The following is a 72,089-nucleotide window of genomic DNA, read 5'->3' as shown; positions in this document are numbered from 1 at the left end:
GACCCTGTCCAATCAATTATTTTCTAAAGACCCAGTAATTGCATCCTTTACAATAGATTCTCATATTTTCGATACTACTGACATCAGCCTAACAGGTGTGTAGGTCCCCTTTTTCTCTCATTGCTTTCTTAAATGGTGAAGTTACATTCACAGACAGAGCTTCAGAATTAACAAAAAATTGAAAGATGATCACCAATTCCTTCATTATCTCTATAGCCATTGCTTTCAACGCTCTAGGGCGAATGTCTTTGGGTCCAGGGGACTTGTCAAATTTCAATTCCATTAATTTTTCCAAGACTACTATTTTATTAATGCTAATTTGTTTTAGTTCCTGCTCTCACTAGACTTTTGGATCTTAATTATTTCAGGGAAGCTTCTTGTGCCTTTCTCTGTAAAGACAGGTACAAAGTACGTGATATATTCTCTTCACAGGATGGGCAATAAATGCTGGCCTAGCCAGTGATAAGTACATCTAATGAGCAAATGAATGAAACAAAAACTATGTGCTTGCTGTCTTAAGTCATGCTGTGCCAGCTCTGCATGCTTCTGACAGAAGTTCACTGCTTATATGAACACCATCACCAATATGGTGTTTGATGTCAATTCAAGATTGCGTCTTTATGCCACAGTATTGTTTTAGAATTGTATGAGCATCAAGTCAGCCTAAAAATGGATATACACTTTACTAAGTTATCAACACTTATCCTTATGACATCTGAGACAAATGTTCAACAAGGCCAAAGTGATGAAATGAAAATCTCCATTGTCTTTTGATATGAAATGTGTTTGACCTGCTTTGATCCAGTTTCTCATCACATCATTACAACATTTAAATGAAAGAGACTGCACATTCAGTAGCATTGAACATTAGTCATTGATGCATAGTCTCATTCAGCTGTGATAGCAATTGGAAGTATTGGACTGTTGGAAGGGGATCTGCTGAGGTTACTGTTCAGGCATCCTTCCTGGAAAGTGCAGTGAGCTTTTCACCCTGCTGTACATCATGGATGGCGCTTGATGCAATTTCATACAAAAGTTGAGAAATCATTAAATTCCCAGTACTGATATATTTTGCCTCAATATGCACAAAGTCTTTCACCCAATAAATGACAAAATAAACAGATTTTTGCAACTTTTAGTCATAATCATATGGCACAGAAACAGATCTTTCGGTCCAAATCACCCATGCTGGAACGTTTCCCAAACTAAACTAATCCCATTTGCCTGCGCTTGGCTCATATCCCTCTGAACCTTTCCAATTCATGTACCTGTTCAAATGTCCTCAGTTTCCTGCTGACTGATGAGGGGTCTATAGTACAAACCCATCAAGGTAATCAACCCCTTCCCGTTACTGAGTTCCACCCATATAGCTTCACTGGATCATCTCTTAGAAATATACTCTCTAAGTGCAGCAGTAATGTTTTCTCTAATCAAAAATGCCAGCACCCCTCTTCTCTTGTCTTCCTTTCTATTCTTCATATAGCACCTAAACCTTGCAACATTAAGGATGCCTGCCTTGAAGAAGTTTTCCTCCTCTCTCTACAAGAATCTCAGGGAGTCTCTCTCTCACTGCAACTCCCAGGTCATTTCCTCAGCCCTGAAGCTCTTCAACCATGTCCTGAAACAAACTCGCTCTATGCTACTCTCTCCCCACCCCCACCCTCCTCTAGCTTATCTCTCCATGCTTCAGGTTCTCTGCCTTTATTCCTGATGAAGGGCTTTTGCCCGAAACGTCGATTTTGCCTGTCCTCGGATGCTGCCTGAATTGCTGTGCTCTTCCAGCACCACTGATCCAGAATCTGGTTTCCAGCATCTGCAGTCATTGTTTTTACCTTTTTACAACATTGCACTGCCAGCCTTGTCCTTCCCCTAGTTTCTGTAATAGCTATGATGTCCCTGTCCCATGTTCCCTTGCATGTACTGAATTCATTTGCTTTACCTGTAAGACCCCTTCCATTTAAAAAATCCAGTGTAATTCTTCAGAATTACCTTTTTCTCTCACTTACTCTTGCTTGCCTTGTCTAATTAACTTGCTCTCTTTAACTTCAGAATCATGCTCATCTATCTTTATATTCTCAGTATGACACAGAATCCCCTCATCCCACCACCAGGCTAGTTTAAAGGCTCCCAAAAAGCACTAGCAAATCTCCCCGCCAGGACCTTGGCCCCGCTCCAGTTCAGGTGAAACTTGTCCCTTTTGTGTAGGTCTTTTCTGTACCAGAAGAGATCCCAATGATCCAAAAATCTGAATCCTTGCCTACTGCATCTCCTCAGACATTAATTTACCTACCCTGTCTTCTTATTTCTACTCTCACCAGCGCATGGCACTGGGAGTAATCCAGAAATTACTACCTTTGAATTTCTGCTTTTTAATCTCCTAGCTAACTTCCTATATACACTCTGCAAAGCCTCAACCCTTTCTTTAACTATGATGCTCTTACTATTGTGTAAAACAACTTCTGACTCCTCTTTCTTCCCTTTGACAATATGTTGCAACTGCTTTGGGATGGCCTTGACCCTGACACCAGAGAGACAACATACCATTCTGAATTCTCGCTCATGGCCGAAGAATCTCTTGTCTGTGCCCCTAACTGGAGAATCCCCTACACAATCACTTGTTTGAACCCTGACAAACACAAACAGAAAATTCATTCTTTGGTGTCCAATATCTAACCACCACTTCTATTTCTCTCTGAAAAACATCACCCACCCTCAACGGTATATGTTTTTGAGAGAGAAACAGCAACAGGAGACTCCTGATTACCTTCCCACCTCTCCTGATAGTCATCCATCTACCTGACTGAATATGTGACGTAACCACCTTTTTGAATCAACTAAGCATCACAACATGTCTCTCTGTATGCTTCTCAATGTCTCCAACTGCCTCTCCAACTGATCCAAACAGTCTAATATGACACAGTTCTAAACATATTTCCTGCAGTCATAGTCTCCAGGGACAGTCAACTGTTCCCTAACCTCCCATTCACTAGGAGGAACATACCACTCAATTGACTGCCTTAACTGACCCTTAAACATTTGCTAATGTAGGCTTGCCTAAAACGACCCACATTTTTCTCAAATCCATTTTTTGTCGGCTGACTGCTACTGACACACTATTCTGGAAGATCTTAAAGCATATATTCTGTCATATAATAATACCTAAAAGGAGAAGCTTTAAATACAAACTTTAGAAAAAAACTAACCTTCCCTTACCCATCGTTTTTATTCTTAAGAATGCAAAAGCAAAACAAAATTAAGTTCTTAAATTCCAGCACTTAGCTTAGACTCCCAGCAATTGAAAACAGCTTCCTCCTCAGATCCTCTATCAGTCGGTTCTCATTTTTCGGTTCTGAGTGAAGGTGTGTGGATCCCTCTGGCTCCTGGATTCAGCCTTATAAAAATAATGGATCCCGGAATCTGGTCCACACTGTTATTTAAACTGCTATTAATGAACCTTTGATAAACAAGTTGGAAAGGTCAATCTTCCGAATTGCATCCACACAAAAAAAAACTCTCTCTCGATCCCTTGACATCTCCACAAACACATGGACAGGCCTCTCCCAAACTCTATGCAATCCATTCTCTTCATCCTCGCATTTTTTTATTGCTTATTTTTAGGACTAAACAAGTTCCAAAAGTAATTCTAAATGAAAAATTTTCTGTTACTGCTCAAGAAAATCATAAGAAAAATCTTCAATCTTTGTTTTGTCAGTTTTTTGTAGCATTGGTCTGAATGTTAAGGGGACGATGTGTGCTGTTTGCCTTTCCAATAGAAAAGTTAGTCTTCAGTCCTGCCGAGCATAAAAAGGGCTGGTTCCCGTGATACTACATTGCTGATGGCCCAAAGGTAAATATAGGACCTGTGTCCCTCAGGGACAGGAGTTTTCACCCTTGAGGACTGTCTTTCTATGATTGGCCAATGACTGGACATTCCTCACAGCACCTGAAAAGAGGATCCATAGATGATAGACATAAACGTGTAATGTTTGGTCAGGGATTGGGCACCTCAGAGAGGGGTGGGACTTGTACTTTAGAGGCTGGGGGAAGGAGGCACAAATTGGGGGTGTGAGATATTGTGTTATAGGTATGTTTACTAACTTACTCACCAGCTCGCTATATTCACCAATACCATGTTCCCATCCATTCATTCATAACCCTTTACTAATCCCTTGTAACCATAATGCATTTTCATTTATTCATTCATAAAACTGCATTTTTGTGCTACATTTTACTATTGCAAGATAGCCTAAATTAAAACATTACTTCCAAAACCATTATTGCTCCTTCGTACCTTTAACCTTTATTTGGCCTATTTACAACAAAAGTTATCTCTGAAAAATTTCAAAGACTACCAACCGATTCAAAATTGTTACCCTCCTCTCATTGTGTGTCCACGACCCACCCGAAACTGTGGAAAGGTTATAATATTAATCAGCCCTTACCAACCATCTTTCAGGACCTGAAATAGATTACAGAACATCAGTTTTCCCAACTAATAAACACATTAAACAGGGCCACTGTTCCCTTTATTATCAAAACAATGCTTCTGATTGAATGAAACTCAGACCGACATATAGTAAACAAAGTACATGACCCAGGTGCAGTAATCACTTTAATATCCTTTATTCTTTTAATTACATGTATAATTTCTAACTTATTTAGTGCATTTAGGCCTAGTACTTTTACTAACATTTACTAACTTAGAAATCAAAAGGACGAACACCTGCAAACTCAGACCAGATAGGCATTCTCATCCCATCAGTATTTAAATCATCTCCAGTTTCCCCAGGACAGAAGTCACCCAAACCTTTGTGTATAATAGATAAAACAATGTAACGCCATAGTGATAGAATTTTAATGTAATAAGAATGGTGTATAAAGAAGCTACTGTAAGAACTGTATTTTAGGATTCCATTGCTGTCTCAAGCTGTGCTACTGTGATTGCTGAATAAAGAAGCTATTTTCACCATGCACTGATTTTGGTCGTTATTTGAATACAATCCCACAGGGATATGATCTTGAGGAAGTGTGCGTCCAATTGGGACAAGAGACCTTTCAGTTAAAGTACCCATTCTTTCTACCTGCCATATAGCCCAAGTTGCAAAGGTTGGGGCAGCATGGTGGCTCAGTGATTACCATTGATGTCTCACAGCGCCAGTGACCCAGGTTCAATTCCCACCTGTCTGTGTGGAGTTTGCACGTTCTCCACATGTCCATGTGGGTTTCCTTCCACAATCCAAAAGATGTGCAGATCAGGTGAATTGGCCATGCTAAATTACAATAGTGTTAGATTCATTGGTCAGGAGTAAATGTAGGGAACTGGGCCTGGGCGGGTTACTCTTCAGAGGGTTGGTGTGGACTTGTTGAGCCAACGGACCTGTTTCTATACTGTAGGGAATCTAATTAATCTCGTGGACTGGTCTCCTTTGTTTCTCTTTTCCTCACTATGTGTGTTGTTACAGCAAAGGTCAAGTGAGGCCCTGAATTGACCATTAACTGGCCGGTAATGGGCTGCAATAAGGCTACTGGTGGGTGGATTATCTGCCCTACCCTTTGCACTGTAATATGGATAATAACTCAGGAATGTGCTGGCATGATGCACACACATTTTTAAGGAGGCATAGCTCAAATTCCTCTCAGTCATTATACATCTCAGCCATCAATTGTCCCATGACTTGTTGTCAGTCTGACACAGCAATAACTAATGTCAGATGTACTATATTTAATTCTCAATGAATTTTAGCTACACATAGAGTATTTTTCAAATTAGGAACCAACATACATTTCACCAATCCGTGTGTGTGTGTGTGTGATTCACAGAATTACATCTAAGGGAAGATTATAACAGCAGGTGAGAAGGAAGTGGGTGAGCCTTAATGTGCCTCATGCACACAAATACACTTGGGGAGCTGTAAATTTCACCCATTATTATTGCCAACATCACTGGGGAAAAATAATTGTCTCTGAACAATGAGGTAGAAGGATTAATTAAACCTTAACTGTATGTCTCCAGTGGTGCAGCAACTAAGTCTATTGCCTATTTATTAGATTGTTTGTGCTTCATAGACATTGCAGGATGAGGTTATTTAGTCTATCAAGTTGGTATTTATTCTGACACTGGGCTTATCAGGCTAAATGGTCGCCAACATTGTGCAGATAGCAAACTGATGCATCAAAACAACTACCCATAATGAAAACTCCCTTACTTACAATTCATTGATTAGGATTTGTAATGGGTGGGCAATCTGTCCATGTGCTAATGGTGAAGATGTAGGGTGTCACTCTTTTCTCATTTCCCTGTCTTCTCACTATGTCCTTTTACATAGATAGTTGTTGAAGTATTGCTCAGTTATTTTGTTTAACAATGCTCCTTGCTCCAATAGCCAGTTGTAAGCAGTTCTTGTTTTGAGAAACAAAATCTTTAAATCCTTCACCTCAATTCAGTCTCTTGATTTGAATCCCAAGCAAATGATTGGATTGTATTGCACTCCTTTAGACCTCAACATCTTGCACAAATCATTTTAAAGACTGGACTTATATGCTTCTGCCAAGCTGTAAATGCTGATTTAGCATTCATACCCAGTTTGTCATTCATTTCGATGGGCGGGCAAGGAGGAGGGGATGCTCGACAAGTTCCAATGATTTTGAATCCCAGCTGAAATTGAAATTTTATTTGAGGGAGGTGTGGTGGGGGTTTTGGGCTGTGAGATAAAAGGACATGTCAGCAGTAAGCCTGCAGGTTTTTATGCTCCAAGGAAAAGCATTTATGTTTCTGTTTGCCTGCAAAAATATTGATAAAAACGTTCTTCATTTCATAACCATTGATTACGCTACTCAACCCCAGGGACAAATGCACAGATTGTGCATGGCATGTATCATGTCAACTAATACTTCAAAATGTGTTTCTGCCCTAAGAGCGGTAATTAAACCTAACCAACATATTACAAATAGGCTCTCTACAAAAATAAATGCATCTTCTGGCGACAATTCAGTAGCCATAACCTAAAATGTTAGTGAGCATTATTCTATGGGAACAGGATGAATTGCCTTGATGTTTAGGATGTTATCATGTCATTCCCATGAGGCAATGAGATTAAAAATCACCGCTGAGCCCTTTTGTTATTAAGTCAGCAGTGAGTGGAAACAATGCTGTTTATATTATGAAAATCTTCTGTAATCTTGAGGATATCTGGAAGATTCCTGCCTATTTTGCTTTTCTTAATCAGAAGACTATAATACTGTTAGATCTGGGAGAGAAATTGATCATTCACCCATCGAGTCTGCTCTGCCATTGAATGAGATCATGCTTGATCATATAATCCTCACCTCCACTTTCCTACTTTATTCCGAAAACACTTGATTGCCTTCCTGCTTAAAATTTGTCTATCTCAGACGTAAACATACTTAATGACTCAACTTCTATAGCCCTCTCTAGCAAAAAATTCCACAGATTCACAGTCCCCTGAGAAAAGAAATTCTCATAATCTCTGTCTTAAATGGGTGATCCTTACTCTGAGATTATACTCTCGGGATGGAGACTGTTCCACAAGGGGAAGCAACCTCTCTGCATCTACCTGATCAAGCCCCCTGATAATCTTATGCATTTCAATAAAGTCTCCTCTCCTTCTAAACTCAAATGAATACAAGGTCAATTTGTTCAATCTCTCCTCATTAGAAAATCCCGTCATAACTAGATTCAAACTAGTGAATCTCATCTGAGCTGCCCCCAGTGCCAGAATATCTTACCTTAGACAAGGGGATCAAAATTGTTCAAAACTATTCCAGGTGTGGTTTGATTAATACAATACCTCACTTGTTGTGTGCTCCATTTGTGATACAAAGACCAACATTCTATTTGTCTTCACTATTACCTACTGAATTTGGTTGCCAACATTTTAAAATTTATGTACAAGTGTTATGGACTAGGCCAGACCACTCAAAACATTCTTAAGCAGGCAGCCCAAACCATAAGTTTGCTATTTGTTTCGGTAAGTGTACAATGAAAATTATCCAGAGTCAGTTAGCTAGGTTGACTACTAGATTTTAAAACAGGCAAAACTTTATTCACAAAATTAAACAATGAAACACAAAAAACAGTATAAAGAACCTCTACAGAACTCAGTCTATCCAAGCTAGACTTAAGTATGCTGTTCCGAATATACACAACAGTCCCAAGAAGTAAACTCATTTTAAAAACCAATATAAATGGAACACAGCTGAAAATGTGTTGCTGGAAAAGCGCAGCAGGTTAGGCAGCATCCAAGGAACAGGAGAATCGACGTTTTGGGCATAAGCCCCGAAACGTTGATTCTCCTGTCCCTTGGATGCTGTCTGACCTGCTGCGCTTTTTCCAGCAACACATTTTCAGCTCTGATCTCCAGCATCTGCAGCCCTCACTTTCTCTCATAAATGGAACACATGCTTACAAGTTGAAGTTGAAGGGCAAAAAGAAAGAGAGTTTCCACACGGATCACTGTTGAATTCCCAACCAGTTCAGGACTGAACTAAACTGTTTAGCCAGAGAGCTGACCACTCCCCTTTCATTATACAGGTCATTGCTAAAACATGACGACTTTGGCTCTGTTTACGTATAAACAAAAGGCCTCTCAAAATCCATTTCATCTCTGTACCAAACCAGTCTGATCGGAGCTCACACATGGTTGAATACAGTCTTCATGTCAAGGAATAACTTTGCATTTTGACACATTATACACAATCTATCAAATTTTTGGTCATTCACATAACCCTCTGTAGATTGTTGTTGTCGACCTCACTACTTGCCTTCCCATGTATTTTTGTATCATCTGAAAACTTGGTTATAAGACATTCACTTCCACATCCAGGTTATTCATATATATATATATAGGCTAGCATTGATACTTGAGACATTCCACTAATTACAGGTTTCCATCTCAAAAATGCTCCTTTCATTCCAACTGTCTATCTTCTAGAAGTTAACCAATCTCCTATCATGTCAATATCCTACCCAAAACCATGGATTTATCTTATTAAGCAGCCTTATAGGTAATATGTTATTGAACACCTTTTGAGAACCCCTGATATATTACTTCTGCTGGTGTCCTTTCATTTATCCAGTTTCTTACTTCCTCAAAGAACTGTAATAGGTTTGTCAGGCATGGTATCCCCTTCATAATGCTCTGTTGACTCTATTTCATCTTATCATGTATTTCCAAATATTAATCCTTTATTATATAATCAAACATTTTTCTATTAACAGATGTTAAACTAACTAGCCTACACTACCCACCCTTTCTGAATGAGAGTGATATTTTGGCAATTTTCCAATTTTCTGGGATTTTTCCAGAATCAAGAATACTTGGAAGATTACTGACAATGCAAGCAATATCTCTCTAGCTGCTTCTTTTAAAAGCCTGCAGTGCACACCATCAGTTCCAAGGGGTTTAATGACCATTAGCCCTATTAATTTCCCTAGTACTTTTTTTCTTGTGATAGTTACTGGGTTTTTTTCTTAAATATAAATTGATTTGAGTTGAACTCTATACCATGTATCACTCTGAAATAACTCCCAAGTTTTCTAAAATGAGAAAATGTCATACACTCCTTATTTTGTGAGATAAAAATGTGACCATGATGTAAAAGTTTCAAGACATGCTCTTATTATAGCTCGAACATTGATCAGCTATGAGACAATATATAGCACTTGGAATATTAGAATATTTCCATAGGGTGAAGTAATCTTATTTTTAGTTAGTAATGGTTAAGAATCAAACATGTGAAAGTCGTCATGGTTACAGCAATTATTCTCTGTCAGTGATAGCTGTCAAAGCCTTTTACTTTCTGATCTTTTACTGCTACTGGCTCATGGGAAAGTAGTTCTGATTGTGTTCTTATTCCATCTAAATACACTCATTGTAAATTTCACAATGGCAGAAGAAGTATTGCATGATGTCTTGAGCACCAATTTTCAAAATACGCCAACTAGCCTTCCTGATGTCTCAATGCATTTATGCTGTAAGTCGATGAGCCATACTAATTAGGAAAGACCGAAGTTTAGTTTCCAATTAACCTTAGGATTCCTGGTTAAGAAGCGGTAGGTTTGTCTCTATATATTACCGAGTAATCCCTGTTGGGAGAACTGCATTTGTCTAGACTTCAAGGAAATACAGGATAGGCTACAGCTGTGATGAGTACTCCTACTCTGCTTATGGTCAAGCAATGTTATTCATAAACAGTAAGCCTTCTACATAAATAATGGAATTTCATTCGGATAGCAGAGTGTAATTGGTGCTTGGGGAACTGTACCTCAGTAAAATTCACCTGTGGTAGGATTAACCTTTGGCTAAAGAGTAAAGTAATTAATTTGAATAGATCATCCATTATATGTCCTGATGAACTTTACAGTTCATTCACTGCAAAGGGAAAGAAAAATTAAATGTAGCTCATTCAATTCTACCACCATGTCCATTGTTATAATAACTTCACTGCCTGTGAGAAAGGAAAGGTCTCATGATGCCATCTGTAGCACATTGTCTTTGAACCACAAGCTTTGGGCTCAAACTCATCCAAAGAAACGATGGCCAAGGAAGATGGGATCATAACATGACTAAATAGTTTAATGGCAAACTGCAGAAGCCTTCAGACACATGCCGGGGCAGGTAGTGAGAAAAGGAGAGTTTTCTGTTCAGCTGTGTGATGGAAAGCAAGTTAGAACCTCTACCATCTCTTTCCATATGACCATACGCACTCATAAAAAGTGCATATTGCTACAACAATTCATACTGTAGTCATGTAATATAATACCACCACCACTGTAAGAGGAGTAAAGTGTGAAAATTGGCAAATAAGAATATTAGTCCTAAAATTTCACAGAGGTTTTCCAATTTCCTGCCATCCCATTGGTTGAACCCCTGGACAAATAATGGCAGCAATTGTCATGGCAGAAAATTGGTCAATCCTCCAAGGAAATTCAGGAATATTGTGCACAAACTTTTGCATGAGTGAAAGTCATCTTCAATATGAGCTTAAATTCTGGACAATAGATAATGGAATAAATTAAAATGCCCAGACCCATTTTGATAAATAGAAATTATTGATGAGGGTAATTCAAGAAATTTCAAAAAATACGTATTAAATTTAACATGTCTTGAAATTAATACAGATTACATATAACAACTAATTATTTTATTGCAATCTGATCAGTTTATTATTAAAACCTTACAAACAGAGCTAAGGGTTCATGATTGGTAAGAAAATTAGATGTGAAATTGTTGAAAACTTTTAGTTAGTCAATAATTAATTTATTATGCAGCAATCGTTAGCATTCTGTCATTTGCTCAACACTGCAATTTAAATTTTAGAAAAATATTAGGGAGAATCTGAAATCCCAATGTTCCGATTATGAAATATTCTCTCAATCATTCTGTATTGACCTTCCAGACATGATTTATACACACATATCACTTATTCTGTTGTTGCCCATATTCTTGTAGCTTTTTGCAACTTTACAGAAAGTTCAATGTTATTTAAAATAAAAAATGTATCTTGAGATTTGCACCACTGAAGCGATGCTATGGTTTTCAACTAATGCCACCTGTAGCCTGGGCCATCATGGATACACAAGTGTGCATACTGATAATGGAAAGTGCATTAGCCTGATAATTACAATTGATCCACACTGTATTGCACCCATCCCTTGAGCTAGCAAAACTATATGAGAGAATTTTTCCTACACAGAGCAGTCACCATCAAGTGGAGAACGATTCCCAGGATGATAAAGTCCTTCCATTAGAGTTTCTACCAAGGGAAGCTCCTACTTAAAGCATTTCATGGTTTTGAAGCAATAGCCTGGGACCATCTAAAATGCACTGCAACTGCATTCCCAATTACAAGTTTGACTAGTCAAATAAAAGAGGACAAGAAAATGTCATTCTACTTGAGCATTAGCAAAGTATATCAGACTGCCCTGGATAAAACAACACAGTCTAGTGAAAGCTCTCAAACATCCATATCTTACAAAGTCTTGTAAATATTCAGTCAGGCTTATAGGTGTTTAACTGAAACCTACAACACCCATTACTTATTTGTTTATTGGTTAATGGAAATTGCAACTTCAAAACTGTTGAAACAAAAATCTTGTAGATTTTATATCTGAATATTTGTCTTTTCAGACTGCATGTCATTTATCCATTTTTGGGTGACACTTTGCTTATGGCTGTTTGCTCAAATGATGTAGGAACTCAGAATAAATAGCCATGAGATCTTACGAACTATCAATGGATCAAAATAATAGCCGAGCACCCAATATTATCTCATATACGCTGCCAACATGTGAGATTTCCTCCCAGGAGAGATATTTGTAACATAATTCCAATTTGATTATTTTTAAAAGTTAAGATATATGAACCTCTCATTTTTAATTTCAAATTTGGAATTTGTGATTGAAATGATAGAAATCAAGTCTAGGTTGTAAGGTTTAGAAATATACTAATGTAACAGTTACCACCATGATGTAAGTACAATATCGAATAGCACTTTAACTCTTCCATACTGTACATTTTTGAGTGCTCTTGTTGAAAGATCTGAAAGCGGGTTGTCTTCAGCCCTTTATATGGGCTTGAGGAGGCATGAGAAAAAGCTAAATACACTGTTCAACATATACTAAATAACTACTGATAAGTTACTAGATAACTACTGATCAAATGGAATACTTTCTCAATGAGGACACCAGACTCGATTTTCAGGAATATAGCTTGTTTGACCAATTGCAAAATTGATGCATATTTTGCAGGTCTAATTCCATTGGAAAGCTTCATTTATTCATATGTCATTACATATAATTGAGATCAAATTATGCAATGAGTTCAATTGTCCATCATTTCTAGGAGTTTAGCACTGTTTCCAACTTTTATTTTGCCAATGACATGGTTGTCAGTGCTGTGGAACAGAAGGTAATCACCAGTTTAAAGCAACTGCCTTGTTTCCTCAAGAACATAATTCCAATTTCTTATTTATATACTGTTTTAAATGTTCAGTTTGTTTACTCTGTATTGTATAAGTCAGTACTTACTTGCCAGGTAACTTCAGAAAGTTTTCAACTTCAGACAGTCCATTTCTCCATGGCAATTTCTCTGCAATTTGGATAGCAATGGGTTGAGTGATTGTTAACACTATTGGCATGTTAAAGATCTAGTTGTTGGAGCAACCTGCATTTAAGCTGGTTAAGGTTCCAATGATTGTTGCGCATTACATGCTGTGTAACTTTGCATTCTGAGGTTCTGCATTGTGGTTCCATGAGAAAGAAGCCCACAATACATCAACTGGGCTTTTTATTCTGCTCTATGTACTTTCTGGAATAGAATTTTCACATGCTCCAATGAAGATGTCCGTTCAATGCCCAGCATTTACAATGAGACTGACCTTGGATATTTGCACAGTGGGCAAGTATTATAGCTGACACTCTAGTAATTTTTGCTTCACTTTTTTAACACCACTTTGTCTTAAAAATATTTAACAACGCATATTTTACCACCTTCCAAGCAGGGAGGTCCAAAGGACAACAATCATCTGAGAGAAAAAAAGACACAAGGCAAATTAACTGCTCCAGAGGCCTTCTTCTGTGATATGATCTTACACATGGAGTGGTAGACATTTCAAACTTTCTTACAATCATAACATCATACAGTCATACAGCATGGAAACAGACCTCTTGGTCCAACACGTCTGCACTGACCATAATCCCAAACTAAATTAGTCCCACTTTTCTGCACTTGGTCCTATCCCTCCAAACATTTCTTAATCATGTACTTATCCAAATGTCTTTTAAACATTGTAACCGTACCTGCATCTATCACTTCCTTTGATGAACCACTTTCTGTGTAAAAAGAAATGCTCCCATGTCCTTTTTAAATCTTTCTCCTCTCACCTTAAAAATAGTCCCCTAGTCTTGAAATCCCCCACTCTAGGGAAAAGACACCTGTCATTCATCTTATCTCTTCCTCATAATTTTATAAAAGTCTATAATGTCATCCCTCAACCTCCTCCACTCTAGTGAAAAATGTCTCAGCCTATCTAGCCTCTCTTATATCTCAAATCCTCCATTCCTGGCAACATTTTCTGCAAATGGCAGTTGATGGTAGATAAGTTGTTAATTATAAGTCTGTTGAGATTTTGTTTTGTTAAGGAAAAATATTAAGGGGTAGGGACCAAAGGCAGTTATATTGTGTTGGCCCATAGATCAGCTATGATCTCATTGAATGGTTAAATAGGCTTGAGGGATTGAATGATCTACACCTGGTTCTATGTTCCAATACTCTATAAGCACTCATTGTCCTGACTTGAAAGATATATCACTATTCCTTCACCATTATTAGATGAATGTCCTTGAATTCCCTTCCTAAAGCAGTGAGCCTGTACCACCACCACGTAGATTGTGGTAGTTAAAGAATGTGGATGATCACCATCTTCTCAAGTGCAGATAAAGATTGGCCTCAAATGTTGGTATTGTCAGCAGTGTTCATATTCCATGAAATAATAAAATTAAGTTGATCTTATATGTCTTGTGGTTTGGTTTTCCTCTATGATTCTACCCAAAATTAGGCAAAATTGCATCAGAAAAGATAAAATATTGCAGAGTCAAGTATATTCCTTTCCAATTCAACAGAACAAAGAAAATTGTTTTATTAGTGTTTTGTTTTATTGATGAACTTTAGATTCTTTAACAAGAATCACTTCATGGTCACCACCTCCTTCCTCATGTGATAGTCTCTTTCTGAGAAATAATTTACTATGCCCTAGTGATTTTCGAGGATATTCATAACTGACTCATAAACTAGGATGCAGAAATGTATATGATTTCAAATGTAGCCCAGGCAGAATGTTTTGGAAAAAAAAACTACTGTAGCTTTATGAGTTCAGTTAATGCTGAGGTTTCCAGAGTAACCATCAATCCAATTAGCAATTAACTTCCATCACCTTCTTAAGGCATCAAACTGCCTCAGACATGTAATTGCTTTAAAACATGTCTGAACTAAATGTCAGCCTCATCACTGCAGTAAACAAAATTGGGAATGTTTTGACAAAAAGCTGAAACTGCATCAACATGAAAACATAAACAAGTCATGCTTTACCTTCAGTCATCCTGTACATGAAAAGAATGGTTCCACTAAAAAAAAGGTTTTCATGGGGCATCCCTTATCTTCATCCCCCAGCCCCCATTTGTAATTTATCCTCAGCTTTGAAAATTGAGACATAATCTGATCTCTGAGGTTTTGGTGGCATTATCCACTGTAGTTAACTTTCAAATACCAGTGATAGAGATTTGTTGACTTTTATAAATCATCACACCATCAATTCCCTGACTATTAAAACCTATTCACACTCTATCATTTTGAAACCACCTACCCTTGCATGATGTAATCAGAAGTGGTCAGATCAACTTACATTCCTATTATGAATATAGTACAGAGCACACCCATTACAAATTTCCTCAGTAATTTTATTTTCAGTGGCATAGGACTGCAGCTACAAATCCTCTTAGACTGAAAAAACAGCAATGACATTACAATATTTCAGACTTCTGTGCTGCTAGAATTTATTTTTATTTCTGTTTCCAGACTGCATTATCCTTAACTATTTCTGAGGCATTAAAGTAAAACTAATGAAAGCTAAGGGCTGCATTTGTTGGCCAGAATTCTCCATCATATCGCATTAGCTTCAGGTAATTTCCTCAGAGATTTTCTGATTTGACAGGTTGTTTTAACGTATTCAGTTGTTTAAAATTCACAACAGTTGCAACTACTCTGCCAAAGATAAGGCAGTTTCCCTAGGAAATTGGATTGTGCAAAGCATAGAAACAGTGTTAGTGTTTAAAGCGCTACCAGCCTCAAGGAAGCAAATCTTTGGAGAGACTTTCTTTCACTCAGGATGAAAAGGCAAATATCCTTTCCACAGTTAAGACATCACATGCAAGTAATACATTGTGGTATTCAGTGCAATTAAGCATTTTGCTTTGCCAGTGAGCCAAGTTTTTGCTGGAAAAATAACACACATTATTACCATGATCAGCAAGCAAGATCTGAGAAAAATTTGATCAACTGTGAGTTACAAATCTCTCGAACCTGTTGCTTGATTTTATCAAACCAGAATGCAGTTTGCACAAGCGACATTCTGTTATTAGGTTTTCAATTAGTTTTATGAGCATGCAGGATTTATACATTGGTCATACATTAAAATTGTTGCTGTAAGTTAGGGCGAGTGATTAAAAACATTGAGAATGCATGAATGAATTAATGAATATTTTAAAAACATAATAATTATTAATGCAATGCCAATCAAACTCAGAAAGGGTACAGTTTGAACTGTTCAACTTACTCCTTCATAGTGTTCATTTGTTGGAGAGATTTCTTTAAAAAAAGTACATTTTTCTTTTATATTTCCTTTCTGCCTCTTTTTCCACTCTCTTTAAAATGACTTTCTTTCCCTCTCCTTATTTCTCTTTCTGTGTCTGATTCAACTCCAATTTTACGTCAATCTAATTTTCCCTCCTTTACTATTGTTTCTGTCCAGATTTCTCAAATTCTCAAAACTCACTGGTTTGAAAAATACACTAATGGTCCCATTGTTCACTAAGGTACCAGGCACATCAATGCCCTCACTATGCTATTACAAGCTTGTATTTCGATCAAGGTACAATGCATGAATGCTCCAAGATGGAGACTGTAGGAAAAGTCTTTTGAATAGTCTACATCATATGATGCCCTATCTTAGTAATAATTAGTTCATGATAATTTTTAAGGAATTAAAAAATTAAGTTTTGTAGACCATCTCATAATGAATATTGTGGTTCATATTTGGACAACCGTCCGTATCTAAATTACTTTCAAAGGGAAGAGGGAGGAATTGGATGGAAGTTGTAGAAGTTTGAATAGGAAGATTTCAGAAGACAAAAAACAAAATTGATTGAATTGTTGAATCTTGAATATCCTAAGTGACTACCAACAGAATCTACAAAAAAAGAATAAAATGACATGGAAATGATATCAACAGTTAGGGAGCTGAATAAAATGTGCTATCAATCTGTTGGAACTTTCTCACCATTATACTAGCATTGTGTAGGCAATGATTGCCTCGTGATCCAATGAAGAAATCACCAGAAAGTCAACTTTCATTGGATGTGAGACCCCAAACCAGTGCCTTGTTATAGTTTCAGGCCATCTACACATTGAAAAGCACAAGACTTTATTTTCTGTTTGTCGCATTTGATTTTTATTCCTGACATTATTGTTGGGCTCGGAGAAAGTGAGAACTGCAGATGCTGGAGATCAGAGCTGAAAATTTGTTGCTGGAAAAGCGCAGCAGGTCAGGCAGCATCCAAGGAGCAGGAGAATCGACATTTCGGGCATGAGCCCTTCTTCAGGAATCATTATTGTTGGGCTGCCATGCAATATAGACTTTGATTAGAGCCTTAGCATCTTCAGTTGATACTACTATGTGGGAATAGTGTGGATATTCAATAAGTAGAACACCCTATGATTAGAGCAGATCAGATCAATTATGTGTGCAGTTTGAAACATCATTTTCTCCATCAATGTGATTCCAGTTCAACTTTATTCTTTCTTATTTCAAATGCTGGGCTAATCATTTCAATCACAAAATATGGAGTGCAGTGAAGACTAATTACATTTCACAAAGGTTATTTTCTCAGACATAAGTTGATTCCTTCAGTATATATATATCAATACTAATACAATTTGTTTAATAAGGACAATCTGATAGATGAGCAATGTAATTTTCACATTGTTTCTGAATTGGACTCATTCAGTGGAATGCCAAAGTCAAACAAAAGCAGAAAATCATCCTAATATCAGGACCAATGGGGTTAGCAGTACTTGGAGTTCTAACCTTCAGTGCCATAGAGTAGAAGCCTAAATGGTTTCATCTGCTTTTCTCCTTGATCTGAATTTATGGGGCACCCTTGGTCAAGAAAAGGTTGGATCCATAAATTAGGAACAAGACTATAGGTGATGTGCCCACTCCCAGTCTATCTACCACAGACCATGATTTTGCAAACAGTGTCTGTCTGTTGCTCAACTGAGTTTCTTAAGTGGGAAATTATGGCTCCATTAAGGGCCTAATCCCACCATCATTCCCAATGTAAGAGACAACAGAAGAAACATGCATCTAACACCCAGCCCAGTGAGTTTAACTCTATGGGTTGCTGGTCACCGAAAGGGGGAAGGAATCATCTTCCTGCGGCTCTTTAACCAACCGGGGGCTGCCCCGATAAAATATTTGCAACCTATTTGCATAATCTCCCTGTTATGCCAGTATGCACCCCCTCCCACCTCTCCTATAGAGTCTGCCAACCAAGCCCCAATGAGATGCCATATCTATCTGGGTTTGGGGTCATCCATGGCTCCTTTTCCTCCCAGGCCTCCTGCAATACTGGAAGTTACGACTGATCCTAGTGTGATGCAGAGCTGCTGGTTTTTGATTTCCCAGCAGCCTATTGAGGTGGGATATCCTCCTGGAGATGGAAGTCCCCCATAAAGGACTGCTGTCAAAACATCAAACAGGACAAGATGGCCAAGTGAGTCAATTCCTTTTTGATATTTATGTCAGAGTGCCGCAGCCCACCCTCAGCCCTGTGTTGCATTCTTTGTCTCTTTAGGGAGAGTAAACACCAAAGTTGAAGGAGTCAGCACAGATGGGATAAACAATTCACATAGATTATCCCACAATCACTCCAACCACAACTTGGAAGAAGCCTGGGAGCAGATCAGTTCCCTTGGATAGAGTACTATACAGGTGATGAATTGATTTGAACAGAGGAAAGGATATGTTTAACTTATAAAAGCAACACATTCAAAATTGTAGTTTGACTTCCACAGAAAGGAATGAAAAACTACTTCTAACAAATTTAGGAGTATAATGATTAGAGTAAGCCAGTGAGCTCCTCAATCTTGTTTCACCATTCAATTCAATCATACTGATCGCTATGATACTCCATATACTCACCTTGTCTGCCTAACCGTTAATATACTTACCTGAGAAAAATGTATCAAAACAGAAGCAATATCATTTTTTGGCAGCAAAAGCTACAATGTAGATGGTTTTACTTTCCTGTGAGAAGAGTATTATTGATGCCAAAGCTGGTCAACTGCAGAGCAGAGAATTTAGATATGTCAGTTTTGCTATAGAGATATTATTTTTAATGCTAACCATTGTCACCATCCCCATCAGTACCTGCTTCTTAACTCAAGGCACCAGCATACTTTTTTAGAGTTTCTTTTTCTGGGCCATGGGGCATTGCTAACTTGGCTAGAATTTACTGACTGTCCAACTTTGTCATTGGACTGGCAATCTAGAATCCCAGGCAAATGTTCTGGGGTCATGCTCTCAAAATCCCACCATGGCAGATGATGAGATTTGAATTCAATTAAATGTCTAGAATTAAAAGTTAGCCCTAATGGCAAACTGTGGAACCAATATCAATTGTCATTAAAAATATATCTGGGTCATCAATGTCCTTAAGGGTTGGAAATGTGCTACCCTTACCTGGCCAACCTATATGTGACTCCAGATCCACAAGTTTGTAGCTATTGAATCATCGAGTCATACAGCATGTAAACAGGCCATTTAGCCCAACTTGTCCATGATGGCTAGGTTTCTTAAACTGAACAAGTCCCATATGCCCACGTTTGGCCCACATGCCTCTAAACCTTTCTTATCCACGTCCAAATATCTTTTAAAAGTAGTAATTGTACTAGCTTGTTCCACTTCCTCTGGCAGCTTATTCCATGTACACACCACTCTCTGTATGAAAATGTTGCCCCTCAGGAGTCTTTTAAATCTTTCCCCTCTCGTCTTAAACCTACGCCCCATGTCCTTACCCTAGGGAAAAAAAAACTTGTCTATTCACCTTATCTATGCCTCTCATGATTTTATAAACCTCTATAAGGTCACCCCTCAGTTCCTACACTCTGGAAAAGAACTCTCAGCCTATCCAGCCTCTCCTTTTAACTCAATTTTTCCAATCTCGATAACATTTCTGTAAACCATTTTTGCACTCTTTACAGTTTAATAACACCCATCTTAATGCAGGGCAACCAGAACTGTATGCAGTACTCTAAACTTTACCTTACCAATGTCTTGTACAGCCATACCATGATGTTCCAACTCCAATACTCAATATTCTGACTGATGAAGACAAGCATGCCAAATGTCTTCTTCACCACACAGCCTGACTGTGAAATAAATGATGGTGAAGTCAGTGACACCCACATCTCATTAAGAAATTTAAATAATTACTGGCACTCAATTGCTAAGGGAAACCAATCTTGCTTGTAGTCTATGTGTAAAGAGTTAAGATTAGATTACTTACAGTGTGGAAACAGGCCCTTCGGCCCAACATGTCCACACCGCCCCGCCGAAGCGCAACCCACCCTACCCCTACATTTACCCCTTACCTAATACTACGGGCAATTTAGCATGGCCAATTCACCTGACCTGCACATCTTTGGACTGTGGGAGGAAACCAGAGCACCTGGAGGAAACCCACGCAGACACGAGGAGAATGTGCAATCTCCACACAGTCAGTCGCCTGAGGCGGGAATTGAACCCGGGTCTCTGATGCTGTGAGGCAGCATGGTTAACTACTGTGCCACTGTGCCGCCCACCAGTTAAGTATGCCTTTACATGGACAAAAGCTTCTGAGTCAGTGTAGAAAGGAGCTTTGGCATAGTAATGTCAGATCACATTGATTCATAATAAAGCAACCCATTTGATTTGCACCACATCAAAAAACATTTGCTGTCTTAGCCATCAATGCTCATGCCAGTGGTGTGTCCTATCTACAAAATGCATTGCAGAAATTCACCAAGGCTCCTTAGACAGCACCTTCCAAATCCATGACCGCTATGATCCCGAATGACAAGTGCCTTGGAAATGTATCTCTAACACTTCAGTGTCACTGCATCAAAATCTTGTAATTCTCTCCTGAATGGCTAATGGACTGCAGTCATTCATAAAGATAGATCGCCATTATCTCCTCTATGGCAACTAGGGATGGGCAATAAATGTTGGCCTAGCCAATGATATTCACATGAATGGATGAAAGAAATTTGCTACCTGGATCTGTAAGGTTCCCAAAATATGACTTTCCTTGTTTATAGATTTATTGAAAATTAACCTGCTGACACTAACTCTTCTGAGTTTAACCCTGAACTTATTACAGAGTCAATATACCAAACTAGGTGGCATTGTGGCTCAGTGTTTAGCACTGCTGCCTCACAGCACTAGGGACCCAGGTGCGATTCCAGCCTTGGGTGACTGTCTGTGAAGCTTGCATGTCCTTACTGTGTCTGCGTGGGTTTCCACCAGGTGCTCCAGTTTTCTCCCACAGTCCAAAGATATGCAGGCTAGGTGGATTGGCAATGCTAAATTGCCCATAGTGTCCAGGGATGTGCAGGCCAGATGGATTAGCCATAGGGGTAGGGTAGGGGGCTGAAATTGGATGGAATGCTCTTCAGAGGGTTAGTGCAGACTCAATGGGCCAAACTGATTCTTTCTGCACGGTACAGATTCTGTGAAGTGTGGTCAAGGCACATGAGAACTGAAGTTGAGAGTATGGTGCTGGAAAAGCACAGCAGGTCAGGCAGCATCCGAGGAGCAGGAAAATCGACGCCTCGGGCACAAGTCCTTCATCAGGAAACATGAGAACTGAATGCAATCTGCAGATGTCAGGAAACATCGAGGAACTCAAAAGTGATTTCAAGTTGAAATATTACAATTTCTTTTACAAATTTTATGAATAAAATAATTTTTGAAAGGATAAATCTACTGGTTATCTCCACTGCACCTATCATCTGTGCCTAGGAAGGCCAAAAGAGAGCACAAACATGCTGGGATTTCACCTCAATGATAGTTTTCAGAACTTTCCTGCTTGCCCACAAACCTGCTTCCACTGACAAGGAAAACTTTTACCTTGAACTCTCTCTCTCTGCACAGATGCTGCCTGACTTGCTGGGTACTTCCAACAATTTCTGTTTTAATTTGTCACTGATGACATATCATTGAGACAAAGCAGTTTTCACTGGCAGCTGCAGACCACTGAATTATGTCAGCCACTTGGTCTGCAAAAAATCTATTACATGGTCTACAGTCTCACAAAAGTCAAAGTATAAAAGTGATATTTTAATATGCAAGTTACAATTGTTGCATTTTCAAAATTCTAAACCATGATTTTAACCAAATTGACGAACATTAATCAACTTGAGAAACATAAGCCAAAAAATTCTAACTAAATCTGAATCAGTTTCATAACAGAAAAATAAAATAATTAAAATTTCTTTGATGAAACACTTGGCATGAATTCTTGACAGCGATTAAAATTTGGGTAATAAAAGGAATAAACACAATCTATTATCAGCAAGTTCAGAACAATGCACACACATTAATACAATTGAGAGACTAGCAGTACAATTTTTAAACTACTGTTTGATTGTAAAAATTGTCACACATGCCAGCTTCTGCAGAGATTTTCTTTTATTAATTTCCAACTTATGCTAGCTAATGTCAGCGGGACATGTAGAAATCCGGCAAAATGTTAAAGAAAACTAATGTTTGTAATTTGAGGTGGCTGTATGAGACAGTGGAGAAAAAAGCCAGCATCATGGCTTATTGTCTGAGACAGTAATTTACCCGGTAATCCTTTCCTCTGAAATTCTTTCCAACCTCCAGTTCAGTGACAGCAGTCATTTCTCAGTCCTGCTATCCAACTTAACCTCTGTTATATGTGAAAGAAAAAGTAACTGACTATTGAAACAAGATTTATTGGCTAATAAACTATATGCTGAAGGTATACTGTATAAAAGGAGATGCAGCTATACATTATGGATGAATTGATAAAAGACATATACTGTACAATAGTATATGCATACATTTTCACACACAAGAAACACTGCGAGAGGTGATATAATATAAATTGATTTCCTTGTGAGTGAAGCTTGATAATTCATGAGTTACAGTTTGATTCACAAGTGGAAATCAATTTTATGTCCTGATGATTTCCACAATGTGTCCTTTGTGCAATATGTCAATCCATATGTGTGTCTGTTTGTACACATCTCGTGCATATATTCTAATATGTGATACAATACATCCTTTGTAGGGATGGGTCAATGCAGTCACATGCCTTATCCTTTATTTTCAGCAATGTGGCCTCCATTTCGCAGATACAAGTTGTGTGTAGCAATGATGATTTGTAGTATTTGTTCTAGTTTTGGTAATGTCCTAAGACTCCTTTAGGGTATGATTTTCATTTATAGAAAATAATAATCTTATTTTATGTTGTAATTCCTTAGATATTAAAATATAGTAAAATGGCTCACAATGAATTACATTTCAAAGTTCAGTTCCCATTATTCTGCACATTAATTTATGCAGTGAAGCGAAAGAGTTCATAGTTCATAAATATAGTAGTCTGTCATTTACACAGAGCTAGACTGACCTATACATCAAATAATGTCACCAAATGTATTCCAATATTGAGAAAACAACAAAGGAAATCATCTGTAAGAGGAACAAAGGGCTCAATATGCATAACACAGTCAGCTACCACTCCCCAGTCTAAGTGTGTGGCATGAGGAATGGTACATTGAAACATGCAGCTCATTGAGTCATAGAGTTATTGAGTCATATAGCATGGAAATAATCCCCTTGGTCCAACTTCTCCATGCCGACCAGATATCCTAAATTAATCTAATCCCATTTGCCAGCACTTGGCCCATATCTAAACCCTTCCTATTCATGTACCCATTCAGACAGACACATAATTGATTGATGTAGGTTGAGTCACAGGTCAAAACATTAGCTCATATGGTCTTGTGGTGCAGTTGTAGTGTTCCCTACCCGAGTGCAGTAGACCTGGATATGTGTCCCACTATATATGAAAACGTTGATTAGAGAACTAGAAATTGGGCCATGCACCATCTTTCATGCAGCTGTTACATTGATGACTAAGGATCAAAAATGGCTTGTTCAATATTCACACATACTATTTTGAAGAGTATTAGTAATATTTTGGATCTGTCTTTATTAAGGTGGACAAAAAGAACCTTCCGGAAATGCTAGGAATCAGAGGATCAAGCATAGAAGAGAAACTGAAGGAAATCCAGATTAGTCAGGAAATAGTATTGGGGAAATTGAAGGGATTAAAACCCAATAACTCCCTGGGGTCTGATACTCTGCATCTCAGAGTACTTAAGCAAGTGGGCCTAGAAATAGCGGACGCATTGCTGGTCAGTTTCCAGCATTCTACACACTTTGGAAGAGTTCCAATGTACTGGAGGGTAGCTAATGTAACTCCACTGATTAAAAAAAAGAGGGAGAGAGAAAGTGAGGAATTATAGGATGTTAGCCTGACATCGTTAGTGGGAAAAATGCTGGAGTTAATTATGAAAGATGTACTAACTGAGTTTTTGGAAGGTGGTGACAGAATCAGTCTAAGTCAGCATGGATTCATGAAAGGGAAATCATCTTGACAAATCTTACGGAAGTTTTTGAGGATGTGACTAGTACAGTGGCGAAGGATGAATGAGTCAACGTTATGCATTGAGACTTTCAGAAGGCTTTTGCGAAGGTTCCATATAAGAGATTAGTAGGGAAAATTAAAGCACATAGTATCAGAGGTAATGTATTGATGTGGTTGGCAGACAGGAAGCAGAGAGTTGGAATAAACGACTTCTTTTCAGCGTTGCAGGCAATGATGAGTAGGGTACTGCAGGTTCAGTGCTGGGAACCCAACAGCTCACAATGTAAGTTAACAATTTGGACAAAGCAATTGAATTCAATATCTCCAAATTTGCAGGTGATACTAAGCTGGGTGGCAGTATGTGCTGCGAGGAGGATGCTAAGAGGCTGCAGGGTGACTTGGACAGGCTGGGTGAGTGGGCAAATACTTGGCAAATGCAATATCATGTGAATAAATGTAAGGTTATCTACTTTGGTCGCAAAAGTAGGAAGGCAGATTATTATCTGAATGGTGGCAGTTTAGGAAAATGTGAGGTGTAATGAGACCTGGGTGTCATGGTGGAACAGTCGCTGATGTTTGGCATGTAGCATGCGGTAGGGAAAGCTAATGGGATGCTGTCAAGAATGAAGGGTATATCTCATAGAAACATATAAAACCCTGATGGGACTGGACAGGCTTGATTTGGGAAGAATGTTCCTGATGTTGGGGAAATCCAGAACTAAGAGTCAGCCTAAGAATAAGGGGCAAACCGTTCAGGACTGTGGTGAAGAAGAATGTCTTCACTCAGAGAATTGTGAACCTGTGGAATTCTCTCCCACAAAACACTATTGGAGGCCAGTTCATTCGATATATTCAAGAGGGAGCTAGACGTGGCCCTTGCGGCTAAAGGGATCAAGGAGCATGGAGAGCAAGCAGGAATGGGATACTGAGATTGCATGATCAGTCATGATCATATTGAATGGTGATGCATGTTTGAAGGACCGAATGGCCTACTCCCGCATCTACTTTCTATGTTTCTATTGTGATGTCTTACCATCGTATTTGTGTATGAGGTAGCAGTTGATTATGTGATGACTGATTGTATCATGTCAGAAATATTTAAGATTAAGACTAATTTAGCAGATTAGAATGATCAGCTGCATGTTGAGGACACTCATCATTCGGCATTGCTGTATTTAATTCAATAGCATGTTAGACCTTGCTCAGCATGATGAATTGTTAACCAACATGAAAGCATCCTCATCAGCACTACTTAAGAAGCACTACATTACCCAGAACTCAGTTATTGGTTCACGATATTTGACTTCAAGGTATTCTCTATCTTGGCATTGGGATAGGAATACGATGGAGACAAAGAACAAAGAACAAAGAAAATTTACAGCCCAGGAACAGGCCCCTTGACCCTCCAAGCCTGAGCCGATCCAAATCTACTATCTAAACCCGTTGCCTAATTCCTAAGCATCTGTATCCCTCTACTCCCCACCTACTCATGCATCTGTCCAGATGCATCCTAAATGAATCTACCATGCCTGTCTCTACTACCTCTGCTGGCTACACGTTCCAGACACCTACCACCCTCTGTGTAAAGTACTTGCCGTGTGTATCCCCCTTAAACTTTTCACCTCTCACCTTGAAAGCGTGACTTCTTGTTATTAAATGCTTCACCCTGGGGAAAAAGCTTAACTCTATCTACCCTGGTTATACCCTTCATGATTATGTAGTTGTCAATCAGGTCCCCCCCTCAATCTCCTTTTTTCTAATGAAAATAAACCTAACCTCCTCAACCTCTCTTCATAGCTAGCACTTCCATACCAGGCAACATCCTTGAAAACCTTCTCTGCACCCACTCCAAAGCATCCACATCCTTTGGTAATGGGGTGACCAGAACTGTACATAGTGTTCTAAATGTGGCCGAACCAATGTCATGTACAATTTTAACATGACCTGCCAGCTCTTATACTCAATACTCAAGCATGCCATATGCCTTCTTGACCACTCTATCCACCTGTGCAGCAACCTTCATGGTATAATGGACCTGAACTTCCAAATCTCTCTGCTCATCAACTTTTCCCAAGGCTCTTCTGCTTATTGTATAATTTGCTCTAGAATTAGACTTCCCAAAATGCATCACCTCACATTTGCCTGGATTGAACTCCATCTGCCACTTCTCTGCCCAACTCTCCAGTCTATTTATACTCTCCTGTATTCTTTAATAGTACCCTATGCTTTCTGTTACTCCACCAATATTCATGACATCTGCAAACTTGCTGATCATACCAACAGTGCCCTTTTTCAGATCATTTATGTATATCACAAACAACAGTGGCCCCAGCACTGATCCTTTTGGAACAGCACTGGTCACCTTTCTCCATTCCAAACTCCCTTCAACTGCGAGGAGAAAGTGAGGACTGCAGATGCTGGAGATCAGAGCTGAAAATGTGTTGATGGAAAAGCGCAGAATTCCTGAAGAAAGGCTCATGCCTGAAACGTCGATTCTCCTGGTCCTTGGATGCTGCTTGACCTGCTGCGCTTTTCCAGCAATACATTTTCAGCTCCCTTCAACTGCGACTCACTGTCTCCTGTTGCTCAACCAGTTCTTTATCCACTCAGCTAGAACACCCTACACACCATGTGACTTCACTTTCTCTATTAATTTACCATAGGGAACCTTATCAAATGCCTTATATGACATCTACAGCCCTTTCTTCATCTATCAACTTGGTCACTTCCTCAAAGAACTCTATTAAGTTGGTAAGGCACGATCTCCCCCACACAAAAACGTGTTGCCTATCACTGATAAACTCATTCTTTTCTCAATATAAATATATTTTATCCCTTGGTACCTTCTCCAGCAACTTTCCCACCACTGACATCAGGCTCACTGGTCTGTAGTTACCTGGAATATCCCTACTACCCTTCTTGTACAGGGGGACAACATGAGCAACCCTCCAGCCCTCTGGCACCATATCCCTCCAAACCTTCCCTATTCATACACTTATCCAAATAACTTTTAGATGTTGTAACTGTACCTGCATCTACCATTTCCTCTGGCAGTTCATTCTGCACACGACCCATTCTCTGTGTAAAAATACTGCCCCTTGCATCCTTTTTAAAACTTTGTCTTCTCACATTAAAAACATGCCCCCCTAGTTTTGAACTCCCCCACCCTAGGGAAACAACCCTCGCTATTCACCTCATCTATGATTTGATAAACCTCAAGAAAGTCACCCCTCAACCTTCTATGCTGCAGTGAAACAAATCTCAGCCTAGCCAGCCTAATTTTATAACTCAAACCCTTCAGTACTGGCAACATCCTGGTACATCTTTTCTGAACTCTCTCCAATTTAATGATGTCTTTCCTATGACAGGGTAATCAGAAATGCACACAGTACTCCAGAAGAGACATCACTAACATCCTGTACATGACGTCCCAACTCCTACACTCTGAGCAATGATGACAGGCTTAGTAAATACCTTCTTAACCAGCCTGTCTATCCGTAATGCAAATTTCAGAGAATTATGCAACTGAACCCCTCAGTCTCTTTTTCTAAAACCCGAACCAGGGCCTTTCCAGAAATTGTATAAGTCCTGCCCTTGTTTGTTTTACCAAAATGTAATACCTCGCATTTATCCAAATTACCTCCAGCTGCCATTCCTCAGCCCATTGACCCAATGGATCAAGATCTCTTTGTCATCTTGGATAACCTTCTTCACTCTCCACTATACCACTAATTTGCCAGGGCGGCACGGTGGCACAGTGGTTAGCACTGCTGCCTCACAGTACCAGAGACCTGGGTTCAATTCCCGCCTCAGGCAACTGCGTGTGTGGAGTTTGCACATTCTCCACGCGTCTGCGTGGGTTTCCTCCCACAGTCCAAAAATGTGCAGGTTAGGTGAATTGGCCATGTAAATTGCCTGTAGTGTTAGGTGAAGGGGTAAATGTAGGGGAAAGGGTCTGGGTAGGTTGCTCTTCGGAGAGTTGGTGTGGACTTGTTGGGCCGAAGGGCCTGTTTCCATGCTGCAAGTAATCTAATTTAATCTTAATGTCATCAACAAATCTACTAACTATTCTTCCTACATTCTCATCCATAAACGTTTATATAAATGACAAACAAAAGTGAACCCAATACCGATCCCTATGGAACATTGTTGGTCTCCGGCCTCCAGACTGAAAAACAACCCTCCACTACCACACTCTGTCTCCTACCGTCAAGGCAAGTTTGTATCCCATGACTTTTACCTCCTTATATGCTTTTTCATTTAAATTTATAGTCTCCTTAATTTTCTTGGTTAGTCATGATTGGTTTATCCTTCTGTTAGAATTTTTCCTCCTTATTGTGATGTATTTTTGCTAAGGGTCATGAACTACCTCCTTAAATGTATGCCACTACTTGCATCCTGTCTCTCCTTCTAATCTATCTGCTGAGTTCACTTTAGCTCACTCTTTTCTCATGTCATTGTAACTCCCTTTCTTGAGTTAAACACAGTTGTTTCTAAGGTAAAAACAATGACTGCAGATGCTGGAAACCAGATTCTGGATCAATGGTGCTGGAAGAGCACAGCAGTTCAGGCAGCATCCGAGGAGCTTCAGCAAAATCAAACCTAGGTTTCTCACTCTCAAACCCAATATTAAATTCTATCATGTTATGGACACTACTTCCTGGGAACCTTTTACTCTAAGAACATTATCAGTTACCAGATCCAGGATAACTGGTTGACTTCATCAAATATTGCTGGAGTAAATTATGTCTGTAGCTATCTTTCCAACTGGACCAACCCAGTAAATATGAAGATTATAGTCATGCATAATTATTGCACTTTTTCTGTGCTCCTTTTATTTGTTGATTTATATACTTTCCTACAAGGTAGTTAACTGATTCATAGTCTATAGACTACTACTGTCAATGTTGTCTTTCCCTTGCTGTTTTTAATCTCCACCCAAATGGATTCTGTGTCATCCCAGCCTAGATCATCTCTCACGGGCAGTGGGACGGTGGCTCAGTGGTTAGCACTGCTGCTTCACAGTGCCAGGGACCCACATTCGATCCCAGCCTTGGGTGACTGTCTGTGTGGAGTTTGCACGTTCTCCCCGTGTCTGCGTGGGTTTCCTCCCACAGCCCAAAGATGTGCAGGTCAGGTGAATTGGCCACGCTAAATTGCCCATAGTGAGAGGTGCATTAGTAGGGAGGAGGGGAATGGGTCTGGGTGGGTTACTTTTCAGAGGGTCGGTGTGGACTTGTTGGGCTGAACGGCCTGTTTCTACACTGTTGGTAATCTAATCTAAACTGTCCCCATTTAGTCTCTTACTAACAGTTCTAACAACCATCTTTTCCTTCTCTCCTGTTGTTTGAAAGATCAAATAACCCTGAAATTCCCAGTTCTGATTTCATGGTAACCATGTTTCCATAATAGTGCTGCCGGTGGCTCGACGGGCAGTGGTTAGCACTGCTGCCTCACAGTGCCAGGGATCTGGGTTCAAATCCAGCCTTGGGTGACTGCCTGTATGGAGTTTGCATGATTTCCCTGTGTTTGCATGGGTTTCCGCTGGGTGCTCTGGTTTCCTCCCACAGTCCAATGGTTAAGTGGATTGGCCATGCTAAATTACCCATAGTGTTCAGGGATATGTAGGTTAGGAAGATTAGCCATGGGAAATGCATGGTTACAGGAAGAGGGCAGGGGGATGTGTCTGGGTAGGAAGCTCTTCTTTGAAAGATTGGTTTGGACTTGTTGGGCCAAAAGTCCTGTTTCCACATTGTGGGGATTTACCTCAATTTGTATTGTCAGCTTGTCTACCTTATTCTGAATAGTTTGTGTATTGAGGTGCAAAGCCTTCGGCTTGCCCTTTTGCCATTTTTAATCATCCCAACCTTTCTTTGTACTATGGCTCTATTTGCCACTTGCCCTTGATCACCTTGTCTACCATTTTGCATTTTGATGATTTTTCTTTTATTACTGTTCTTGTTTCTCTTTCCCTTTTCACTTTGCTTAGGTTTCCACACCCCTGCCATTTTAGTTTATACTCTTGCAAATGCACCCTGCCAAGGCATTAGTCCTGGTCCTGCCCAGGAGTAAACAATCCTGTTTGTATTGGTGCCATCTTCTTCAGAACTTGTCCCAATGTCCCAAAAATCTGAAAATGCCCCCTTTGCAATATCTTTTCAGCCATGCATTAAACTGATACATCCTGCTAATCCTACTCTGACTAATACATGACACTAGCAGTAATCACTACCTTTGAGGACCTAATTTGGACCTCACCCCTTTTCTTACCTATGTCATTGGTGACCCATATGTACCACAACCATTGGGTGTTCCCCCTTCCCTTCCAGAAAGTCTTGTAGTCCTGCTGAGATATCCTTGATCCTCTCACCAGGGAGGCAACGTACCATTCTGAAGCCTCAGAAATGCCTATCTATTTTCCTTATGATTGAATTTCCTTTGACTAAAGCATTTCCAGTCTTTCTCCTTCTTGCCAAAGCAACAGAGCCAATTGTGGTGCAACAGGCTTGGTTTTTACCAGTTTCCCCTGAGAGGCTATTCTCTCCAAGTGTATTCAAAGCGATATGTCTGTTTTACAGGTCAATAGTCAAAGGGGAGGGTTCCTGCACTGCTGTCCTAGCTCTCTTATTTTACACAGAGTCACCTGTTCCCTTTCTGAATTTCATGTAAAGTATTTGGGCAACATGACAGCAAAATTTTACTAGAGAGGATTGTTAAAAGTGACTTGATTGTCCACAAATTGGGTTAATGTCCTAATGTTCACAATATACATTAACAATTTGGATGAAAGAAATTAAATGCCATATCTCCAAATTTGCAGGTGACACTAAGCTGGGAGGCAGTGTGTGCTGTGAGGAGGGATACAAAGAGGCTGCAGGGTGACCTGGACAGGCTGGCTAAGTGGGCAAATACTTGGCAAATGCAATATAATGTGGATAAATGTGAGGTTATCTTCTTTGGTCACAAAAATAGGAAGGCAGATTATTATCTGAATGGTGGCAGTTTAGGAAAAGGTGAAATGCAATGGGATCTAGGTGTTATGGTGGAACAGCTGCTGAAAATTGGCATGCAGATGCAGCAGGCAGTGAGGAAAGCTAAAGGTATACTCTCCTTCATAGTGAGAGGATTTGAGTTTGGAGTAGCGATATCTTGCTGCAGTTATACAGGGTCTGGGTGAGGCCACCCTTTGAGTATACTATGCTGTTTTGGTCTCCTAGTCTGAGGAAGGACATTTTCTCTATTGAGGGAGTCAGCAAAGGTTCACCAAACTGATTCCCAGCATGGCAGGACCGACATATGAGGAAAGGCTGGATCGACTGGACTTGTATTCATTGGAATTTAGAAGAATGAAGGGTGATCTCATAGGAACATATGAAATTCTGATGGGACTAGACAGGCTTAATGTGGGAAAAATATCCCTAATGTTGGGAAAGTCCAGAGCAACGTGTCACAGAGTAAGGGGTAAGCCATCAGGACTGACATGAAGAATTTCTTTACTCAGAGAGTTGTGAACCTGTGGAATTCTCTCACTGGAGCCAGTTCATTAGATATATTCAAGAGAGAGTTGGATGCGGCTCTTGTAGTTAAAGAGATCAAGGTGTATGGACAGGGTTCGGGAATGGAATACCAAGATTGCAAATTAGCCGTGATCATATTGAATGGTGGTGCAGGGTCAAGGAGCCAAATGGCCTACACCTGCACCTATTTTCTATGTTTCTAAATAATCAGCTACATGCTATCATAACTGAAGTTTAAGTGTATTCAAAAATTATCTTTCTAAAGATGTACAGTACACCCCTTTCCCCCCTTCAAATCATTTAAGGTTCATGTTAAATTTCATTTATTTCATTCAAGGATACTGGATTGCAGTGACAGATTGCTGAATAGGTAGGTGCCAACAATCACTCATTTCCAGAACAGCCACTCGGATCAATGTCTTGTCACTCAATCACTTATCTGTCATTATTCTTCCCACCCCTCAATCTTGCAGAGAACAAAAGGCTAACCTCAAACTGTGACCTCTATTCCACACAATATATGGTGAAACAATGCCCAGAATTGCAGCATAGCAAAAAAAAAACTGATTGTGTAAAATCCTAGCTAGACATTTTGGAATTGTATCTTGAATGGTCACCAGAAAGGAGCTAGATGAAGCACTATATGTCACTTTGTGAGAAAAATGATAAAAAGAATATCAAGGGTGTCCTTGTTTATTTGGTGACAAAATGTATCATGGAGATATAGAATTTTCACTATGTAGCGCTTTTGTGACCTTAGATTGTCCTAAAATACTTCATAGTCAATTAATTATTCTTCGAAGCATAGTAAAAGTGAAAGTATAAAAGAAAACAACAGCAAATATGCACAGAGAAAACCCATAAAATAACAATGAGCTAAATGATTAAACTGTTTTGTGGTGTTTGTTGACAGATAAATGCTGGCTACAACACGAGGAGAACTCCCCACCTGCCATTTTAAATAGGGATCTATTACATCCAGGAGAGTGGCAGGCAGAACCTGTTGTCTCACATGAAAGATTGAATGTTTAACTGGTCCTCACTGGTGAGACAATCCAGATAGTGTGCTCTAGTCCCAGGTTGTTACTGGTTTCCCCTGAAAGGCCACTTTCCCCAACAGTAACCAAAGCGTTTTGAAGGGCAATAGCCACAGAGGGTTCCTGCACTGCCTGCCTAGCTCTCTTACTCCACACAGGGTCACCTTTCTGAATTTCATGGAAAGTATTTGGGGAACATCATAAGTACAATATTACTGGCAACGGTTGATAAAAGTAGATTGTTTACAGATATCCATCCAAAATTTAAAATGCTCCAAAATTTTCACTTCTGTTTCAAGTTAGGTAGAGTGAAATAAATGACTTGGTCACATGAACCCTTTACCCTCTGACTTAGAGACAACACTGCTATCCAGGTTGAAACCTTAAAAGTGATTTCTACAACCTTCTCACATGCATTACATAATGGATTTTGTAGCAATAACAACAGTGAAATTGTCACATAGATACTTGTCCAAAACTGACAGCAGGTTCTGGAGTCTGTTCATGAGTACATTAACTTAGAAATCTAGGAATGTCTGATTAGACGGTTCTTGATAGGATGCTTTATCCAAGTGTCCAGTCTGTTATTAAGTAGAAATAACTGAACTGACAAAATAAAAACAGTCATTTAATATCATAAGTCCAACTGTAAAATAAAATTGGTAAAGTATATGAGCTGAATTCAACAATATACTAAATTCATAATTTCTATTTAAACTAATTTGTCCCAAAATTAACATTTTTTGAAATGTCCAATTTTTCCATCATGATGAAAAACAAGTCATTTTTATTTTAAAATATATATTTAGTTTAATCCTTTGTGCCATGTCCCAGGCATTTATTTCACTCTTTTTAATTTGAATCATAAATGAAAATCGTGGACATTTTAGACTCTAGTTGGATGTCTGTGAGTATCCTTAAATGTGATTGGCTGCTTACCTGGCTTGATGTTATCATTGTTCTTGGAGACTTAGAGATCCTCTTGCCTTGGTGATAGGTTTAAATTAACACCAGGAAAGAGAAAATCCTCACTTCAGAGATCACTCGGTCTTTTTGGAGAGCATCCTTGGGTTAGATTATTACTGACTCTGAAATCCAGGTCAATGTAATGTTCAATAGAGTGTCTTATTTGTAACATTGATGAAGAAAATATCCAATTCCTAAAGTGTGCCAAAAAATAAATGTTTTACAGCTAACTCAGAAAGTTAAGGGATTACTGTTGGTCTCAGTGTCTTTGGAGCAAGGATATCATAGGTGGTTCTCAATACTGTTTGTTATCTAATTAAGTATGAATGATGATGTGTTTATGTGACATCAGATGAAGACAAATTTGGACACTGCTGTGATGCATCAACCTATCCTTCCAAGTCAAATAACTAACAACATTCACTGTGCATCTATTCTTAAAGAAGGTCAGATGAGGAGCCACCAGAGGGCTGCTAATACATTTGAAATCTCATGCTAGTGTAAGTCACCACTTTCAGGTGGAAGGTGTAGTGAGAAATGAAAATTGAAAAGAAAATTGCTTCAAGTTACTTTTGAATGTGGCTTCAGATGGTGACAATGAAAGAAATCAGTGCAAACTGAAAAATAGGTTAATGCTGTCCTGAAGGCTTTGTGATTAAATCTACATGTTCATTCACAAACTGGTAAAATTCGTTAACAGAAGATAGGCTAGTGACTTTCATTTACATTGGTCAGAAGAATAGTGACAGCTAATCTGTAGCCCGAGGAGACAGTGTTATTAATGACCTTATGGGAGAATGGATAGGCTGACCTGGAATGTTAGAGAAGTTTGCTGTGTTATTCAGGCAGCCTGAAGTATTTGTCTGAATACCTGTCAGAGTAGCCACTATCCCTGTCCTTTTGATCGACAGCCTTATGGAACATCCAAACATGATAGAAAGACAAAGCTTTGGTTTCAGTGTCTTGAGTAATATTTAGGAAAACAGTACACTTTCTTGAAAGGGGATAACCATCATGGCAAACTGTCACATGTAGGCATTTTAGTAGAATAAATAAAACATCTTATGCTTGTCTTGATTTCTTCCACTTCTGCATCAAAGTACATCAAAATAAATAAAGCACATTGATCTTTACATCTTTCCCTCAATTTATCATTGCACAATTTATTTCTCAAGCTGTATGGTTGGTAGGCGAGAGAACAATATTAAGTTTGACTTGGACAATTTGCATCATTTAACGTATAATTATTTCTGAAAATTAACCAGCATCCGTGTGAATTTAGGAGCAATTTATATTAGTTGTGTCTTTCTCTGTTATAGTAAGTGATTTTTCAATTTTCTTTATAATTGTTATTGCAGTAAAATAAGTTGGCGTCAGTTAAATTGGGAAAACCCTAGAAATAAGTATGGCATCTTATCATATTTGATTAACTTGCAATTATTCGATATGGTGCAAGTAGTATGTTAAATTGGGGCTGTTACTTATTTTAAATGATTGCTGTATGCATCGAATACTAGCTGTGATTATTGACTGCATGCATCAGCAAGGGGCCCAATACCATCAGCAGAAAGCAGTACTTAAAGGCATGCTGCAGCTCTTACACTGAATGTACACTATGACAGCAAGAAGTGGCAGGAGATCTTTATAAAGTTAATCTGTGCTGTGATGATTGAAGGAATGGCTTCATTTGTGAGAGCCTGAGCAATGCATTCAAGTTTTCAATGAAAAATGTAAGAAAAATTGGGATGTCTTATATTTGTATGAGGTAGGTCTGCATGGAGAAAAACCTCCAGTAGATGTTGGCAATCACAGTCAGGAATATAGCTCTGAGAAAGTGGATGTAAGGCAGAAAGAGGTTTAGCAATCAGTCAGGGGTTTTCAAGATAACTGAGTTCATCTTCAAACGTAGATCCTACCAGCCGCACCACAAGCCCTATCTACTGCTCAATTTAACAAAATTAAGTCATTCATCACCTAACAGTCCCCATGAGTCAGTACTCAGCCATTCAGTTCATGGACTTTTACTTCATCTTCTCACTGTTGCACATCTTGAAACCACAACTCTTGTCTCTCACACACACAAACACACACACTAACATACACACCTCGAATATCTCGTAGAACACTCACCAGCACACTTTCCTCTTTCCTGCAGAAAAGGGTGGTGCCAAAGGACTGTGGGAAGATAAGTGGATCCTATGTTTTAATTCCAATGGAGAAGACAACATCAATCATCATTAGAAGAAATATCACTGAAGCCTAGATTTATTGTATGGAAGCTAGAATTAGACAATGCATGGAATGGGCACATGCCTCAAGTCAACAACAACCCTATCCTGCTTTTAGTTAAATCATTTCCTGTTACCTTCCTCGTCAAAGTCAACATTGCTTCTTCAAGGTGAGTGATTCAAACAGGCACGGGTGGCCCCTGTTACTACACTCATCAGATCGCACTTGAATCTGTTATGGACTATCTTGTTGTGGAAGAGAAATTATGAATGGGTGTGCTTTGACAGCTGGGCTTAGGTGTATGCCATGCTTCACATGGTTGAAGGGCTCTGAGACATGTCTGAGGTATGGGTATTGCATATAAAAAATACAATAGTGGTAAAGTTTATTAATGTCAATATATAGTTAGACGAGAGTTTGAAGTGTTCAATGGTTGTGATGCTGGTCACGGCAGTACAGTCATTGAGAAATGTTTTTGTGGGTGGAATCATACCTTAATCAATTGTGTCAAGGGTGTAATACAGTAGTGATTGTATTACTGGATTAGTAATTCACAAAACGAACAGGAAATACTCAGCAGGCTGTAGGAGTGTGAGGATAGCAGAGTTAATTTTCAGTTCTATGTCCTTTCATTAAATTCTACCTTACTTTCAGAGCTAAAAATTGCACAACAGGAAGCTAGTGCTTCCAACTAAACCTGTTGGACAATAACCTGGTATTGTGCGATTTTTAATGTTGTCCACGTCAGTCTAACACCGGCATCTCCACATCATTACTTTCAGAGTACAGTTCTGTAACAGCAAAAATATCTCACACATTGGTTCTCAGTGTTGAAGTGTGGATTGCTCCCTGTTGACCCCCCCCCCAGTGGAGATATACCCTCCTCTTCACTGCCCTTCTCCCTCTCCTCCTCCTCCTCCTGTCTTGTCATTTGCATGACATGGATAACTCCCACAGGAAGCACTGTTAGATTACCCTTGCCTGGAAGGAACTTGTCTGAGTGCACCATTTATTCTAAATGATTAAACAAGTACGTTAATGTTTACCAGACCACTCACTGCAGACTATTAAAACTTTAATCAGGAAAGGCAACCTCCAAATGTATGTAAAATTGCACCAGCAACCTACATAAATAACACCTCAGCTTACAAATACACATTATATAATTCCTTTAAACATTGCTTCTTGGGGGATGGGGAGAGGGACCTTCATTCCATTTAACATTTCATCAGCATATTCTATAGAAAACAATAGTTAACAAATGCTTTGGATTGTTGCAGTACACTATAAATTACAATACATGGCTGAGTATAAAAATCCCTCTCCCTCAGCAACCCATACTTGCCTCACTTAGCTCTCCACAAAAACATTGTATAAAACACAGATTTCACCTTTACTGTATGCTGGTGATTGATGACTGGTTAGGTAAGTAACCTTTTAGACAATTACAAGAAGCAAACAATGCATTGATATTAGCCCACACAAAATGTTTCTGTTCGGTATAACCATTTTATACTTCATTGATGACCTTGTCATTTTCTGCGAAATAAGTTCTTTTCACACTCGAATAATAAGGTACATGTGATTACAGTATATAAGTATTGATTCAATACTGTACAAGGAAAGTGGTGAATTATTCAGTCACAAAGTGGAAAATAGTGCTTGACCAAGAGATATCCGATAAAGCTTGCAAGGCAGGAATCTCATTTAGAAGTTCAGAAGGCACAAAGGAACACAAGGTCCTTCTTTATAACTCTCTATTGAACTCTGAGATTATAGCCCCAATTTTAAGGGGAGGGAAAATAGGGACGGATATTGAAGTTGTTGGTGAGCAGGAAATTCTAGAGCATGGATGTTCAAGTATGTTGAAGGATAAAACAGAGGAATATTAGAGTTAGGAGTTGGTCATTCAGCCCTTTAAGCCTGCCTGGCCTTTCAGTAAGTTCATGAATGATCTGGTTGTGGTCTCAAATTCACTTTTCTGCCTAATGTTTAATAACCTTTGACTCCCTTGTCTGTCAAAATATATCTAGCTCAGCCCTGAGTAAATTCAATCACCAAACCTCCACTGCTTTATGGAAAGTACTACCAACTCTCCAAGAGAAAATGATTCTCCTCATCTCTAATCTGAAAGAGACTTTTTGTTCTAAACCCTGATTGTAGTCTACCCCACACATGGAAATATATCCTATGATTCACCCCATCAAGTCCCCCAGAATCTTATGTATTTCAATAAGATCATCCCTCATTTTTCCAAACTCAAATGGATACAAGCCCACCTGTTCAACCTTTTTTCACAAGACAAGCCATTTATCCCAGGGAATTATCAATTGAACCTTCTGTCAACTACCTCTAACATAATTAATTTTTTGGGTTAAGAAAACAAAGATAAAAACTTTAGTGACTTAAGACATTTGTCTTATATTTATATTTTAATATCATTTGATTTACAGTTTGATTTTTGACTTAGTTATATGTGAGCTTTGACCTGTGTGTATGAGGGTCTTCAGTGACCAAGTTATCTGTAGTTCTGGGCTGTGATTTTTGTTCAATCAGAATAAGAGAGTGAGTCCCTGGGTGATAATTAGATTTTATTTTGTATTGCAAGCTTTACAAGTGACAAAAAAAAATATTGAACAACATTAGCTTGCTTTCTGTTATAAGTATCAGGTATTGATTTTTTTTTGCTTATGGGAGAGAGCCATGGCTTGGAAAGCATTGTTTTCAATTTGTTGAAGTGATAGTTGAATTTGGGTATCAGAAACAGTTTCCCCTAGAGAAAGGAGTTAGTTCAGAAAAGGTAGGAAACATGTTACCTCAGTATAAGGATTTTTGTTGCAAGATCCAGACCAGAGGTGTTTGCTTAGATCCCAGAAGAGGTTATTTATAGCTGAGAAATCCTAAACTCAGTTGTGTGCCTAATCATTGAAGGAGCTACCAAACTCTCAAAACCAGGAATTAAAAGAAACAGTTAACTTAACCTGATAGATATGATAGAGAAACTTAACCTGATAGATACGATAGAGAAACAAACTCTTTCTGGTGTTTGGGTACAATGAAGTGATGACTTTAGGGTAGATGGGATTATATTTTTAATATGTGTTTCAAATCTTTCAAATTGTGTTGCTTTGTTGAACAGAATAAAACAGTTTGTTTTCTCTTTTTTTTCTTCTTCTCTATTGAGAAATAATTTTTTGTTTTTATTGTTCAAACCAAATCAGCTGCATGGCAACTTGTGTGTCATTGAAAAATCACCATGTTAAATAAAATACCATCTATCAAACCTGATTTCAGTCAGAGATGTTACTTGTTCAGTAATAATATAAAAATTCCTGCAAGGTAACTTTTGTGATCCAATCAACAGCACATCCAGATCCCTATGTACAATCAAATTCAGCAACTTTTCTACATGTGAATGGTATACTGCTTTTCTATCCTTTGTGACAAAATGGAAAATTCATATTTTCAGACATCTGCCAATATTTTGACACTCACTTAATCTACCTATGTCCATTGTAAATTCTTTACCTCCTATTAACAAATTTTCCAAAATAATTTGCTATATTTCTAACTGTGCTAATAATTCACCCATTCTGTCATAAAAACAAAATGTGTCCAGATACGGAGCTTTTACACCTATCTTTATACTTTTTTTTTTACAGAATCTTTTTGCTAAATAACAGATTACCATTCTTCTACTAATGGCAATCTAGAGATTATCTTCTAGTGGCAATGATAAAAGGAACTAAGGTGTGAATAAATCTTAAGTTGGCTGAAGAATGATCGAGCTGTCACAATGAAGATCATGGGGAAAAAGAGAGGACTGCAGATGCTGGAGATCAGAGTTAAAAAGTGTGGTGCTGGAAAAGCATAGCCAGTCAGGCAGCATCTGAGGAGCTGTGTTTCAAGCATTCCAGATGAAGAGCTTATGCTCGAAACATTGACTTTCCTGCTCCTTGGATACTAACTGGCCGGATGTGCTTTTCGAGCACCACGCTTTTTGACAGAAGATCGTGTAAAGGTCAGAGAGGAGAACATTGTTAATCAACATTCTTCTAGACTAATGAAGAATAAAGCATTACTGGATTTGATTGTGAGGAAGAAGTTGGTGAAAACGGATCAAGCGGAAACATAGAGGACAGTGAACAGAGTGACATGAGGTCTGGGTTATATGACAAGAAACAACTCAGAGTAAAAATAATTAATTTGGGGAGGGGCAAAATTAGTGGGTTGAGAACAGAGCTGCTCTAACTAATTTAGAATCAAAGATTGATCATCAAATTGGTAAAGGAGCAATGGGCTGCCATCAAAGAGGAAATAGTTTTAGTTCAGACAAGGTATATTCTGAAGACAGGGAATTAGGATAAACAAATCCAGAATATGATGGCAATGATACACTGTAAAATAAAGCAGAAAACAAAGTGTAAATGACAGATGACATATGCATATTACAATTGAGAATCTGTAAGAAGAAACATTCAGAGAGAGGGAAAAAGGAAGTAATGAAAGCAAGATTCTTGCAGCTCATATAAAGGGAATGCAAAAGACTTCTAATAGGTATATAAATCGTTGAAAAGTTGGTAACATGAAAAGCAGGGTGATAAGGACCAAAAAATGAGATTTATGCATATAAAGCTGTGAACATGGTAGAGTTACTAAATGAGTGCTTTACAGATGTCTGCCAAGGAGGAAGATAATGCCCAAGTGATGGTGCAATGGAGTTGACGCTTCACAGTCCTCTAAAGTGGCCTAGTAATTCACTCAGTTCAAAGGGATGGACAATGAATACTGGTCTTGTCAGTGATTCCTAAATCCTATGAAATAATGAGGAAACATCAAAAATATCAATACCATGTGCATTGAGGAAGTGGGGGGAGATGGTGGTGGAGGGGATATGTGCAGGAGGAGAGGATCACACTGTATACTTCCTATCATCCTGGTAAACCACGCTCTGCTGATCCTCAGCCAATTTTGCATCCATTCATTATACATTTTCTTAATAAAGCATTTGTGGAAGCATCAATTTATGCAGTGAGACTACTTAATTTTAAACTTGCATTTAATATACTCTATGAGGCACATCCCTGAGAGCAACCACATCAAGAGATTCCAGATTGATCACAGTCAAGTTTTGCAGCCGGATTTTTTTTTTAACCATTGTGACTGCAAATTCATTAATTATGTCAGTGCAAACCTAAAATAAATAACATGGAATACAAAAATACATCTGACTGTGTTTCAAGGAAGTGGCACAGCTGATGCGTTCAGATAATTTTCACACACTAATCAAGATCCACAGACGGCTATCTGAACTCCTCCAAGTATTATAATGCTTTTCACTAAACATCGGGTATGAGGCTGAGTTTTCCTCCAAACACCACTATACTTAGGTTATATGTGGAGAGCAAACAGCAAATCTATTTCTAGTCAGTTAATGCAATTTACAGCATTGCTTGGTGGATCACAGCAACATATTTCACGCTCCTTGGAACTCATTGCTGTGAAAAGGATTCTTACATTATGGGACCCTGGGTCTGAGGTTAGCTGCAATGGTTGAGTACCAAGTGTTCCCTGGTCTTCCAGGCTCAGAATGCTGTAGGCATTCTGTGATTTTGTTTTAGTCACACCACTGATTCCAGCTGCTACGAATTTGCAATGAGGGAAGTGGGATGTGAGTACGAGATTTAGATTTGAACCTGTTGCTGTTTTCTATGGTTTCAGCCCTGCCTCTTGCCTTGGCCTGAATTATGGCTACTCAATAACTGCAGTCATCATCTCCTCTATGAGGGTGGGGACATTCAGCCATGTCAGCCCCTCAACCAAGATATAATTCTGTCCTACAGTAAGCTATCAGTGTGTCAGTGAGGGTGGTCCAATGTGTTTAGTTGATGCGGCTTTCATGGGTGAATAGTTGACAGTATATGCAAACTGTAAGTTGTTGGAGTGAGAGTTTGCTAAGTGGGGAAATGGTGACATTATGGTAATAGTACTAGATTAGTAATTCAAAATCCCAGACTAATGTACTGAGGGCACGGGTTTTAACTCCATCATGGCAGACGGTGAATTTTTTTTATTCATTCATACGATGAGGGCATCTCTGGCTAGGCCAGCATTTATTGTCCATCCCTAATTGCCCAGAGGGCAGTTAAGACTCAACCACATTGCTGTAGGTCTGGAGTCACATGTAGACTACACCAGGTAAGGATGGCAGTTTCCTTCCCTAAAAGACATTGGTGAATCAGATGGGGTTTTCCCGACAAACAACAATAGACTCATGGTCATCATTAGACTCTTAATTCCAGATTTTTTTTTTGTTGAATTCACATTCCACCATCTGCTGTGACAGGATTTGAACCTGGGTCCCCAAAACATTACCTGGCTCTCTGGATTAACAGTCAAGTGATAATACCACTGTGCTATTGCCTGCCCTATAAGTTAAAATTCAATAAAACTAATTCTGGAATTAAATAAAAGCTACCCTAATGGTGACCATAAAAATATTGATAATTGTGGTTAAAAACCCATCTTATTCACTGTAAAGAAGGAAACTGACATCCTTGCCTTGACTGGTCTACATGTAACTCCAGACCACAGCAACACAGGTGACCCTTAGCAGTGCTCTGGTCAGTTAGGGATGGACAATAAATGCCCACCTACTGTGTACTGCCATGATACCACGATGCAATCTTTTTAAAATGTAAGAGATGTAATTATGATTAGATTAGATTCCCTACAGTGTGAACACAGGCCATTTAGCCCTCCAAGTCCACACCCCAAACCTCTGAAGAGTAACCCACCCAGACCAACATTTCCGCCTGATTAATGCACCTAACACTGTGGGCAATTCACCATGGCTAATTCACCTTACCTGCACATGTTTGGACTGTGGGAGGAAACCCAAACAGACACGGGGAGAATGTACAAAACTTCACACAGACAGTCACCCGAGGCAGGAATTGAACTCAGATCCTTGGCGCTATGAGGCACCAGTGGTAACCACTGAGTCACTGTGAATAATAGGCATGAATAATAGGTAAGAGTCAAGATTCAAACAAGATTATTGGTAGAAGAGTTATAAATTCAGGAATGAGGCTATGCATGGAGTTAGCGGAATATGGTATGTGAAGTTACATTTACTGACTTTGACTAGTTCTTTGAAATCACTGAACACTTTGTGACACTACACCCACAAAATCTGGGCCAGGATTGATGATGACAGATATCTGATCATACTGCCTTTATGAAGTGTGTCTGCTTCTCCTGAGGTGCTTCCACCAAGAGTTCCAGAGGATTCAGAAAAAAAATGAAACTGTCTCTGCCATGTAGTATTCCATTGCATTTCCCATCTCAGAATAAATTTTAGAATGACATTCAGCATTTGTTGCAAAATGTATCTCCCATTTGAAAGGTACAGGTTGACTATGATAGTGCAGACTAACCAAAAACTGTTAATCTCTCACAGTTTTATACCACACAGCTCTGATATGCAGCTGTTCAGTGATGCGCTTTGCACTGACTGCATGATGCAACCATGTAAATAAGATAGGCAGCCTGAAATTTGCAGGCTGACTGCATTGGAAGCAGTGGATGTTGATTAATCACCCATTGCCATCCTCATATCCATTTTTGTGTTAACTGAATTGCATGGTCAATAATTTTGTCCGGTTCCTTCTATTGCCTCATTAAAAGGTGTGAGCCAATAATGGATATTTTGCCCTCGGATATTTCCCTTCCTGTAGACATGTTGTGTCCTCGGATGTGCCAGATTGTAAAGTTAGAAAGATAAACGGAGAGATTGGATTGATGTCCTTGATTTTCCTGTGCTACCCTTCAGTTGCAATGTGATAATAACTGCCATAACAGAATCCTTGTACCACACAATGTATTGTTCATTTGTTAAAAACTCTGTAGGACACATTTTTCTAATTAACTCACTCCTACTCTGTATGTCAGGGTCAACCTGAAAAATAATTTGCGGCAATGAATTAGTTGAGTCTTGTCTGTTATTACAGCTGTTCCAACCACTTCAAATAACTGACTAAACAGAAAAACGTTCTTCAATTTGTGTAACTTAAAGGTTATAACAGATCCAGAGTTTCCGATAAAACTACAAACCTCATAGAACAAAATTTGATCTGAAGTTTCATTGTTGGCCTAGTGCAGCCTTATAAAGTGAGATGGAACAGTTTCAGCACCATGAAGGGGAAACATTTCACTGTGAGCCACACATTCCAAAATTATAGTTTATGCAAAGAACAAATTTATGGTTTAATTGTAAATTGTACAGGGAGAAAACACCCCAACATTAAGCAGACCTTAACTTTGTGCAATCGTAACAAATTAATGAAGTGAATCAATAGTCTGTTTGACATCTCTCTTGATCGTTATTACATTTAATGTCAATGCTGACATGCTGCTATCCAGTTCTCCCGTCACACAAAGTCAGGATTTGTCCCCTAACTTTTTAACCATAGCAACTGAGGCATTTCATTTTGCCCTTCAAACCTGTTATATCATTAATGTAGATCACACCTGCTCCGGTTCACTGTCATTCCCTTTCTCTCTTGAAGTGATTAATTTCTATTCAGGTATGACTCCAATTCTATGGATAGCCCTTAAAGATCATATAAGTGGGCATCTTGCCAATTAGCTTGGAAAGTGAACATTAGCTGACTATTCCATCAGAATTGGCTTCATCTTCCATTTTTGTTGATATATTTGATATCAATTTTGCACAGCACAAAATCAGTCCTAGAAGATAATATGAGAGAAATTTCACCCTTGCAGGACTTATACATAGAACATAGAACAATACAGCACAGAACAGGCCCTTCGGCCCATGATGTTGTGCCGAACATTTGTCCTAGCTTAAGCACCTATCCATGTACCTATCCAATTGCCGCTTAAAGGTCACCAATGATTCTGACTCTGCCACTCCCATAGGCAGCGCATTCCATGCCCCCACCATTCTCTAGGTAAAGAACCTACCCCTGACATCCCCCCATACCTTCCACCCTTCACCTTAAATTTATGTCCCCTTGTAACACTCTGTTGTACCCGGGGAAAAAGTCTCTGACTGTCTACTCGATCTATTCCCCTGATCATGTTATAAACCTCTATCAAGTCATCCCTCATACTTCGCCGTTCCAATGAGAAAAGGCCTAGCACTCTCAACCTATCCTCGTACGACCTATTCTCCATTCCAGGCAACATCCTGGTAAATCTCCTCTGCACCCTCTCCAAAGCTTCGACATCTTTCCTAAAATGAGGCAACCAGAACTGCACACAGTACTCCAAATGTGGCCTTACCAAGGTCCTATACAGCTGCAACATCACCTCACGACTCTTGAATTCAATCCCTCTGCAAATGAACGCTAATGCACCATAAGTCTTCTTACAAGCTCTGTCCACCTGAGTGGTAACTTTCAAAGATCTATGAACATAGACCCCAAGATCCCTCTGCTCCTCCACCTTACTAAGAACCCTACCTTTGGCCCTGTATTCCGCATTCTTATTTGTCCTTCCAAAATGGACAACCTCACACTTACACTTAATGGTAAGGACATAGGGAGTGTTGCTGAACAAAGAGACCTTAGAGTTCAGGTTCATAGCTCCTTGAAAGTGGAGTTGCCGGTAGATAGGATAGTGAAGAAGGCGTTTGGTATGCTTTCCTTTATTGGTCAGAGCATTGAGTACAGGAGTTGGGAGGTCATGCTGCAGCTGTACAGGACATTGGTTAGGCCACTGTTGGAATATAGCGTGCAATTCTGGTCTCCTTCCTTTCGGAAAGATATTGTGAAACTTGAAAGGGTTCAGAAAAGATTTGCAAAGATGTTACCAGGGTTGGAGGATCTGAGCTACAGGGAGAGGCTGAACAGGCTGGGTCTGTTTTCCCTGGAGCGTCGGAGGCTGAGAGGTGACCTTATAGAGGTTTGCAAAATTATGAGGGGCATGGATAGTGTAAATAGGCAAAGTCTTTTCCCTGGGGTAGGGGAGTTCAGAAGTAGACGGCATATGTTTAGGGTGAGAGGGGAAAGATATAAAAGGGACCTAAGGAGCAACTTTTTCACACAGAGGATGGTATGTGTATGGAATGAGCTGCCAGAGGAAGTGGTGGAGGCTGGTACATTGCAATGTTTAAGAGGCATTTGGATGGGTATATGAATAGGAAGGGTTTGGAGGGATATGGGCCGGATGCTAGCAGGTGGGACTAGATTGGGTTGGGATATCTGGTCAGCATGGACGGTTTGGACCGAAGGGTCTGTTTCCATGCTGTACATCTCTATTACTCTATAAGTCAATAAATTCAACTAATGCACAGCATCCCATGGCATATCATATTTATTTCACATCCTCTGTTGCATTTTTAATCAATAATTTCAATAAATTATAAAAATAGGATTGATTTCTTATCTGATTTGCATTTTTTTCACATATGATCTCCTTTAATTTGAGCTTTCGACCTTAGGAGCCACTGTGAAGAGACTGTAATGGCAGTGAAGGTTACAAGCAGCAATCTGCATCAATGCAGGTTAATAATCTAATGTTTGACAAATATAATCAGCTTTCAGGTGGTGAATATTAATGAACAGATTTCATGCTTTAGTTATTTGTTTGATAAATTTGATTTTCAGAATTAACTTTGCGGCATCGAGTTGGATTAAACTACAGCAGTATGTTCAAAGCTTGACATAGACTTCATCTTTAAATGAAATGGCTATCATGGCACTTTATTGTAAATGTAGCATGTGTACAAGAAGTGTCAGTATTGACCTTTAACCCAGTGGAGCAGTATATCTGGAATGCTGTGAGATTAATCATTGATCATAGTGTATCTTTATCCACAATGAGTAGATATACAGACATAAACTCAAAAAATGCTAGCATTGTTCATGTTAAAAGTACTCAATTCTTCAGGAGAAAGTGTTACAGTAACCCGTGGACACAATGGAGTTGCAAAGATGCCATTTAATGAAGGGAACGCAGAAAATATGTAAAACTCAATTGATCCATTCAACACCATGTGTAGCATAGGGTTAAGGCTAGCATTTTGAAGCCTGTGTCAACATGCTTTGGTTTTATTTAAATGCTTTGCTTTGTTTGAGATAAAGGGCTGAATGTTGCTCTCAGAGTTAATGAATGGTGGCCAGCTGTTCACCATTGCCCTCAGAAAATTCCCCCAGACTCCCTATTATATATTTCACTGGTAGTTAATTTAAATTAAGGAGCCAAAATGGTGTTGTATGGTCTAAAGGGACTTGGGACCTGTGTGAACAGGGTCAACAACTGTGTCTTTTTAATCAATCAGATTGGACAATTTTTAATGAGCAGCACAATGCCAAAACAAAAAAGTTAGACAGAACAAATTCAATGCAAATCGACATTGAAAATTTCCTCATATTACCTCCTCAAATTATGTATGCCAGGTTAATTTAAGAGGTAAATCTTGGTCTCTTACTACAAGGTTGAAGACTGTAATTTGGAATTTATTGCCTTTGAACCTTCTAGTCTACAATTATAAAATGATGAAAATACTTTTCACAAAGTGTTTCCATCTGGCCTGGATCATTTTCCCAGAAGGCCAATTATATATCCCATTTAGTGCAATAACTGCATGTGTTATTTCATGTCATCCACGGATCCAGTCTTGGTCCACTTCAGACCCTAGGCATTGCTGCCTCCATCCTTTCAGTATAAAATGGAAGGTCATGTAATATTGGTCAGCTCAGTGTCTGACACATGCAGAAAACTATCATAATTCTTAATTAATCCAAATCAAGCAATTGAAAAATGCACATATTCAACATTCTGATTTACATGATAAGCACAGTTAGTACCTCCTGGCAGGGCTGTGGAAAATTGAAATACAATTTGATAATATCTAGGACTGAAGCTTGTTTTAAGTGTTTAGCGTTAGTGTTCAAAGTTAACCAAGCAGACTATAAACAGAGGAAGCCAATTGTTTCTCATACTTACTCAACTAGATCATGCTACCCATTATGTCACTGTCTCAACAAATTAATGAAAGTGTGATGAGTCTCAGTCTCTAGTGACAGATCTATTCTCCAGGTTCCATTAATGAGTCAAGGTGACAGACCTGTGTTCAACAAGACCCTGTGAGTACTACATACCTGCATGGTTCAAGTATCAAGTTCTTAAGGTTGCAATGAAGGACGAACTTGGATTTAATCTTTCTTCACACTCTTTTCATCTTCAAGCCAACTCAGTGTCAGAGAGGTTCCACTGACTTTTCTCACAGATCATAGATTATCATTAGACTTCTGACAAGTGTGTTTTTGAACCCTTCTCAGACAGAAAGCAGCTCCAAGGAATTCACAAGCAACATGTGAAGCAACATGTCATACTGAACGATGTGAATGTCTGCTGCCATGTGATCCCACCAGTTTGATGGCTGACTCTTATGCATTGTGAGCATCTGTATATCTCAATTCAGAACTTTGAGCTCTAGATGCATCTGGGTGTGCTTAGATGAGCAGCCTTTTGCATAATTTCTTCTTGCAGCTCATGTCAAATTTCACACATTTCTTATCAAATATGTTTTGGGAATCTGACATTAAATTGGAGGAAGTGCCTAAATAGGATATTGAAAAATATGTCAGCAGCCTTGACACTTCAGATGTCCAACTCTGATGCCCTATTAGACGAGCTTGTCACCAACATTTATATAAACAATTTATAAAAAAAATTGTATCATCATTTATACAAACAATGTGTGTGAGAATATAGGAGGCATCATTAGTAAGGTTGCAGATGACATCAAAATTGCTTGTATAGTAGATAGTGAACATGGATATCTAAGAGTATAACAGGATCTTGATCAACTGGGCGACAGGGCTGACGAATGGCAGATGGAGTTAAGATAGACAAATGCGAGGTGTTGCATTATGATAAGACAAACCAAGGCAGGACTAACACAGTTAAAAATAGGGCCCTGGAGAGTGTTGTCAAATATAGAAACCGAAGGGTGCGGGTACATGGTTCCTACAAAGTGACATCACAGGGAGATAAGATGGTGAAGAAGGTGTTTGGAATACTTATCTTCATTGGTCATGGGTTTGAGTGCAGGAGTTGAGACATCATGTTATGGCTGTACAAAACATTAGTAAGTAAACATTTGGAGTACAGCATACAATTTGGACCACTCTGCTTTAGGAAGGATATTATTAAACTGGAAAGGGTACAAAAAGGCTTTGGAAGGATGTTACACTGGAAGATTTGAGGTATAAGGAGAAGCTGGATATGTTGGGATTTTTTTCCCTGGAGTGTAGAAGGTTGAGGGGTGACCTTATAGAGTTTTATAGAATCATGAGGAGCATAGATAATGTGAATAGTCAAGGTGTTTTCCCCAGGGTGGGGAGTCCAAAACTAGATGACGTTGGTTTAAGGTGAGCAGAGAACGAATTACAAGAGACCTGAGGGGCAATTTCTTCACACTGAGCATGGTGCATGCATGGAATGAGCTGCCAGAGAAAGTGGTAAAGGTGCGTACAATTACACCATGTAAAATACAGGTGCACGGATTGGAAGGATTTAGAGGTATGTGGGCCAAATGAAGGCAAACAGGACTAGTTCAAAGAAGAACAAAGAGAACAAGAGAAGTACAGCTCAGTAATAGGCCCTTCGGCCCTCCAAGCCTGTGCTGATCATCATGCCCTAACCAAACTTAAAAACAAACCTTCTGCCCTTTTCCTGACCATATCCCTCTACTCCTTCCTTATTCATGTAACCATCTAGATACCTCTTAAAAGTTGCCAACTTGCGTGCTTTCATCAGCTCTTCTTGGCAGTGTGTTCCAGGCTCCTACCACTGTCTTGGTGAAAACTTTATCTTGCACATCTCTCTTAAACTTTCCTCCTCTCACCTTGAACCTGCGCCCCCTTGTAATTGAAACTTGCACCCTGGGAAAAAAAGCCTCTGACTATCCACTCCATCTATGCCTCTCATAATTTTGTCAGCCTCTATCAGGTCTCCTCTCAGCTGCAGTCTTCCCAGTGAAAACAATCCTAGTCATTTTAACCTATGCTCATGGCCAATGCTCTTGAGACCAGGCAGCATCTTGGTGAATCTTCTTTGGATTCTCTCCAAAGTTTCCATGTGTAACAATCAGAACTGCATAAAATGCTCCAAATGTGGCCTAACAAGAGTTTTATATAACTGCAACATGATTTGCCATATCTTGTACTCCATGCAAATTGGAGGAACATCACCTCGTCATCCACCTGGGCAGCTTATAGCCCAGAGGACTCAACATTGAGTTCTCCAATTTCAAATAACCTCCCTTCCCATCCCCCAACTCCCTTCCCAGCACCCCCCCCACTCCTCACTGCCACCAACCAGATTCATTCCTCCCATTGACCAATCAGGTTGCACCCTCTACCTGTCTTCATCTATCCCCATTTCACCACCCTGCCCCCGCCACCCCCTTAGTCTGCAGCTCCCCCTATGCTTACCCTCAGCCCAGAAGTAAGGTTAGACTCAAAACGTTGCCTTCTCCATCTCCTGATGCTGCCTGTCTTGCTGTGTTCTTTCAGCCTTCTGCCTGTATAGTTTGGATTCCAGTATCTGCAGTTTTTTTTTTGTCTTTGACCAGGTTTGTTCCACTGCGTAGTCTCTTTAAAGGATGCCCAGCCGATGAAGGGAAGCATGCCATATGCCTTCTTAATCACCTCGGCCACCTGTGTTGCCACTTTCAGGGAACTGTGGACCTGCCCACCCAGATCTGTCTGTATGTTAATGTTTCTCAGATTTCTGCCATTTATAGTATAATTCACACCTAAATTTGACCCTCCAAAATGCATCACTTTGCATTTGTCTAGATTAAACTCCAACTGCCATTTCTTTGTCCAAGTCGCCAATCTATCTATATCCTGTTGTATCCTTTCACAATCGTCAGCACAATCAGCAACTCCACCAATCTTCGTGTCATCTGCAAACTTACTATTCAGACCTTCTACATTTTTTCCACATTATTAAAATATACTACAAACAACAGAGGAGCTAAGACTGATCCCTGTGAAACACCACTATTTATTGATCTCCATTCTGAAAATACACCCTTCCACTGCTACCCTCTGTCTTCTATGACCAAGCCAGTTTTGTATCCACCTAGCCAGTCCACCCCTGAACAACTGCAATATGACCTCCCAACTCCTATACTTAATGTACTGATGAATAAAGGAAAGCATACAAATGCCTTCTTCACTATCCAATGTAACTGCGACTCCACTTTGAAGGAACTATGAACCTGCACACTCCTTTCCTGAGGTATTTTCAGTGTTGGAGATGATTTCCTCAAATTTTAGGAGTAGCAATTACTATTTCATAAGCTGTTGCCTTTTTTTGGAATTTGGGAAAAGAAAATCAAAACAATGGAACTTTAAAAAATGGAGGAACAGAACCAAAGATAATGACCTCGTGGTGGGAAGTGAATTAGTGGAGAAAGAAACCTACACTGCTGTCTGACCCAAACAGCTACTGCCTTTGCAGTTTGATTTCAATTACCTCTACACATCAGAGTTCACCTCAGAAAAATAAACAAATATCGAAATTCACAGCTGACCTTGGAGAAACCTGTATGGGTTGAACATGGCAGGGGAGCAGCTAAGTGGTGAGTTTTTTTGGTATATCTACAATAGTGAGTAGGATGGGCTCTTTTTTGAATATATGTTTTTATTGAGGTTTGCCTTTTGATTAAACTTTGTGCAAATATTCCTAAATCTGTCTTTATGATGGGGGAAAAGTCATTGATGAAATAAAGGAAGATGTTTGGGCTTAGGACATTAAAGTTTAAAATTGCTACAGGGATGTTCTGGGACTGAGATCCAATAACCACAACTGGATTAGGTAGACATCCAATCAAGCCTTAAAGTCAATAAAAACATACTTCAATACCCACTACACCATCTGTGCACTTCCATCCTGAATATTAAGGGCAGCATTGATGAAGTTAAACAGAAATTGGGTGAAAGCTCTTTACTGGTTGGAGTCATGATTTGCATAAAGGAATATAGTTGTGGTTGATTAAATTTATCCCAGTCTCAGGACATAAAAGTAGACATTCCTCTTATCTTATGCCCAATAAGCTTCTGCTCCAGTCCTTTGTTTACAGCAACATGGTTGTTACTGTAAATCTGCTGCCTATCTTTATGTGCATTGAAAATCAGGGCCATGAGCTTGTCTTTGGTGGATAACCTTTGTCTTCTACTCACTCTTTGGTTTACCATGGTAGCTGAAATACAGGAGGTACAGCAGACTGCTATAGAAAGAAAGCCAGATGATTGTTGCCTGGATACCAGCATTGATATGCAAGATGTATATCTATGGTACATAATAGCAATATCGAGAACGAGAAACCTCTTTGGTACAAGACAGAATTAACATGCAGCACCTGCATGTTAATCCCCTTACCATCAGCTCCTCAGTAACTGAACTATCCCAGATCATTCAGTGAATGTCTGGTAACTTTCTTTTATAAAATGAAGCAAACCTTTTGGCTCCACCTGTTTGTCCCTGGCAAGAGGGAATTAAAGGATGTTACCTTTGGGGCGGCACGGTGGCTCAGTGGTTAGCAGCCTCACAGCACCACAGACCCAGGTTCGATTCCAACCTGGAGCAACTGTCTGTGTGGATTTTGCACATTCTCCCCGTGTCTGCATGGGTTTCCTCCGGGTGCTCCAGTTTCCTCCCACAATCCAAAGCTGTGCAGGTCAGGTGAATTGGCCATGCTAAATTGCCCATAGTGTTAGGTGCATTAGTCAGAGGGAAATGGATCTGGGTCTGGGTGGGTTACTCTCTGGAAGGTCAGTGTGGACTTTTTGGGCTGAAGGGCCTGTTTCCATGCTGTAGGGAATCTAATCTAAAACCTGTCTTTAACTAGAGAACATTTCTGACCAACTGAAACAACAGTGAACTGGAAATTGTGAGATGTTGCTCATATCTCCAAAACCAATGAAACACAGATGTTTCAAATATTGATTGTTGCTGAATTTCTAGTGTGATAATTGCTCTCTATATGTCTCCTGTGCTTAAGGCTTCCCCCAATGGCCCTTGTACCCCTCTTCTTTCTCTGTCTTCCTTTCCCTGCTTAGATAAGCATTTCTTATTCTCTCTATTGTGCTTAGTTTCAAGAGTGCACTTATGGCTGGAAGCATCTGATTTGTGCAGAAATCTTGAAATCCATAAATGTTTGTCAGTACCACACCTGTGGATTTTGGGAATGTTAAAAAAAGTATTGAAAGAACCAAAACAATTGTAATAACAGCTAAACCATATCAATCAGCAACTCACCTGTAAGTAGTTGATGTTCCCTTTGAATAGAATTGGTGGAGGTCATTCATTGTTGATTAACTTATGATCAGCTTTGCAATGTTAAAGAAGGGTACTGACTGATGCATTATGCTTCAAAACAGGATTGCTGTAAATCAGTGTTTCATGCTGATTGATATCGCGATCTGTCTGTACAATTTACAGCCAGTGGATGTTCATTGTTAATACACATTCACACATTTTTACTGAAAGACTTTTAACCCACTCCACATTGGAAATGTGCATGCTCAACTTGGATGCCATTTTGGATCCCTGAAGGTATGCATAACACCCGAAAAGTAAACACTATGTAAGGAATTCAGGCTGTGAAGAAAAAAAGACAAAGAATGCAGATCTTGGGTTCCCTAAGGTGTGTCATCCTTTTTTACAGAAGAAAAAACTAGCTTTGCTTCACAATTGATGAGCCACAGAAATGTTTGATTTCTAAGAATACAATCCTGCGAGCAGCAATGAAAATTAAGCAGCCAGTCCTTAAATGATCCTTTAATACTGTTGGAAAGATCAATAATCCAGCTGTGGAGTGTACTGTAATCAGTGAAAATGATTAGACTGTGCAAGTGTCAGCAACCTCCATGCATGATGTAAGAACATTGCTGGGGTGGACAACTGCTATACAGTTTCTCTCAAGTGTGAAAAAAGCAGATGGACTTGACTTAGTTTTTTTAAAAAAAGGTTTAGTTAGGTCTCTAGACCCTTTGATGTTTCTAAATGCTCTTGCATGCAAATCAATTGTTGTACTGAAAGCTGGATTCTTGCTTAAAAGGTTTTGTTTATGAGTAAGCATTTAGAGAGTCTAACATACATTTCACATGTAAATAACAACACAGTAATTCTAGTACAATGTAGCAAGTCAATGAATTGCAGCCTTGAACATCCGCACTAAAATCCATTTTGAAACTGTTAATGTAGAGAATGGACCAGATTTGAAAAATTAGCCATGACCCGGGTTATTTTAGTGTTACAAAAAGCCTATTTATAGCAAACTGTGCACTTGAAGTACATGCTATGACCGAAATTTATATCACCATAATTAGCACCATTTCTTCTAACAATACGCTGCCCTTTCCTTATGATGGAGAAAGGCTGACTAAATGCAAGCATTATCACTATTATTATGGAAAATTGTAGGAAAATCATAGTTCTATAAATGGGACTTTCCTTCCTTTAATATTTTCAATTGGCTGGTTCAGCAGAAACCTTGAAATCCCTGACTAGCTATTTTAATCTTGTCTATCCTCTGTATGGCAGATTACAAATGATGCCATTGACTGTGCCCCAGCACTGATTTACACAGCACAGTTTGAATTTGTACCATTCATCTTCGTGTTGTAAAATAAAAAAAACCTGCATTTACATGGCACCTATCTCTGCCACTGGACAGTTCGAATTGATTTACAGCTTATTGAACAATTAGAAGTGTAGTTGTTGCTAGGAAGGAAATACAGCAGCCAGCTTTACCGACCAAATTCCCACAAAGGAATATGGGAATGAGATAGAGACCAGATAGTTGGTTTTTATGCTGGTTGAGGGATGCATTTAGTTTAATTTATCAGTGTGAGCATCACGAGGGAAGGGGAGGGGTACTCCCTGCTCTTCATTTTCTTGTAAATATGGAAGAGAATCAGTATCCTAGCCAGTGGCATCAAATAAATAATCCAAAAAACAGATATACAAATTATAACTTGGCGAACTGTGTTTTGTTTTGAGGCAGTTAACGTGAGCAATGCTATATAACTCTTGTAGATTACTCTGAATGAAAGTATCTTTAATGAGATTCTGAATTATACCCACATCATGCTGCCCTTGCAGAATAGTATTGGCTGCAGTTGTGTAGCGTTATAAATGGAGAGTGCTAAATTATGTTGGCTGATTGTATGGGAACAATGATATAGCAAGGTCAAATATACACATATCTACAAGCAGTGTGATTTCTGTTGCTAACCTAATGGCAAAAATTGAAGAAATGCAATGCTATCATTTCATAAAACATTATTATTGTATTGTAAACAAATGTCAATTTCCACTGTGGCATTTTAATGTTGATCCATAATAGTCAACTTATTAAATGGGTTGCTGTCTTCCCAAAACTGTATGGCAAAATTATGTTTCTAACATAAATTGCATTAAAATCCATATTGATGGACCACCACAGAGAACAGAGCAAGTAAAATGACCATTGGTGTGTTACATGTGTGAATGAAGAAGTTCTCCTAGTTTTCCTGAGACTTGGCTGCTGATTTCCTGGCACCAGTGCACCCCTTGGCAGGTCCTAGTAGTGGGGTGATGAGATGGAAGCAGAGGCATAGTTTTAAACTATGGAGGCTGGAGATCTAGCTGTTGGCACCGGAACCTCACAATTTTCTGGGGGAGGTGTAATAGAAATTTCAAACCTTCTTGTTCTATGTAACTCCAAGATTTTCACAGGCATTCCAGTCTGTGGAAGTCCTCAACACAGAACATTGCCAATAATTTTGGCATGGCCTCCATTCGAGTCTATCATGAAAGAGAAAACTGAAGACAAGATGGAAATGCCCATGATCCTATCATACACAATGGATTTACAATCTCTAAGTACACCCCTCCCCGACTCCCAAGGGTGATATGATGTAGTTTTGGCCTCAATTTGTTGGCACTTTTTAAAATATGTCATTTTAGTGACGAAAAATAACATCTGTTTGCAGAATGCCTTGTAAGTGTGGAGAACTTACATCTCACATTGAATTTCTAGCTGTGTGTTGTTGCAAAACATAAGCTAGCTACAAACAAAATTAATGATCACTTGTCTTTTATAAGGTTTGTGTCTAGTTATGGTGGACGGTCTTTCACAGCCATATTTGCTCTGTGCTAGAACACCACAGTCTGTAATTCTTGCTATTGTTCCCATAAAATAAGTGCAACTAGTATTGGTCTCAAATCAAAATAAAGGGACGAACTATATCCTTTAGCTAGTATAATTAGATAACTGTTTCAGTAAGGATGGAGGTCATAACTCATTGCAAATTACAACAAAACCATGAGAGAGAGAGTGAGAGGGAGAGACAGGTTTAGCCCATGGATGGAGCCTCACTCTCAAAATCTCCAGCTCAGCTTTGCATGTGAAAATTTAAATCAACACTTTAACCTCTTGGGAACATCAGTGCCATTTTTGCATTCCAGTAGCTGTTTCAAAGATTTGCATTTGTGTGCATTACTGAAATTATTTCATGTTCATTTCATGATGCATTTTCACAGGCTGTAGTAAAGTTTAGATTGTGAGGTTTTGCTCATTACACTTACCCTGTGATAGTAAAAAAAAATGAAATGCATTTATAAAATTTTAAAATATTGTCAGCTAACCACAGCCCACATTGACCTTGGACCCCCATTGATTTCTGTTGAATACTACCAACAATATTTCTCGGAGATGATGTTCTTCCAGCCATGACCCTGCAGTTATTTGGATTGATTATGTGGGATCATGATTAGTGGTGACTTCTAGCAATGATGCTGCTGGACTTCTTAATACTAGTGGAATGACAACTGATTTGTATAACGTGGGTGGGTACATTCACCACAATGGGCTTGTATCTACTGTCTATCTTCCCCGTATCACTGGAAACTTTGGCTCTGTATAGGTGACGGTGTTCTTAAGATCCACCTAAAACAACATTTCACTCAAACCTTCAGTAATAATCCAAATTTGCACAAAATTGTAAAAATATAATTAGTTCCTTCAGGGATCCAGGCTGCACAAATTGTTCCCCACTAGAGGATACCATATTTTATTCTTGTGAATACTATGGGTGATTCAATGATCTTGTCACAACAAATACTGACTTCTAATTCAGTACTGAGACCCTGCAACATGTACTGATTTCCAAATCAGCACTGACGACCCAAGAGAGGGAACTCCTGTCATTTGTCTTGTAGCACATGGCTAAATGAAAGTTATGCCCATGAGTGAAAGCAATGAGAAAACCCACTCAATTAGATACATTGTGACTGTATATCTGCCATTTTCCTGCATATTCACCCAGTCTTTCACTGAATCTTACAGCAGAAAATGTAGTTGAACCTCTATTGAAGTTCATGATTGATCTGTCTCATTTGAACTGCAGTGGATCCCAAATCTAATGTTATGGATCTGAAACCTGATGCTCATTTTGCTTTTGTAGGAACCAGAGAAACCTATAGCACAGAAATAGAACATTCTGCTCTGCACCTGTAGTGATTGTTATGAGGTCAGCCACTGCACCTCATAGACTATGAGGTTCCTGATTGGGGCTATTAATCTGGTCCAATCAGGGAGCCCCACCTGACAGATAAAAACAGGAGTGTCCCTGATCCTGGGAATGGTCTCTACATTTTGAAAAGAACTGTTTATGCACTTTGTACCTGAAAGGACTCTGTTTGTTGATAATTGAGGAAGACTGAGAACTGGAAGGTGGCTAGGCCATCCTCAGTGCTGTCACCCCAAGCAAGTACCAGGACGGGCTGTCCTAGAAGTGGCCGGAAGGTGCAAAGGGCGGTTAGGGAAGCCAGAAGCTGGGTACACCGTCCTGACTGCTGTCGTCCTGGGGGGGTTGGGGAAGTAGGATGGGCTGTCCTAGAGGTGGCTGGAAGATGTGGCAGGGCGGACCAAGAACTGGAAAGAGGCATAGGGTGGACCGAGAGCCGGAAGTGGCACGGGGGCGGGCTACCTTAAAGTGGCCGGAGGTTGGGAGGGACATGGGGCTTGCTGTGTTGCTGGGAGTCTGTATTATATGCACTTTTTTATGTAATTGTTTTATATGTACAAATGTCATTGTTACTGTTTGTAATGATTGAAACTGACATTTGAGGTTTGTCCTCATTTCCCTGAAAACTGGTTGAACGATAGGGTTTGGGGCCTGGCTTTGCTGCCCCTCTCCCTTGTAAAATTGCTATTTCTCTGTATATAGCTGTTAATGTTAATTGTTTTGTAAACTGTGCATTGTTTAATAAAATGAAAAAAACAGGAGTGTCAGAGATTCTGGCACTTTGAAAACTTACTCTGAAGAAACAATATGAGAGTCAAGGATTTGCATGTGTAAATAAAGGTTGCCTTGGTAACAGGATACTAGCTTTTGTGGAGTAATTTTGGTGGCACCATGAGTAAAGCATATGCCTGAAGAAACTCACTCGAAACAATCATCTTTAAGTTGTGGTAAATATTTCTTACAGCATTCAATTGTTTAGGAATCTTGACTTGTTTGACCCAGCCATAAAGGACTTAGTCCACTTTGTGGAAAAATGCATTAGTTTTTCTGGGCAACAGCACTGTGGCAGATGAAAAGCAATGAGTAATTTTCCTGACAGCCTGTGGAGCTGGAGCTTTTTCTGTTATTAGGACCCTAACATTCCCTGAGGCACCAGATACTGAAAGGTTTCAAGAATTTATGGACATAGTTAAGGAATATTATGACACCAAGCCTCCACTAATTCTGAGATGGTATTGTGTTTGCTCAGGAATTAGATAACCAGAGGAATCTGTATCAGGATTTTTGACTAGTTTAAAGTGACTGGAAGTAGCATATGACTTTAGTTTAACCCTTAACGAGATGCTTAAAGACCATTTGGGGTATGTAGGATTAATGATGTAACTATGCAAAAGCGCCTACTAGCTGAAGCCCAATTGGCTTTATCATTGGAAAATGCAGCAAGTGGAACTTTACGTTGCAGGGTATTCTGATAGAAATGGATACCCTCACCAGTCTGACTGAGCTTGGGGAACACTACGTAAGTGCAGATAATTTCATAGCCTCACTCAAGACATATCCTGGTTGGAGGGACTCTAGGTCAGCCCAAAGCAAAACTCCAAAACAAAGCCAAGCCTAGGCCAAATGGTTAAAATTTTCTTCAGGACACGGGTTGGCCAACCATTGTCATTGCTGACAATATGCAGACTTGAGACAGCTAAGGAATCCTACTAGACATAAATTAAGTAAGATAACTCATTGGCTAGTATCCAGGGAAGTTCATACACTGGAAAGGCCACCTACATCTGGGTTAGAACAATTAAATTGTTTGGCAACATTCATATCAGAAATAATCAAAATAATTGTCTGGTTAAATGGTCACCCAGTTCTAACGACGTTGATACTGGTGTGGCTGTATCACTGACTACTGAACCAGTCTTTAAGAAAATTTACTCTGGAATCAGCCCTCAAGTTTGTGCAAGATCTTGTCTAGACTGAGAGCTTATCTCTGGGAACCTTTACAGTTTAAGGTTATAACTTCAGTTCTGGTCTCTTATGAGAAGCAGCTGGTTCAGTTGATTGTAGTAAAACGTTTAGGCCCAAGCTTGATGGGGTGGATTTAGTTTTGATAGCTTCACCAAGATTGGTTCAACATTTTGCAATTTGAAATGGCTGCCTGTGAAAGTCATTAATAAATAACTGGAAGTCTTCCAGGATGGTCTAGGAACTATTAAATGAGCCAATGCCACCTTGCATATTTGCTCAGAAGCAATTCCAAGATTCTGCAAGGCCCGCCCAATTCCATTTGCCTTACAGGTTTTGAAACCTGACAGGTCAGTTTGCTTTTGTGGGGATTTTAAACAGACGATGAATGGCTTTTGGTAACAACCCAATCCCTCGGATGGAGGATTTATACGCAAAGCTGGCATGGGGCCTGTCCTTCACAAAATTGAACATGAACCATGCTTACTTGCAACTGTGTTTCGAAGAGAATTCCCAGAAGTATGCTCTGATTAATCCCAATAAGGGATTATACCAATATGCACGATTGCCATTTGGGATATCGTCAGCCTGTTCATTCTTTCGCAATGTCTACCTTAGATTGTCATTTATCTAGATGATATTCTCATAACTTAGAGAACTTGGACATGGTCCTAAGGCATTTTTCCAAGGTGGGTTACACCCGTTGGAAGATAAAGTGGGGGCAGTTAAAAATGCCGAAGATCCCTCATGTGTCCCGAAGCTTAGGTCACTTCTAAATTATTACAGAAAGTTCATACCTAACCTGGCCTCTGTTCTGGCACCTTTGTATCAACTCCTAAAATAGGGTCAGTCTTGGAAATGGTTGCATAGCCAGGTCATAGCTTTAGAAGGATTGTAATGCTGAGCTTTTACCTTTATTTCTTTATTGCTCTAATGTATAGCTAAGATTTTGTACATAGGCATCTTTGTACCTAGCTTTACAAGGACTATAATTCTGATCTTGTAATTTTTTTCTCATTTTTCTAATTTATACCTAAGATTTTGTATGTAGGTATCTTTGTACCTACGATGGTGCCGGGAATGGTGACATTGTACACTTTTCACTCTACTCATGCATCCCTGTGCTTGAATACATGTGATAATAAACTTAATTCTAATTCTAATTCAGTGAAGTAAAGAAACAGCTGTCATCCTTGGCACACTATGATCCCAACAAAGATCTGGTGTTGACACGTGATCCCTCCTTGTACAACATCGGGATAGTATTAGCTCATAGGTGGCCCAATGGAGAGGAACACCCAATAGCGTATACATCCAGGACTTTGCCTAATGCAGACCTTACTTATGCCCTGATTGAAAAAGAAGAATTGGCAGTCTTATTTGGAGTCAGGAAGTTCCACCGATAGTTTTATGGATGAAATTTTGTGATAATAACAGACCACTACTTGGTCTGCATAAAGAGGACATTATGGTGCTGCCTATAGCTTCAGGCTGCATTTAGTGGTGGGGTCTAATATTAAGTGCTTTATAATTACAACTTAGAACACTGTCTAGGAGGTCGAATCGTGAATGCACATACATTGAGCTGCTTCCCATTAACAGATATACAACCAGTGGTACCCCCAATGGAAGGGTCTGTAATAATATTACATTTTTTGGATGCACTCCCAGTCACAGCTGACAATATCTAACTTTGGATGCCAAAAGATTCAGGTAAAACTGAATCAGCTGCTGGTGGTGGAGGATACCAAAGTGCCATCACAACTAGAATTGAAATCCTTTCGGACAGGGTGTGATCAGCTCACAATAAAGGACAGCATATTGTTATGGAGAACAAAAGTCTTTGTCCCAAGAAAATTCGCTGCCAGATACTAGCTAAACTCCACCAAGGTCATCCGGGGTCTCCAAAGTGAAAATGTTGGCAAGAAGCTATAACTGGTGGCCAGGCTTAGATGCAAACATTAGTTGGTGAGGCAGTGCCCAGAGTGCCAACGAGAACCGAAATTATTGCCACGTTCATGGGAAAGGCTGGGTAAACCTTGGATTCAGTTGTATGTTGACTATGCAGGAGCTTACATGGGCTCAGTGTTCTTAGTCATTGTGGATGCCCACTAAAAGTGGTTGGACTTGCATAGAATCCAATCGTCAGACACATTTTCAATGCACAGAGTCCCGGAAGTGTTAACGGGGGATAACAGGCCTTCGTTTACCTGCAGAGCATTTGAGGATTTCCTAAAGTCAAATGGAATTTGACATATGAGGACAGCTCTATACCACCCATCATCCAATGGCCTGGCAGAAAGAGCAGTTCATTTTATTGTAAAATTATCCCACATGCAACTTCAGGGATTGCACTGGCAGAATTGCTAATGGGTAGAAGATTCCACACCAGGTTAACTCTGATCTTTCCAGACCTGGGGTAGAGGGTGAAACAGCATCAGGAGCGCCAATGCCAGACACAAGACTCCGCCAGGCGAGAGAGACGGTTTGATCAAGTTTGGTGCAAAATTTGAAGTGAGAATCACGGAATGGCCCTGCATGGGTTAGAAGTATGGTCAACTTGAGATCAGGACCGGTGACGTATAAAAATTGGTGTAGCTGCGACGGTCCTGAACAAGCATGTGAACCATATAAAAGTCACAAATTCTCAAATGGTATGGGAATGAAACATTCACTGTGCCTTGGAACAGTTGGGAAGGCTCCTGGAACCTGTAGGTTCACCCACTCTGTAAGGCATTGATTAGTCATCAGAATCATGATGGATGTATCTACCTCGACGTCTTTGCTGCCGAAAGAAGAAAGTGAAATTCTACTGAGGTGCTCCTGGCTCAAGAGACAAGCTCCCATGTCTTACATGCTGCCTGTATTGGATGCCCAGTCAGATGAACCTAACCTGGTGCTAAAATGGCCCTGGAGGCTCTCCTAGAGAAAGGACCAGCCTATGTTCTTGGACACAGAGTGTAAGGAGTGATTGCAACAAGGCTAGGCAGTGTGTCAGAATTAACTCTGTGGTGGAAAACCTAGCAGACAACCCACATCCCCTCCTCAAAGTGGACAACCAATACAACCAGCGGTGGGTGGGAGACTTACTTCACTGGAATGCCAACAAACAAACCAAACAGAATTTCCTTGTGACCAAGTTGTTTGTGAGAGGTCTCATTCAAGGAGTCTCAGTGCCTGATCAAGGAACATGCCATCAGGAATGGTGGAACCTACTGAAAGAACCTCTATCCTTTCCTGATGACTTTCTCTCCCCCTTTCCCATCAATTCCCAGGTTTAGGTGGACTTCCAAACAGCAAATGGTGCAGTGCCATGTCATAAAAGTTAAAACTCATGGCATAAAAAGGATGGTAGTGGAATGGTTATGAAATTAGCTGACTGCAAGGAAACAGAGAATAGTGGAGAATGATTATATTAAAAACTGCAGGAAGGCTTCTGTGGAGAAGTCATTGTTTAGAGCCCTGCTGTTTTTGAGCCATATTGAGTGACAAGGTGGCTCAGTGCCTCACACTGCTGTCTCACAGCGCCAGAGAACCAGGTTCAATTCTTGCCTCGGGTGACTGTGTGGAGTTTGCATGTTTTTCCCTGCATCTATGTGGGTTTACATCCGACTGCTCTGGTGTCCTCTCACAGTCCAAAGATATGCAGGCCAGGTGAATTGGCCATGCTAAATTGCCCATTGTATTAGTCAGGGGTAAATTATAGGGTAGGGGAATAGGTCACTCTTCGGAGGGTCGGTGTGGACTTGTTGGGCCGAAGGGTTTGTTTCCATACTGTAGGTAATCTAATCTAAAGGCATTTTGAGGCAGCTTAGACTTGGGAAGCAATCGCAAAATTTACAAATTACATTAAACTTGAAAATTTGTGAATTGTGAAGATTTAAACTTCAAAAGGACATTGGAGCCTGTGCAAGTGGCACAATGAACAGTCAAATGTTCAAACCCATAAGGAGTGTGCACAGTACACACAGGGTGATGCTCTTCACCATGGCAGAACAATCCAGAACCAAAGGATGTGATGTAAAGTGATTGGCAAAATTCAACAAGGACACAAGGGAAAGGGTTTTTGCCTCAGCGAGAATTTAACATCTGAATGCACCAACTGAGTATTGTGAAGGCAGATTCAATCAAGACCATCAAAAGAGAATTGCATAATTTTCTGAAGAGATAAAATTCCAGGCATATGGGTAAGAGGTAGGGGTTGTAAAACTAGATGCACTACTTTTAAAGAGACGTGGCATAGACATTATTGCTGACTGACCTCCTGCTGTGCAGCTATGATCTGATTATATACACACACATATATAAATAAACTCAGATTAACAGTCACAGATGCTTTGGTTGTACAGTAATACTCTTCATTGTTACATCAAAAAGCTGGTCCCATTCTGATCGGAAACAATGAGGACCAGGTTGTTAAGTGACTGGAATTAACCAGCCAGCTGTGCAAAGCGGCAAAACTTCAGTCAGACCCTTAAAAAGGGAATGAAGCAGTGGGGAGGACTGGGGACAGAAACTCTCTACAGAAGGATTTCTTTTCCTCAATAGCTTGTAATCAGAAAGGGTGAACTGGCTCCTTCCTCTTTAGCTTAGTCTATTGATCACAACAAATACTCACGTTCCTTTTAGTATGAGGTCGTACCTTTCTCCAAGTAAAGTGTAGTTAACTAATATTTACTGTAAGCTATTAGGAGCCAACCACAGGTTTGCTTGAGTTCAGGAGAGAACAGTTGTACACGTAATAACCTGAAGAAAGGTAATAAAGTGCAACATCAAGCTTACAGCCTTCATACAGTCACTTAGACACACACGCACACGCACTTAAAAGCAGATAGTGTCCAATAAAAAAGGAACATACAAGAATATTACAGTTTAGAATTCTTTCCCAAATAAAAACAAAATACTACGGATGCTGGAAATCTTAAATAAAAACTTATTTTTTTATTCATTCACAGGATGAGGACATCACTGGTTAAGTTAACATTTATTGTTCATCCCAGAGTGGTGCTGTGGGTCTGGAGTCACATGCAGTCCAGACCAAGTAAGGATAGCCGTTTCCTTCCACAAAGGACAATAGTGAACCAGGTTGGTTTTTCCTGACAATTGATACATCATCACCATTAGATTTGTGAATCTAGATCTTTGTTGAATTCAAATTCCACCATCTGCTGTGGCAGGAATTGAATGTTCTCAAAACATTACCTGGGTTTCTGGATTAAGCAGCCAGTGATAATACCACAAGGCCATCACCTTCCCTGTTGGTAAACACGTTGGAGAAAGTCAGCAGGTCTGGCAACATTTGTAGAGTGAGAAACAGAGTTAATGTTTTGTGTCCATGGCTTCTTCAGAACTGAAGAGGGGTAATGTAGGATTGCAGATGTTGGGCAGTAATACTCTTACATTGGAATACTGACATTGTTCCAGAAGATTGGTTGAAATTAATTCTTCAGTTATATATAGAACAATCATTAGACTCAAAATGTCAATTCTGTTTGACTTTTCACAGATGCTAACAGACCTGCTGAGTTTTTGCAGCACTCTCTGGTTTTATTACTCTGGTTGGTTAGTTGGACTGCCAGCAGTAGTAAATATTGAAAGTATCTTTTAGGTCCTTGGTTCTCTGATGCACCCAGTCAGTGTTGTTAATATTTGCCTTGTGAGAGAGAATCTTCTCATGCTGTAAATGAAAAGAGCTGCAGGTGCTGGATAACTGAAACGGAAACAGAAGTAGCTGGAGAAATTCAATCGGTCTGGCAGCGTCTATGGAGAGAAAGCAGAGTCAATGTTTCAGGTCTGGCTTGAAACCTTGATTCTGATTAATTTCCACAGATGCTGCCAGACCTGCTGAGTTTTTCCTTCTGTTGAATTCTGTTTTCCTTCTCATTCTCTGTTCAGCTCTGCATTTGTAATTCCAACACCTTTGATCTTCCACAAAGAGCTCCTTATAGCATCTTATTTGCAACTTCCATGTCTGTGTGGTTATATTTCTCGGTCTGATCAAATAGGACCTTTTCAAGCTTTCAGTGCAGTCTGTCTGACTGGTTTACTTGTCTTTAGGAAAAATATTTATTGTCTTTTGCTTAAACCAAGTCAGCTTTGTGAAATTTATTCATCTTGTCAAGTGATTCCTGTGACCATTTTAAGCCATTGCTTTTTTTAATCAATCATTTCAGTCCATGAAGGTCTCAGGTATTACATTGGCTGATGAAATTCAACAATAAAATGTCCATATTTTTAAAAATTGTGCCATATTTTATTGATTGGAGAGAGATGTCCTGGTGAAGTGAAACATATCAACTTCCAGTCAGGAAGAAGTTCACTCCACCACGGAGTGTGTGGAAAATTTAAAATAAAATTGGAATGACACCCACAAACCTGAACCTGAGAGGAAACTGCGATGTCTGGGACTGGTAACCTATTCCGGAAAAGTAACCAGGCACTCAATTTGTTGATTGAATGTGGAATTTGTTAAATAAGCCCAAAGCTGCCAAAGTTTGCAGAAGGATGGCCCTCATCAACTCTTCAAACACAGTTTTGGGCCACTGCTAAATTCCTCATGTTCATTGTTAAGCTCTTATGGGGCGCTGCCAATAAACAGCATTAGGTTCCTTGATTAGGGTAATGAGAAGCCTAATGCCTGTTTAGGGATGGCTGGTTGAAAATTGTGTTTTGATGCATGAAATAGAAAGCTGCTTTAGCTCCACACAGAGTTCTTTAGTGAATGTTGTGGTCTAAACAATGGTTCACCAACATTTAAGTTTGCTTGTTGTAAATAATTAGGAAAGTGTTACTATGAAACCAAGAGGCATCCCAATCTACAGTCTACTTGATCATCCTCCCTCACCCTACTCCAACCCATAATCCCTAATGCATCTTAGCCTTCCTATTACTATTCAAGCTGCTTCCTATGCTCTTTCTTTTAAGTTAGTAAATAAATACACAAGCTATCTAGGAAGGCATAATAGGATGCAAATAACGTTGAAGAGCCAAACAACTGACACTTCGGGCCCTGGTTGGGGCATAGGTTGGAGACATACCACTGGCTATAGATCCAACTTGGATCGTAACCAATTTCCTGATCAATTCGGTCATTTTCATTAGAATTACATATTTCCTGGTAGCCAAGGCTTGTACACCCTAATGAAATACCACAAGAACCTTTTCATTAAACAGTTGCCAAACATCTATGAAACCAATTTTAACAAAATTGATCTGAGTGCCAACTCTTTACGCTTAATTGCATTTAATTGTAATTGATTTTGCTATTGAATTTATATTAACTTTAAGCACACAACTGACCATAAAGAGCAGTAACATAAATCCATTACTAGCAGCATATTAGGGAATGTTATATGCAATTACATCTGAGTGCAAATGGTTTTATAGTACTTGCAGAAATACACAAGGAGGATTCATGTTGCCACAACATGTACCACATTTCACTTTTTAATAAGATACATAAATTGCCAGAGGAATATATCCTTTTTCCTTGTCACAGCCTAAACCTGAACAAAATTGTTTGCAATTATGGGTTCCTATTTTGAGCTGAGCTGATGTTCTAACCTCACGTAACCTTGTACATGCACCAATGAAGTACACCTCCATAACTTGACCATCTCCAAACTTGCAGCACTTCATCTGTGACTGAAACATTTATCCAAGCCATTGAAGTATCTAGAGAGGGCCGTTTCTGGCCTCTTGCACATTTCAATCGTTCATCTCTCCACCAGTGGTCTACCATATCTTTATCAGCCGAAGCCCTAAGCTCCAGAAACATAAGGTCAGCCGAGGTGCTGTAGTCGAAAAAGGAACTGGTGCTGTCAATGGGACTGTCATGGGAAATATTTTTCACTAAGCTGCCATTGAGAAGTAAAATGCTTGCAGGTTCTGGTTAATAAATAACAGAAATTTGAAATAACAACTGCAACTTTAATTCAAATAGCATTTTTAATCAACTAAAATATCCCAAAATGTCAGCAAAAGGAAATTTGACAGCAAGCACAAAGGAGCTATTAGGGCAATTTTATTTTGATGTAATAAGTTAGTAGGAAATCCTAACAGAGATAATACGAGAGAGACCTAAAGTGACAGAGAGATCTTGAGAGGGAATTCCAAAATCTAGAGACTAAGAGTTTGTAGGCACTGCCACCAACGGTGTAGCAATTAATGGGGATGAGCAAGATGTCAGAATTGAAGAAGTGGAGGAACTCAGTGTTGTTTTTATGGGCTGCGTGAGGTCTAAAAATAGGGAGAGGCAAGGAAATGGATGGATTTTAAAACAAGGATGAGACATCAGTGATTAACGTGGGTGAGCAAGTGCAGTGATGAAGGTGAACTGGATTTCTTGTGCGTTGAGGTTAGAGGTAATGAGCTTTAGGAGGAGCTTTTATTATTCATTCACAGGCTGTGAGCATCCTGGCAAAGGCAGCATTTATTGCCCATCCCGAATTGCCTTGAGAAGGTGGTGGTGAGCTGCTACAGTCATCAGCCATAAGTACACCACAGTGCAGTCAGTGATCAAATTCCGAGATCATAGTCCAAGTGATAGGGAAGAAATGGTAACTTAGTTCCAAGTTAGATAGGATGTAACTTGGCAGGGAATTTGTAGCTGGTGGTATTCCCACGTGTCCCCTTTCAAGCGGTGAAGATTAGGGCTTGGAAAGTACTATCAAAGGGATCATGGCAAGTTGCTGTCATGTCTCTTGTAGCTGGCATACATAGTTGCCACTCTCCACCAGAGGGAGTGATAATTTAAGTTGGCGGATGGGGTGCCATACAAAAGGATTGCTTTGACTATTTGGTCTTATGTTTGATGTGTGTTCTTGGAGATTCACTAAGTTAAATATATGAGATAATTGCATCACATTCACAACTTGAGCCTTCCATATTCTGGACTGGTTTTGGGGAGTGAGGAGATGAATTATTTATCACAGAATTTAATATCTCTAACCAATCTTGCAGTCAACGTACTTACACGGCTGGTCTAGTTTGGTTTTCCCTCACGGTAACTGACAGGATATTGATGGTAGGGTGATCAGTGATGGAAACTATGTTGAATATCAGAAGGACATAGTTAAATTTTGTCTGCTTGTAGATGGTCTTTGTCTGACACTTGTGTGGTGGAAATGTTATTTGTCACTTACCAGCTCAAACCTTCAGATCTTACAGCATTCAGACACTAACCGTTTCAGATTCTGAGGAGCTTTAGATGCTGAACATTGTGCAATCATTTATAAACATTCCCACTTCTGACCTTATGATAGAGAGAAGATCATTGATGTAGCAGCTGAAGGTGATTGGGTTAGGATATACCCTATAAAATCACTTGCAGTGTTGACCTGGGACTGAGATGACTGATTACCAAGATCACAACCAACGTCCTTTATGCAAAACAAAAAGAAATTGAACTGCGGATGCTAGAAATCAAAAACAAATACAAAATTGCTCAAAAAGCCAGCAGGTCTAGCAGCTTGTGGAGAGAAAGCAGAGTTAACGTTTTGGGTCCAGTAACCCTTTGTGTTAAGTATGACTCAAAAACTAGTTGAGAGTTTCCCCCCCTAATTTCCAAAGTCATCAGTTCTGGTGAAAATCCTTTTTGCCATATTTGGCCAAATGCTATCTTTACGTCCAGGATAATCACTCCCAACTCATCTTTGAAATTCAACTCTTTCATCAATGTTTGAACCAAGGTCATAATAAGGTTAGGAACTGACTGTAGGATGAAATGTGGGAATATGGCCAGCAGAGTGTTCAAATAGTCAGGCTGAGAGATAGCAAAGTCATACTAAATAAATTTAAAAGATAAAAATGTAATTAAAGTGTAATCTATGTGAGAGAAGAAAACTGATGAAAACTTGATGGTTGCAAAAGATACGAAGATCCCACAAATGTATACAAATTAGTATTTCTATTGCCTCAGTTATTTCTGTCTGATATCTGGGGAGGATGTCATTAAAATAGGGTGCTTGCATGAAGTGTAGGCTTACTATCAATGATGTGTGGAGCTTGCTTAGTTTACTATGCGGTAATTTAAAGTTTTTGCACTGCACCTAAAACAAACTACTTGTGAACAGCCTTTGCAGTACCTCCAAAACTGGCTGTGAATATGCACAGTGCAGAGAGACCATTGCTTTCCAAGAATCTTGGTGATCCACACCAGCAGGATTTTGGCAGTGGCATGGCGTGGGCAGGTGTAGCCTAGAGTGGACCTCTGGCAGTGGTGTAGCGTAGGCCGGTGAAGCCTAGCGTAGGCCGGTGAGCAGAACTCTTGCTTCTATGTACCATGGGCTGGTGAAGCTGGAGTGAGACTCTGGCAGTGACATGTCATGGGCTGGTGTAGCCTGGAGTGGGACTGTAGCAGCAGAGTTAGACTTTCTTTAAGTTATGTTTCTTCTTTTTTATTTTATTTTAAGTTAAGGTGAATAGTGTGTATGCATGGCAACAGTACACACTTATCACTGTATTTTATATTGAATATAAGTGACAATAAATGATTCCATTCAATTCAGAACCTTCACCCCTGCAGTCATCCCCATCCATTCCCCCAAATAAACACAAACCATTGAGCTGTCGGAAATAAGTAGAAATTTCTGAAGTATATCCTCATCAGGATCAAACGTTATTGTTATGACTTCTGCCATTATTATCCCTCTGCACAATGGATTTAAGTTAGTTCCTTGTCCTAGTCATGCATACCATAAAAGGATCTTTAAACAGTTAGGGAAGTGCATGTTTTCTAAGCAGTTATTTGTGAACGTTTTGAATGTTAAAAACGTCAGCGTTTAAATCTTTTTTTCTGTTGTTGGTTGTGCAATCAGCTTGCCTGTTGCTCAAATAAGCTGCCTTCCTCTCAGTCCTGGTGCCATGTGCTCTCCAGTTTAGCACATTTTTGATAGATGTCCAATATCTGTCACCTTGCTTAATTTCTCTCCCCAAAGGGAGAGTGGCCCATTAGAATCATGTTACACCATCCATTATTCTGCTGCAAACATGCCTCCATGAGTAACACATTTATACTTTTAATGCCCCAAGTTAGACCTGATGCTGAGTGCTATTAGTAAGTCCTCAAGTTGACCCATAACTCACTTGACCATAAATAAAATTCTTAGAACAATTTTTTTTTCCCCATACCTGGGCAAGTTTCTCTCTTGGGTGTCTTTTTCAGGCATTTTCACATCAAGTCACCTGAAGAACAAAAAATTGTATCTCAAATATTTAATTGTTGTGTGTGCATGTGTATGGGCCATAAAGACCAAATGCATATGGCAAAAATCCAGGTTTTGACTTGTATTGCTCATATTGCATGGCAGGTTGTGTCTCTTGCAAGAGAGGAGAGATTGTGAGCAAGAAGTGAAAGAAGTCTTTTTTTAGAAACTTGTGGAAACAGGCCCTTTGGCCCAACATGTCCACACTAACCTTCTGAACAATAACCCACCCAGACCCATTCCCCTACTACTCTATATTTACCCCAGACCCTCCACATTACAGGGCCTGATCTCCCCTCCACACTGCAGGGCCTGTGCTCTCCTCTGCACTATTGGGTCCAATCTTTCCTCTGCATTGCAAGGCCCACACTATCCTCCACACTGCACGGACTGATCTCTCCTCCTCACTGCAGGGCCTGATCTCTCCTCCTCACTGCAGGGCCCAATCTCATCTCCACACTGCAGGGCCCGATCTCTCCTCCTCACTGCAGGGCCCGATCTCTCCTCCTCACTGCAGGGCCCAATCTTTCCTCCTCACTGCAGGGCCCGATCTCTCCTCCTCACTGCAGGGCCCGATCTCACCTCCACACTGCAGGGCCCGATCTCACCTCCACACTGCAGGGTCCGATCTCTCCTCCTCACTGCAGGGCCCGATCTCTCCTTCTCACTGCAGGGCCCAATCTTTCCTCCTCACTGCAGGGCCCGATCTCTCCTCCTCACTGCAGGGCCCGATCTCACCTCCACACTGCAGGGCCTGGTCTCCCCTCCACACTGAAGGGCCCGATCTACCTTCCACACTGCAGGGCCTGATCTACCCTCCACACCGCAGGGCCCGATCTCCCTTACTCACTGCAGGTCCGATCTCTCCTTTTCACTGCAGGGCCCGATCTCTCCTTCTCACTGCACGGCCAGATCTCTCCGCGGGACCTGATCTCTCCTCCTCACTGCAGGGCCCGATCTCCCCTACTCACTGCAGGGCCCGATCTCTCCTTCTCACGGCGGGACCTGATCTCTCCTCCTCACTGCAGGGCCCGATCTCTCCTTCTCACTGCAGGGCCCAATCTCCCCTACTCACTGCAGGACCCGATCTCTCCTTCTCA

The sequence above is a fragment of the Chiloscyllium plagiosum genome, chromosome 32, assembly GCF_004010195.1.
Source record: "Chiloscyllium plagiosum isolate BGI_BamShark_2017 chromosome 32, ASM401019v2, whole genome shotgun sequence".
NCBI classification, from domain to species: Eukaryota; Metazoa; Chordata; class Chondrichthyes; order Orectolobiformes; family Hemiscylliidae; genus Chiloscyllium; species Chiloscyllium plagiosum.
The sequence above is the reverse complement of the archived record's forward strand: the minus strand, read 5'-3'. Positions refer to the sequence as shown.